The 52970-nt window shown below is 39.6% G+C and overlaps 1 protein-coding gene and 1 non-coding gene across 2 annotated transcripts; both read left to right on the top strand.

The window, feature by feature from the left end:
• The first annotated feature begins 28785 nt into the window (after positions 1-28785).
• Positions 28786-30353, top strand: LOC109209966 (protein EPIDERMAL PATTERNING FACTOR 2-like). Its single transcript, XM_019373330.1, has 3 exons — positions 28786-29035; positions 29716-29771; positions 29855-30353. Exons 1-3 carry the CDS (start codon positions 28936-28938, stop codon positions 30047-30049), a joined length of 351 nt encoding a protein of 116 aa, XP_019228875.1. The 5' UTR covers positions 28786-28935; the 3' UTR covers positions 30050-30353.
• Positions 30354-30590: 237 nt separating this feature from the next.
• Positions 30591-30662, top strand: TRNAW-CCA. Its single transcript has one exon. It is a non-coding gene; the product is annotated as a tRNA-Trp (tRNA).
• Positions 30663-52970: the final 22308 nt, after the last annotated feature.

Raw genomic sequence — 52970 nt, 5'->3', positions numbered from 1 at the left:
ATTGTTCTTATTATTTTATCATATTGGTTTATTTATTCAATCTTGCACTTAATTATTTGATTGCTTGATCACCAATTGAATACTATCTACGAATCTAGGATTGAACTCGGGAGAGGGAATTCTAGATTGCATATAAGATTGAGTAGAGCAAGATCTTAACTCTTAGGGGGAGCGGATTTGCGGTTAGGATAGGAATATACCTAATCGCCTTGCTTGGTTATTATACGGGAATTATAATTGCGTTCTTGTTAATCCTAATTCCATAAGAATATAGGCGTTAGGTTAGCTTGAATAGGCGAGTTGTACTTCGGGAGAAGGCTATGAGCAATATTAACCCTGTCAATCAATAACCAGATAAATTAATTAGACGATTTAAGTGGAAAACTCAACGGGATTGTTAGCTAACCCATAGCTCTAGAATATTCACTCATATTGAATTCGTCTATATAATTCGCCAACTTATTTTCTTTGATCTCTTAATTTGTTACTCTAGTTTAATTTTAGTTAAATATTCATACGTTAGGATTCGCTTGAATAGATTAATTGTTTGGTTTAATTTAGTTGATAGTTAATCACAAGTTCCTGTGGGTACAATATCTGGACTTACAATCCTATATTACTTGTCGACCACGTATACTTGCGTGTGCGTTTGGGAGCAACAAGCGGTACGTGCTGTTTTGGTTCGGGAAGAACAAGGTAAACAATCCCCTATCTATTATGTTAGTAAATCTCTGTTAGATGTGGAGACAAGGTATCCTCAATTAGAAAAGCTTGATCTTGCATTAATCATGGTATCTAGGAAATTGAGACCTTATTTTCAGTGTCATCCAATTGTTGTAGTTACTGCATATAAAAATATATTACATAAGCATGAGTTATCAGGTAGGTTGGCTAAATGGGCTATAGGATTAAGTGAATATGAAATCACATATCAACCTAGAACTGCTATAAAATCACAAGTGTTAGCTAATTTCGTGGCTGATTTTAGCCAAGGGATGCAATTAGAAGCAGAAAAATAAGTACAGATACTTAATGGAGCTAATCCAGGAATTTGGACTTTATTCGCCGATGGTTCATCTAATGTGAAAGGAGCAGGTTTAGGGATTGTTTTGGTACCACCTACGGGTGAAACTGTACGACAAGCAATTAAATGTCATTCAATAACTAACAATGAGGCAGAGTATGAAGCTGTGATTGCAGGTTTGGAATTAGCTCGAGAATTGGGCATAAATCAAATCATAATAAAGAGCGATTCTCTACTCGTGGCTAACCAGATGCTGGGGACTTATACAACCAGGGAAACCAGGATGCAGCAATATTTAGAAAAGGTGCGAGAACTGATAAAGCAATTTCAAACTTGGAAAGTTGCGCAGGTACCAAGAGATGAGAATCTCGAAGCAGATGCTTTAGCCAATCTCGCATCTGCAGCTGATGTGAGAAACGATGCAAGTGCCTCAGTTATTCATCTATTTCATTCAGCTCTTGATCCTTACAAGGTGGAGGTAAATTTTAATAATTTAACTTGGGATTGGAGGAACGAGATTGTAGATTTCTTGCAGTATGGAACCGTCCCTGATGACAAGAAAAAAGCCCATGCAATTCTCAAATAGGCTGCTCGCTACTGTTTAAATCAAGGCAACCTATATCGTAAAATGTTCGGTGGACCCTTAGCTAAATGACTCGGACCTTCTCAAACAGAGTACGTAATGAGGGAAATACATGAGGGGCATTGTGGAAATCATGCTGGAGGAAGATCATTGGTAAGAACTTTAATTAGGGCAGGTTACTATTGGCCAAAAATGGAAGAAGAAGCGGAAAGTTTCGTGGCCAAATGTGATAACTGTCAAAGGTACGGTAACAATATGCATAGACCCGCGAAATTATTACATCTGGTCATCGCATCATGGCCATTCATGAAATGGGGAATGGATATCGTGGGTCCATTACCACAAGCAAAAGGACAACTAAAATTTCTGCTCGTACTTACTGATTATTTTACTAAATAGGTAGAGGTAGGAGCCTTCAAACAGGTACGAGAAAAGGAGGTCAGAGATTTCATCTGGCGAAACATCATATGCCGATTTGGCGTACCAAAGGAGATCGTATGTGATAATGGTCCTCAATTTATTGGAGCTCAAATCACAGAATTTTTTCAAAGTTGGCAAATTAAAAGGATTACGTCCACACCCTATCATCTCGTAGGTAACGGGCGAGCAGAGTCAACAAACAAGATTATTATTAATAATTTAAAAAATATTTGGAAGAATCAAAAGGCAATTGGCCAGAAGTGTTACCCGGTGTTTTATGGGCATACCGTACAACAATAAAAACAAGTACGGGAGAAACACCATTTCATTGGTTTATGGAGCAGACGCTTTAATTCCAGTTGAAATAGGAGAGCCAAGTACAAGGTTCACACACACAACTGAAGAGTCTAATAATGAAGAAATGCGTGTGAGTCTCGATCTACTCGAAGGAATAAGGGAAGCTGCGTTGGTAAGAATGGCAGCACAAAAGCAAGTTATAGAACGATACTACAACAGGAAAGCTCGCCTCAGATTTTTTAAAATAGGGGAATTTGTGCTCAAAAAAGTTTTTCAATCTACAAAGGCAGCTAATACGGGAAAGTTAAGTCCAACATGGGAAGGACCCTACAGAATTTGTGGTATTGCTGGCAAAGGAGCATATGAACTGGAAACAATGGATGGTAAAGCGCTACCTTCACATTGGAATGTTGTTCACTTGAAAAGATATTATTTCTAAGAATACCCGCGATCAGGTATCAATCTTTTAAAGTTTATTTTTTGATTTATTGAAATTTTACTAACGGTTTTAGATGCTAGGCAAAAACCTAACTCGTACTAAATGATGAGTCACGACCTGTAAGGTACACGGAATAAACTAAAATTTCTGGCCTAGGGTTACAATTATTCTGATAGAAATATAAACGGGTTAGCCAGTCTTCATCTAAAATCGTACCTCCGAGTCCCGCGTGTTTTTCCTTTTCAGGGAAATGACCAAAAGAGAGAAACAGTCAAGTGCTCGAGGCTTCATACTTCAACACTCAAACACTTGGGGGACTACATAGTATAACAAGTTTGTATAAGGAAGGCAAAGAAGATTGAAGGAAAATCATGCCTGAAAAAAGTCAAGTGGTCAAGTGCAGAGTAAAAATCACGAAGTCATGAGCCAAGGCTAAAGAAAACCTTACTATAGTTAGGGTAAAGCTATGTACTAAAACAGGTTATAAGGAAAAACCTTGCATCTGTTATTTTAACATGAAATGGGTTGTAAAGACAAAACACTCGTGTTTATTATTATATTAAAAATCTGTTACAAGAAAAACAGTTACGAGAAAGTTATAGATGAAATTCAAATACATGTAAAGTGTTATTCAAAAACTTGTCAAGTTAATTCAAAGAAACATGTGTGTTCCTATTTCTTTTATCGTATGCTAACACCATTATGAAGTTGAGACGTCTTCTTCATTAAGTGTCAGAATATAAAAGGGCCCTCTTTTATAAAACTCATGTCTAAATCATGAGATTAACAAAAGCATTTTCAAATAAAAAAAATGCAGAATTATTCTATAAGTCCTTAAGAATGAAGGCAAGAATAAAAGCAAACAGAAGTTAAAACAATAAAAAACTTCTTGAGCACTTAAGACTAAGTAAAAACTTAGTCACAGAATTATAAAATTGTTTATACAATTTGCCCCATGAAAGACTTGGGGACTGTCGTTCTAAAATCAACCCTCAAATGATAACGAAGGGTTTGATTACAAATGTCAGAAATAAACTTTCAAAATCCAAGGGCCTTAAACATAGTTTTCCAAAAAGGTCCTGCAAAAAGGGAATTTAAAGCAATGTAAATTTTTTTTCACTAAGAAGAGAGAACTGAAGAAGGATCATCAACAGGCTCAACTTGGGCAGGATCATCAATGATTGCGGGTTGATCTTCATTCACAGCAACATGAGCACCAACAGACGAGGTCTCAGCTTGGCTTGTAACAAGAGGCACAATTGGGCTTGGAGAAGGTGAGTCACCCGTGGCAATTTCAGCATTCGCAGAGGCTTCAACAACGGGAGTTTCAACCAGGGGAGCTTCAACCTCGGGAGATGAAAAATCTTGTGTTTGTTGAGATCGTGCAATGGTTTCATTCACCTTGGCTAATTCTGATTCCAGGTTGAAGCTTTCTTGGCCCATTTCCAGTAAGGTATCACGACGAGAATTTACGAAAGCCCAACTTACCTCAACATCAGTTTTCTCCTCAAGGATTTCATAATGCCTCTCCCAAGCAGCGACCTCATTCTTGAGCTCTTCATTCTCAGTCAAGATGGAACTATAAGAAGATTGAAGGGTGGCATGAGAACTCTCCAAAGCATGCACCTTATCACCAGAGGCTCGAAGATCCTCCTGTGCCTAAGTTAAATTCTGAACCAGCTCCCCGGCATAAATCTCTTTTTGATTCAAAAGATCCTTCAACGCCCTGATCTCTTCACTGGCCTTGGATAACTGCTCAAAAAATGAAGACTCAAGGCGCTCCCTTTCCTTCTTTGCCTGACTCGATGAAGCCTTGATGATCCCCAACTCAGAAGTGAGTGCTCGAACCTGTTGTTCTAAGGTACTCCTGCTTTCTTGTAAATCTTCTATAGTAATCTGTGCACCATCAAATTTCTCCTTCCAATTGGCTGCCTCCAACTGAGAGTCACGTGCTACCTTCTCCAAAAGGGGGATTCTGTTCATCAGCTCTGTGCCAATGAGATTGGCCTACAAAAAAAAAAGAAGTAAGAATCCCAAAGTTGAAAGTTTTTACAGAATGGAGAAAGGTATGAAAGAAAAATACCTTTAAAGTGGCATGCACTATGTCATTCATGAGGGTTAGGTTGCTATGGATTTCAAGCTTTGATTTTTCGATGGGGCCAATTAAAGTCTCGAGCCAAACATCTGCTTGCCTAGACTTTCTTAAAAGGCTTCTATCAGCTGGGACTTCAATAGTCACACTCCTCATAGCAGCACTTCTACTTGATGAACCCACTTCTGTATGATGAACAATAGGTGGGGGAGTTGACAAAGAAGGAGCAGAGGAAGAAGTCAAAATAGTTGAAGAAGGCATGGAAACAGCTGGGGTAGGCAAGGAAGCAATATCAGGCACGGGGGTTGAGAAAGAAGATAAGGGCACTTCATCCAAAATAGGCCCTAAGTCTCCACTACCAAAACCACTAGAAAAAAGCTGGTCAATAGATTCTTGATTGTCATGGGGAGTATCATCATCATCATCGAGGATAATCACCGGAGCAACACCAGGTTCTGAAAGAGAAGGATGAGGCGAGGCTTCAGCTTCACCATCAGAAGTAACACGTCTTCTAGCATGTGGCCTCATCACCAGAGAACCTCCTTCATCCTCTTCAGAATCTTCTTCCTCAGTCACTTTTCTTTTTGAAGAACCCAAGAATATGTCTTGGGCTGAAGAGGTACGAGTACTCAAAGAGTCACGAGAAGCTATGATCGCCTCTGCGGTGACTCCACGAATAGCAAATCCTGATAAAAAGAAGGATAAAAGTTAGAACAAAGAACATATTTATATACAGACAAGGTAAAAAAAAAACTCTTACCATGAGTTTTACTTTCCAACCGTAACGGTTGGAAAGGTTTTTCCACGACCTACCTTCCATTGGAGCAACCTTCAACAATTTTCCTACCCAACTACGGAAGTTGGGCACGGTCTCCACAACACCCATGGTTGCTGAGAAAAGAAAAAGAAACGACATTAGAAAAGTTGATAAAGCCTGAAAGAAATAGGCACGGGGAAGATTTAACACTTACGTGCAAAGTTCCACTTCTCAGGGAAGGGAACGTTATTTTCACCCACCAAACCAGCAGTGGGGACAGCAACAAACCGAGCATACCAGCCACGGTCTTTATCGTCCTCGGGGCTCACTAAAACCCTCTTGCTCCTGGCTGCTAGGGTAAGCACGCCGTTGCGGAAAAGCCTAGGGGAATAAAGATGAATTAGGTGGGAAAAAGTAAATTCAACATCCGCCAGGTTAGTGAGGTGCCTCAAGCAGGCGACAGCCCTCCAAACGAGTAGACCAATTTGACCCAAGCTAACATTAAAAAAGCAACAAAAATCTAGGATAACCGGGTCAATGGCAAGTTTAAACCCTAGAGTGAAGGGGTACGTATAAACAAAAGAAAATCCAGTAATATAAGAGGTGATCCTCTGATTTGGATTAGGAATGATAATGGGGAAATTTTCACTCCAATGACAATCTCTACGAACTATGGGGATTAAAGGTTCAGTAATTTGAGAAGGATAAGTATCAACTCGATCTAAAGAGGAGACTTGAGTTCTGAGAGATTCCCTATCATGATAAAAAGATAGGTCCGTTGGAACTATCTCTTCTACTAAAGGTTCGCGTAAGGGCTCAGAGGATTCTTTATTTCTGGAAGAAAACCTTTGAGAATGGGAACCTCCAGTTCTAGAAGAAGGGCCAGAACTAGAAGAAGGTGTGAGTGAACTACCACCACGAACAGATCCTAAACTGCGGAGTCTACCACCACCTCCTCTTCTATGTCTAACGGGAGCATTGGGAAAGCTATCTAAAATAGGAGTTCTCCTAGGGTTAGGGTTTGGAGAAGCCATGACGAAGAAGACTGAAGTGAAGAAGAAGTGAATAAAAGATTTGAAGTATTAAAGTGTTCAATACGCTTTAAGTGGTAAAAGACAAGGATGGAAATTATATTTATACTAGTGAACAACAGTCAGAAGGAAAGAATACAGTGATGGAAAGTCCATAATAATGATAACTGACACTTCGTGAACAGGGAAGCCGAAAAGAAAGCCTAAGAAAGTGCTGCACAATTGTAGGACCAATAAGAAGATGACACGTGTCCGGCGCATTAAATGGAAGTAATAAGTGAGGCGTCAACTCTGTCAGAGCATTAATGGTGACAAAAATTCTCCTTTTATGAAATCCACTTCCCAAATATTGAAACTGATGAATAAATAGAAAGTGGGGGGATTATCTGTATTGGGGAAATTTTATTCATATTTATAAGGGTGACGTGTCAAGACACATGGATTGGTCAAATGGTCAAAGAATCATGATTAGTCACGAGACAGGGGTTACAACAAATACGAGCAAAAAGAGATGAAAAGGCATGGGACATCAGTTAAGAAGCACAACGCCCGTACCTATTTAAGCCATTTATATCCGAGAATTAAAAGGAATGAATCTGGCCGTATAAAGGAGTGCTGATGCGACATTTGATGGTCATTAAATACTAAATACGTTAGAGAATATATTTCTTATGTAATGATTGTGTAACGGAGCATCTAATACATTTAATGTCTCATAATAACCTCATTATAATTACAATAGAACGAATATCTTCAAAAGTAGCTATAAAAAGGGAGATATACGATCAGTTGTTGATACAAAACATTGGGGAATAACATATTTATTTATTTTCTCTTAATTATCATTTTACTCTCCTTGATTACTTCTTTTCTCTACATTTTCTTGATTATCAGTAACCCGAGTTCTTCTAAATTCTAGCTTTGATTGAAATTCCATTTTTTGGTTAAACAGTGGGGCTGAACGATAGAAATAGGAGATTTCTATGTTCGAACCCGTTTATCTCTTGGGCAGAACTTCAAGTTTATCAAGTATTGCTCCTTGATTACCCGGGGACAACACTTTTGACATTCTAATCTTAATCCATTTTCAAGACCATTGATATAATTTCCTGGTTAATGAAGCCATGATCCAAATCAAGCATTCAAATAAGTAGCCAAGTTACTTTCACTCCATGCTTTGATTTTAATAGTAGCTATTAGCCAATGCATCAAACATCAAGTTTACAATCTATGAGGAGTAATGACGTATTTAGTTTTGTCGTCAGAACGAGTCATTGATAATTGACCAAACATTAAGGTACATTGTTAAATGATATCAGGGGCAGAAAAGTCTTTACAGTCTAGGTGGTTAGAAGTTGTTGACAGAATTAGCTTAAGTTAGTTAATACCTACCTATACCTCCTTTTCACGTGTATATATGTATCAGCCAAGTGTACACAATACACATTTTTGAATAATATCAAAGTCACCATTTTCAGTCATCTCTTCGTCTCTCTCTCTATCTCTCTGTACTTCATCTTCTTCATTCATCTTCATCTAAGTCTTGAATTACATCATGGTATCAGAGCTATCTAGCTTATATCTCTGAGCTTGAAATCGATCATCCAAGTTCATTTTCGAATTACTAATCCTGTGTTCAAATCAAGTTCTAGGAAGAAAATCTTTATAAAAAATGGGTTCGATTACAGAGGAGCAAGTGACTCAAAACTCTGGAAATCAAGGCCTAGGAATTGACTAAAATCACCCACTGTTCTTATCACCAGCTGATGTGAGTGGGATTCAGATCATTTATTTCCAATTAACAGGTGTTGAAAACTATTCAATTTGACAAATATCTATGCGAGTTGATTTATTGGGTAGAAATAAACTAGGTTTGGTTGATGGTACATGCAAGAAAGAAAGGTTTTCAATTACTATGGGGAATCATTGGAAAGGATTAATGCAATAGTATTATCTTGGCTTATGAACTCGATAGCTAAAAACCTTCTTGGAGGAATTATGTTTGTGTCGAGTGCTCGTTTGGGATGACTTATCAGAAAGGTTTAATAAAGTTGATGGTTCAAGAACATTTGACTTGCATAAGGAAATTGCAACTCTGACCCAAGGGACTGCTTCTGTGTCAGTCTACTACTCTAAACTCAAAGATTTGTGGGAAGAATTTGAAGCTTTGGTTCTTGCACCTAGTTGTGATTGTGAAAAATCTAGAGATTTTGTGCTTTATTTGCAAAAACTGAAGCTATCTCAGAGCTTAATGGGGTTAAATGACTCATACTCTCAAGCAAGAAGTCAAAACTTGATGATGAGTCCATTACCAACTGTCAATCAAGCGTATGCTATAATAATTAGTGATGCCAGCCAAAAGTCTGTAGCAGCCAATTCTGGAATTTTGGGGAACAATCAGACCATCACTACAGGCAACTATGAAATCACCATGTATACGAGGACGGGTGGAAATTAATATCAAAAGTTAAAAAAAAATTACAACATTCAATGTGAATTCTGAAAATTGAAGGGACACAACATTGCTACAAGATAGTAGGGTATTGATCGTGTCCATCTCTACACCACTACAAAGTGGCAAGAGCGGTCGATGCAACTTTTACCCGAGAAGGTCGGGATCGAATCCACAGAGAGCTAGAACAATGTTTGGAGTTGGATTTCTATCTAATCTAGCAGTGCGTAGTGCTCTTGATTACACTTCCGATCATATTTGTTTGTTTGTTACTTCTAATTTTATGCTAATGATATGCGAAATTAAGCTAAGTATGAATGCTTGTAAGGTTTTCTAAATGGTTAACGAGGCACTAGGGAAGTGACTTTCCCCTAGGTGAATATTTGACGGGTTCTAAATCCTAAGGCAAAGCTGTTATATTTGGGATCGCGATATAGCCAATGCACGACACTACTCACTCTATACCTCTCGGTAGCTTGAGTGACTTTGCCCTAATTGACTTTCACAAGACCAATTGGGTGTTAAAATTATGCAAGCAATATCGGCTCAAGTCGGGTATTACTATCTCTAGATTTAACCCTTTAATCGGGGCTATCAATCTCTTGAATTCGCCCCAATTGCTTGTTGGACTGATTTTCCTAGACTCAAGCTCTCTTTCTCAAGAAGAGCCCAAGTCAAAAAGGCACTAACTAGTGTTTGCAACCACTAATTCAACATGGAAAACACAAATCATCCAAATATTAACCACCCATAAACATCTAAGCCTTAGAACAAAAGACCCATCAAATACCCACCCTAGGGTTGAGCCACAACCCTAGCTAATGGGTCTAGCTACTCATAATAATGGAAGAAAATAGATAATTAGATGAAGAATAACCCATATAATATGTTTACAAGCTAAGAATTAAAGATTCAATGTTAAACCAGCTATAAATTACTCAAAATAGGCTAAAACCACCGTTCACGTGCTCAGCTAAAAGTTAGATACCCTAACAATCTGAAAAAGAGTATTTATACAAGGCCGAATTTTCTGGACAAAAATACCCCTGACGGAGGTACCGCGGAAAATGCACCGCGATCGCGGTGAGGCGTTTTAGCTTCATTTCTCAGGCTCTGAATCTGGCCACCGCGGACCGCATACAATGCACCGCGGCCGCGGTGGCTTCACTGCGATCCGCACAAAATGGATTGCGGCCGCAATGGCTTCCAATCTTCCAAACTCCCAGCTCTCCGAATCTCCTCTCCGCGGACCACACAAAATGGATTGCAGCCATGATGAGGCTAGTGCGGCCGCGAAGAATCTACCGCGGACCGCAGTGCTTGAGCTTCCAAAATTGCATCTCTCTGATCTTTTCTACCACGGACCGCACTAAATGGACTGCGGCCGCGGTGGGTCTGTTGCGGCTGCAGTGGATTTTATGCTGCAGCAGTGCCTTGACTTGTTCTTGGTACTTGTGCAGGCTTCACTCCCTTTTTAGCTGGTTTTGACTACTTGTCACTTTTTTGACCAAACCCTGCAAACAAGTACAACATGTAAGCCTTTGGGACTATTTGTATACTTTTTTAATCAAAACTCAAGTAAAAAGGAGTGTAAAATGAACTAGAATCCCTAGTTATGAACTCCCCCAAACTTAAGCTTTTGCTTGTCCTCAAGCAAACAAAATAAGTCCCGCCTCCTTAAGAATACAACCAAGAAAATTCAGCTGACCTAAAGTGACCTCATCTAGCATCAATTGGGACTAACAATTGCCCTCATTTCAAATGAATCATTAACAACATTCAACCTTTTAAACACCATGGTTTTAGTGCGACACAAAAGCATCAAGAATTGACTCAACTCATCAAGGAAACTCTTTCTACTACTTTGGTCACTGTGGAACCCAAACTCACACTCTTCAACCCTCCATAAGCAAACCTCACTTTTAGGTTGTAGCACTCAGAACGAGGATTGTGGAAAACACACTCATCTCTCTCAAGGAAAGGTCACAAGTCCGGCTCTAAGTACCATAAGCTTGCCCCTTATGTGGGTCACCACTAATGTAAGCTTCATTCAACTCAAGATCATATAGGGCTTTTGTGGAGATATAGTGAAGGCTTTTGGTTCAGGGTAGGAAATATTTGGTCTAAGTAGGTTCCATCTTCCCTTAAGCAATTCATTTGCTTCATTTTGGCACATATTCTCTTGACTTTTTGAGTCATTTATTTCTTTCTTAGGGGTTAAAGAGACACACTGTTACTCTTTCTTGATCATTTCAAAACTTTTCTCCTTTCTACACTTTCCACGCATTTCATCACTTTACTTTTATTGAATCCCCTCATTTCTTTTATATTGTTCATTCTTTTTGACTTTTTGATTTTCTTTCTTTTTCTTTTTGCCTTTCCTTTTCTTCGTTTTTGCACCTTTTACCACTTTGTTGCATTCCTCGTCTCTCCCCCCAAACTTAAGCTTTTGCCTTGTGCTAAGAAAAGATAGGGTGCCAAGAGAGGGTCTTTTTAAAATGGGTAAAGGCTTCTATCATAGTTTTTGAAGGAAAAAGGGCTATGGCTCAAAGGGGTTGACTAGGGACATTATCATTGGTAGGCTATGGATGTTTTCAAGATATCATTCGGATCAAGGAGAGCCTATAATCACTTCTCAAGTCAAACTACACTTAGGATTTCGCCTAGACAAACATTCAGGGCAAGTTCTAGACTCAATGGCACGGGACTTGGACTTGCAATTCAAATTCTCACCACACAAACTATAGGATTGCTAAAGAGACAGAGTCGAGGGTCCACAATGACCTTAGCTAAGATTTGAACAACACACATGGTTCCGAAAAACCACTTGATGATTGTCGGCCAACACAAGAGTCTCAAGGTCACAACTATCACCATCCTATACACACCAATTTGTTTTTTTGACCATAAGATCAAAGGCAAATGTGTTAGGCCCAAGTGAAGCTTTGCCTGAGGCACTATTACTCACTAGCCACTATTTACACAAAAATAAAAAGAAAATAGACTCAAACCCTTAAGAAGGTTGTCATGCCATCCAACATCGGGAAGAGCCACCGGTTCACACAAATTCCACCTTTGGAAAGAACCGTGGCACTAAGAAAACCAAAGGCTTATTGCACGCAAAATTCAAAATAAGAAGCTACGAAAATGAAGTAAGAAGCTACGAAAGAAAATGCGGAAAGTAAAATGAATATGTACAATAGGGGATTTAGATGAATATACATAAGAGGGAATGAATATATACATAAAGTAACTTTATATACAGACCAAATTGGCAAAATACGAAAAGTGAAATAAACCGGTAAAATTACATACATACCAAAAGTGAAAAAAAGCATAATAAAAATGAAAATAGTATCATATTTACAACCCATTATCATCAAAATAGGGCTACCCCCTCAAATGAAAGCTAGCATTGTCCTCAATGCTAACTAACCAAAAATAGCTCAAGAAAAGATAGAGGGTAAAGAAAACTTCCTATTGGTCCTGGGTCTGCATGGGATCATGAGCCTGGGTCCCTGGGTCCTCTGATTGCTCGGGAACCTGTGACTAGATCCCTGTAACATGTGCCTGCACTGGGACCTGAGGCTTCTCTAAGACCTGGGGCTGGCTGGAAGAACCTCCCTGCGGGTCCTCCAACTCAATGACTGCATCATCTGCTCGGGGGATCACTCTCCTCCTCTTTGGTGCCCTCTCCAACTCTTGTACTGACTTAGTTTGAGCTGCTGGAATTGGGTCATCCAATAGAAGCTCCAATGGCAAGTGATCAGCAACCTTCATCTTCTCCACTGCTGCCCTCAACTCCTTCACAGACTCCCTGGAGGCTCGAGTCTTTCTCAGCTTCTTTGTCTCCTTTGTCAGCTCCTTCAATGCTTTCCCATGAGCACCTACAGCCTCCAATATCGACTGCTGGTTCTCCAAGATCTTCTTCTGGTTGGCCAGAAGCTCCTTGAGAGTCTCCTCTACTGACTCTAGAACCTGTGGTTGTGGGGGTACGGACTGGGCTGCCACCGAGGTAGAAAGCACAGACAGCTTAGAAGTAGCTTCCTGCATCCAGTTGTTGATACTGGCAAGGGTTTGGCTCAAAAGATGGGCAGTCAATGGGTAGGCTGTGGATGAGGGAATATCTGGAGCGGTGGAAGTAGAGGTTCCTGGGGCAATATCTGGTGTAGTTGAGGGAGGCTGAGTAGAAGGGACTACTACTACTGGCTCTTTAAACTGGCCAGTAGAAGTAGTGGCTTTTCCTTTTGGATATTTGTTTTTGGGGTTGTCATCACTCTTTAGGTTGTACCAGGAAAAAGGCAGGTTTGGTTTGACCTTTACATCAAACTTCCTTTTCTCCACCTCCAGGTCGTCAAAGTACATTGTCAGGAAATTTGGGAAGGGATATGATCTATCACCTTCATTGACCACCCATGTGATCACACGAGATATGACATTCCCGACATTGATCGGGTACCCTGCCATAATTGAAGCCACCAAGATTGCCCGAAAGATAGGCAGAGAGTTCTCATGAGTAGTGGGGTCCAGCCTGCTGCATACGAAAGTCTCCCACCCCTTTGCTTCAAAGTTTAAAGTTCTCCTTAAAATTGGGACTCCTGCTGTCAACCATGTTGGGGTGGTACCCGGGAGTGCCAGGTACTCTGCCAACCACGGACGGTCTGCCTCATCCAATGCCACCTTTTCTAAATATAATGATTCATCTTCCTCTAGAAACCCCAAGTAGTCATTGATTGTCTTCCCATCGAACTTCAGTGTCAAATTCCGCACCTTAGTCACTTTAGTGCCCTTTTTGATGTGGGCAGCATTAGTGTAGAACTCCTTGACTAAGTGCTCATTTGCGTCCTCAACGTTGCCTATAAAATATTCCCAGCCCGATCTCTCTCTGAATTGCCTCTTCACGTTAGGGTTGTGAGGCAGAAGGTCCTTCTCAATGAATTTTCGTTCAAGTATCAATTTCCTCTCGGGCCACCACTCTCGGAACTTGTGGTATGCTATCTCACTAACAAATCTATCCTGCCAAGCCTCCGGGTTTCTAGTTCTCTCCACCCCTCGGTTTGGGGCACCCCCCCTCCTTCTTAAGCAATGGGATCCTCCTCGGGTGTTGAAGCGGTAGGTGAGGTAGAAAAAGTACTATCACCGCTCTCAGCTGAGCCCTCAGACGACTCAGAAGAAATTTGGATTGAAGCTTGAGCAGTAGGAGAGCCTGGAGGGGTAGGTTCATTTCTCAATCTTATCCTCTCTGGAAAATTAGGAACATACTCCGGCACTGAATCAGACTCAGATGCCTCCCTGGAGGGTACATACTCACTTCCCTCTGAATGGGAAGCAGCTCTATCTGTAGCCTTTATTTGCTTTCTGGTTTCCCCAATTGCTTTCCGAACATGGGGGGGTGGGGGGGGTGGGGGGGTTAATTTGATCGTACCTCGTCCCCTACCACGGGAGGACTCTCCTTTTCCTTTTTGTTTATCACCACCGCCTTATGACTTGACCATTGCCTGCAAGGAGAATTCATTTAGAGTTTGTTAGTATCAAAGTACCAAGAGAAATAGTGTATAATATAATTGAAGATAACTTACTGCGGACCGCATAAACAGCAGTGTGGCCGCAAAGGAACCACCGCGATCCTCATAAAATGGCACCGCGGTCCGCAGTGAAGTGGGGTTCAGAATACCCACTCTGTGATTCAGGGCACCACAGACCGCAAGAAATGGTGGTCTGTGGCCGCGGTAAGGCACCGCGGACCGCAAAAAGACCATCGCGGCCGCGGAGAGGCACCGCGGACCACAGAAAATCCACCGCGGTCGCGGTAAGCATAACTCAGCAACACCAACCTAGGGTTTCAATATCTTTTTCATTTTTAGCCTAAATTCACATATTATCACTCCCATAGGTAGTTAATCATCGTTTTTAACTAATTAACGCGGACCACGGTGCTTAAACACATGAAGCACTGGGGCAGAAGTCACTGCGGACCGTAGAAAATGCTCCGCGGCTGCGGTAAGGCACCGCGGACCGCATAAAAAGCATTGCGGCCGCAGTGACAACTTCAGAGAACCCCCACTTTAGGACCTTCAACACTACAAACCGCAATGAAATTTTTTCCCCGCAAAGAGGCCATTGCGGCCGCAGAAAATGCAATGCGGCAGCGGTCCCAACTTCAGAGAGTGCAATATTTTTCCAATTTGGTCCTGCACTGCATCAAAACAACCCTACACACATCTCACAACCAGTTTGTCCAAAAGCAACTCCTACACTAAAAAGAAAATCAAAGAAAAACAAAAAGAAAGACACATGGGTTGCCTCCCAAGAAGCGCCTGATTTAACGTCGCGGCAACCATCAAATCACTTTAGACGGATCATTGCCACCACGTGGCCGTCATCAATCTTGCCAAGGTAGTGCTTGACTTTGTGCCCATTAACTCTGAAGATCTCTCCATTTTTGTTTTTCAAGTCAAGTGCACCAAACGGAGTCACAAGCACCACTTCAAAAGGTCCACTCCATTTCGACTTAAGCTTTCCCGTAAACAGACGTAACCGAGAATTGAATACGAGAACCAAATCACCCACTTTGGACTCCTTGCCACGAGCATATTTGTCATGAAGGTACTTCATCTTTTCCTTGTACAAGTACGAACTAGAGTAGGCATGAAATCGAAACTCATCAAGTTCATTAAGCTGCTCCACACGAAGATTCGCTGCCACATCCCATTCAATATTCAGCTTTCTCAAAGCCCACATGACCTTGTGCTCTAACTCAACCGATATATGGCAAGCTTTCCCAAACACAAACCGGTACGAGACATACCAATCGAATTCTTGTAAGCAGTCTTATAAGCCCATAGAGCATCATCCAATTTCTTTGACCAATCGGTCTTATTTGCATTGACCGTCTCTGACAATATACTCTCTATTTCCCTGTTTGAGACTTCAACTTGGCCACTCGCCTGAGGATGATAAGGAGTAGACACCTTGTGATTGACACCATACTTTGCAAGCAAAATATCAAAAGCTCTATTGCAAAAATGAGACCCCCATCACTTATGATTGCTCGTGGAGTGCCAAACCTAGTAAAAATACTCTTCTTGAGAAACGCAACAACACTTTGGGCCTCATTATTGGGTAAAGCCACAGCCTCAACCCACTTTGAAACATAGTCAACTGCCACTAGAATGTATGTGTTGCCACATGAACTAACAAACGGGCCCATGAAATCAATGCCCCACACATCAAAAATATCAACTTCGAGAATAGTATTGAGAGGCATCTCATCCTTCTTCAAAATACCAGCCACTCTTTGACATTCGTCGCATCTCTTCACCAGTTCACTAGCATCCTTGTACAAAGTTGGCCAGTAAAACCCACAACTAAGAACCTTTGAAGCTATCCTCGCCCCACCATGATGACCACCATAGGGAGAGGAATGACAAGCCTCTAAGATACTCAATTGCTCTTCCTCCGGGACACACCTTCGGATCACACTGTCAGTGCAGATCTTGAACAAGTACGACTCATCCCAACAGAAGTCCTAACTATCCCGTTTAAGATTCTTCCTTTGGTTAGAAGAGAGCTCACACGGGACAATACCTGTCACAGGGAAATTAGCAACGTCCATAAACCATGGCATACCATTCGACGAAACAGTAAGGAGTTGCTCATCGGGAAATGAATCATTGATTTCTAGGCCATTGCAAGGCCTCCCCTCCTCCTCCAAGCGGGATAAGTGGTCCGCCACTTGGTTTTCACACCTTTTTCGGTCCACAATCTCCAAATCAAACTCTTGAAGTAACAAGACCCATCACATCAGCCTAGCTTTAGAATCCTTCTTCGTCATCAAGTATCGGAGTGCGACATGATCGGTATGAACTATGACCTTGGCTCCCATGAGATACGGCCAAAATTTCTCCATTGCGAACACAATAGCCAACAACTCTTTTTCAGTCACCGTGTAATTCACTTAAGCATCATTCATTGTCTTGCTCGCATAATACACCTGGTGAAACATTTTATTCACCCTTTGACCCAAGACCGCCCCAACCGCAACATCACTCACGTCACACATGAGCTCGAAAGGCAAGCTCCAATTGGGTGCGGTAATAATAGGAGTGGTGGTCAACGTGTACTTGAGAAGTTCAAAAGCTGTCATGCATTCCTCATTGAACACGAACTTTGCATCCTTTCCCAAAAGTTTGCACAAAGGATTCACTACCTTCGAAAAGTCTTTGATAAATCTCCGGTAGAACCCCGCATGCCCAAGAAAACTTCTAACCCCCTTGACAGAAGTAGGGGGAGGGAGCCTTGAAATCACCTCAATTTTAGCTTTGTCCACCTCTATGCCATGCTTTGAAATTTTATGGCCAAGGACTATGCCCTCCTCAACCATGAAGTGGCATTTTTCCCAATTGAGCACAAGATTGGTTTCTTCACACCAGGCCAACACCCTATCAAGATTCTTCAAACACTCATCAAACGAGTCACCCTACAACACTGAAGTCATCCATGAACACCTCCAAAATGTCTTCCACCATGTCGGTAAGAATGGCCATCATACACTACTGGAATGTAGCTGGTGCATTACACAACCCGAATGGCATCCTAGAAAAGGCAAAGGTACCAATGGGCAAGTGAAGGTAGTCTTCTCCCGATCTTCCGGAGCAATCAAAATTTAGTTGTACCCAGAATATCCATCCAAGAAACAGTAGAAGGCACGCCCAGCAAGTCTATCTAGCATTTGGTCAATAAAAGGCAATGGAAAGTGATCTTTGCGGCTCACTTTGTTTAACTTGTGGTAATCCATGCACACCTTCCATATGGTGACAGTCCTAGTAGGAATCAACTCATTCCGCGCATTGGTAACCACGGTCATACCACCTTTTTTCGGTACACATTGCACCGGTGAAGTCCAAGAGCTATCAGAGATGGGGTACACAACCCCGGCATCCAACCACTTGATCACCTCCTTTTTCAAAACTTCTTGCATTGCCTCATTCAACCTCTTTTGATGTTCCAAGGAGGTCTTTGCATCATCTTCAAGAATAATTTTGTGCATACAAAAGGAGGGGCTTATCCCCCGAATATCAGCTAAGGTCCATCCAATTGCCTTCTTCCATTTTTGGAGCACCGCCAATGTGGCATCTACTTGCATGTTAGTAAGACAAGAGGAAAGAATAAGTGGCAAAGTTGAACTAGGGCCTAAGAATTCATACCTGAGGTGTGGAGGCAACGGCATCAACTCCAACACGGGAGGTTCCTCGATTGAGGGCTTTGTTGGTGGAGTCTTCCTATTCTTAAGATCCAAAGAAAGCTTCCGAGGCCCATAAGAGTAAGAGCCCATTCCATGTAAAGCATTAACACACTTCACCCGGCCTTCATCCTCATTTACATCAAGATTCGACAATATCACCTCTAGAGGGTCCTCCACATTGATCATTGCACTAGTATCATCAATTATCACTGTCGTGACAAGATCCACGAACGAGCACACTTCATTACAGTTGGGCTGCTTCATTGACTTACACACATGAAAGACCACCTTTTCATCACCCACCCGGAAGGTGAGTTCCCCCGCTTACACATCAACTAAGGCCTTCCTAGTAGCAAGGAAAAGTCTTCCCAAGATTATAGGCACCTCAAAATTGACCTCGCAGTCGAGAATCGCAAAATCAGCCGGCAAGATAAATTTGTCCACCCGGACAAGAACATCATCAATTATACCCAAGGGCCTCTTCATTGATCTATCCACTATTTGCAATCTCATGGAAGTCGGCCTCGGTTGTCCAATACCCAAAGTCTTGAAAACTGAGTAGGGCATCAAGTTGATACTTGCCCCCAAATCATATAGAGCTTTTGCAAAGTCTGCACTCCCAATGGTGCAAGGAATGGTGAAAGCACCGGGATCCTCTAGCTTCGGAGCCATTGAATGCACTATTGCACAAACTTGGTGGGTCATCTTGATAGTTTCACAATCCATGGATCTTTTCTTTGTCACCAAGTCTTTCAGCGTAACCTGGCATTTGCTCTAAAGTGTCCACCAAAGGCACATTAATGGATAAGCTCTTCATCATGTCAATAAATTTCATAAACTGGTTCTCATTTTTCTGCTTCGCGAGCCTTTGAGGATAAGGTAGAGGTGGCCTTGGCAAAAGAGCCTTGGCTTTAGGCACAACCGTTTCCGGTATGTCTATTACGTGTTCCCTAGACGGGTTCACGTCATTCTGAGTTTCCACCTCGGTATCTTTGATATCAATCCTCACTTCTTTATTCAAGTTCTCATCAATCACATTCTCAACCACCAAAGGGATCTCATCCTCTTGCAACTCAACTTCATCACTCAACATTTCTTTTTGTTTGGAGGCATTCACATCGCCGCCTCGTCCACTTCTTGTAGTTACCACCATTGCATGCCCAGTATTGTTCCCACCCTTCGGGTTGACTACCGTATCACTAGGTAGAGCCCCCTTAGGGCGAGTATTCAAGGATTGTGAGATTTGGCCTAGTTGAATCTCCAAGCTTCTGATTGAGGTATTGTGGGATGCCAACTGAGCATCGGAGTCAGCATTCTTTTTCATCATTTGTTCAAACATCATCTCGATTCTCCCCATGTCATTGTTGGATGAACTAGGACCTTGGGATGGAAATGGGGGTGGATTGTTCGATTGTTGATATATCGGAGGCCTTTGAAAGCCTTGCCCCCGATTTCCCTGATTGCTATTGTTCCAACCACCCTGATTGTTGTTTCCACCCCAGTTGTTGTTGTTGTTGCCCCAATTACCCTGATTGTTTTGATTATTGTTCTGGTTGCCCCCAATTTGAATTTTTGTTGTTGTTCTCCCAATTATTGTTCCCTTGTTGTTGTTGATTTCCTCAATTGCCTTGGGATCTCCATTGTTGTTGTTGGTTAGAAGAATTTCCCCTTTGGCCTTGATAGTTGTTCACGTATTGCACTTCTTCATCTGCTCATCATACCCATCATCTTGGAACCCACCACTATCTTAGTCATATTGATCCTAACTCCCTTGGTTTTGTTGCCCTCTTTGTCTTCTTTTGTTCCCTAGCATGTTGACACCCTCCATAGCATTCACTTGTCGTAGAGTTTGAACCTGATGTAATTGTGCCTTTGCTAGCTGGTTCATTGTTATTGTCAGCTCTGCTATTGCCTGCACATGATCATGGAGCTCTTTGTGCAAGTGAATGATTGTGGGGTCACCCCGTGGCACATTTGCTCTACTTTGCCAAGCGGAAAAAGTGTCTGCCATCTCATCCAATATCTCACAAGCTTGATCATACAGTGTGTTCATGAAATTGCCCCCAGCTAGTTGGTTCACTATGCACTGATTTGTTGTGTTAATGCCTCGGTAAAATGTCTGTTGTATCATTGCCTCAGTCATATCATTGTTTGGGAATTCCTTCAACACAGTCCTGTATCGCTCCCATATCTCATGCAGTGGTTCGTTGGGCTCCTGTTTGAAAGCTAAGATTTCATCCCTCAAGGTTGCCATGTGACCCGGCGAGAAAAACTTTGCAATGAATTTGTCTGCCAACTCATCCCATGTATGGATGGAGTGGTTGGGGAGTCTCTCCAGCCAATCGAATGCCTTCCCTCGAAGAGAGAAAGGGAATAGTCTAAACCGCAAGGCATCCTCGGATGAGTTCGTTTGCTTGCTCCCCCAACATGTATCAACTAATCCTTTAAGGTGCTTGTAAGCATTTTGATGGGGAGCACCCGTGAAATACCCTCGCTGCTCCAACAATGTCAACATCACGTTGGTAATTTAGAAATTGACCGCCTAGATTCGGGGTGGGACAATTGCGCTAGCATATCCTTGGTTGGGAAGCACTCGAGGTACAGCTCTGGGAGATGGTGGGGGAGGGTCTAGAATATTATTATCATTGGCCTGTCGGCCTCTCCTTTGTCCTTGAGGTACAAGAGGCACCTCATCTTCTCCGTTATCATCAACCTCCTCGCCCGGAGCCACGTTTCCAAGAGGATCATTGTTGTTGTTTGTCGCCATTTTGTACCTGAATTGGCGTCACACACAAATTAGTATCACAGAAGGAAAGAAAAAAAACAATACGCAAAACTATTTAGATAGATAGCCAAAATCGTTAGTTCCCCGGAAACGGCGCCAAAAAGTGATCGTGTCCAACCTTACACCACTACAAAGTGGCAAGAGAGGTCGATGCAGCTTTTACCCGAGAAGGTCGGGATCGAATCCACAGAGAGCTAGAACAATGTTTGGAGTTGGATTTCTATCTAATCTAGCAGTGCGTAGTGCTCTTGATTACACTTCCGATCATATTTGTTTGTTTGTTACTTCTAATTTTATGCTAATGATATGCGAAATTAAGCTAAGTATGAATGCTTGTAAGGTTTTCTAAATGGTTAACGAGGCACTAGGGAAGTGACTTTCCCCTAGGTGAATATTTGACGGGTTCTAAATCCTAAGGCAAAGCTGTTATATTTGGGATCGCGATATAGCCAGTGCACGACACTACTCACTCTATACCTCTCGGTAGCTTGAGTGACTTTGCCCTAATTGACTTTCACAAGACCAATTGGGTGTTAAAATTATGCAAGCAATATCGGCTCAAGTCGGGTATTACTATCTCTAGATTTAACCCTTTAATCGGGGCTATCAATCTCTTGAATTCGCCCCAATTGCTTGTTGGACTGATTTTCCTAGACTCAAGCTCTCTTTCTCAAGAAGAGCCCAAGTCAAAAAGGCACTAACTAGTGTTTGCAACCACTAATTCAACATGGAAAACACAAATCATCCAAATATTAACCACCCATAAACATCTAAGCCTTAGAACAAAAGACCCATCAAATACCCACCCTAGGGTTGAGCCACAACCCTAGCTAATGGGTCTAGCTACTCATAATAATGGAAGAAAATAGATAATTAGATGAAGAATAACCCATATAATATGTTTACAAGCTAAGAATTAAAGATTCAATGTTAAACCAGCTATAAATTACTCAAAATAGGCTAAAACCACCGTTCACGTGCTCAGCTAAAAGTTAGATACCCTAACAATCTGAAAAAGAGTATTTATACAAGGCCGAATTTTCTGGACAAAAATACCCCTGACGGAGGTACCGCGGAAAATGCACCGCGATCGCGGTGAGGCGTTTTAGCTTCATTTCTCAGGCTCTGAATCTGGCCACCGCGGACCGCATACAATGCACCGCGGCCGCGGTGGCTTCACTGCGATCCGCACAAAATGGATTGCGGCCGCAATGGCTTCCAATCTTCCAAACTCCCAGCTCTCCGAATCTCCTCTCCGCGGACCACACAAAATGGATTGCAGCCATGATGAGGCTAGTGCGGCCGCGAAGAATCTACCGCGGACCGCAGTGCTTGAGCTTCCAAAATTGCATCTCTCTGATCTTTTCTACCACGGACCGCACTAAATGGACTGCGGCCGCGGTGGGTCTGTTGCGGCTGCAGTGGATTTTATGCTGCAGCAGTGCCTTGACTTGTTCTTGGTACTTGTGCAGGCTTCACTCCCTTTTTAGCTGGTTTTGACTACTTGTCACTTTTTTGACCAAACCCTGCAAACAAGTACAACATGTAAGCCTTTGGGACTATTTGTATACTTTTTTAATCAAAACTCAAGTAAAAAGGAGTGTAAAATGAACTAGAATCCCTAGTTATCAGGTATCCCCCTGACTTCAAACATAAAAAGAAAAGTTGTGGAGGAAACTACAATGCAAATGCAGTCAATCTGCTAACTGAGATTCCTAACTCAACTTGCAATGGGAATGTCAATCGAATGAATATGCAAACTCCAAACTCTCAGAATGTTCCAGCATTCCAATATGGTCAAAATAATAATGTGAATTACAATGGTTTCACTGATCAGGATACAGATTCATAGTCAAACAATATACCAGCAGCTCAGCTAGGAAGCTATTCCTTCACTAAAAACCAGTTTGATCAAATCCTGCAGATACTCAACAAAAACACTACTGATTCAGATGCTCCTGCAACTTACATAGCAGGTACTAATAAGGCATTGTTAGTATTAAAAGATAGTCAAAATGGTACTGATAAGGCATTATTAGTGTCAAAAGACAGTCAAAGTTGGATTGTAGATACATGAGCTACTAACCATATGGTTTCAGACATTGGTATGTTCAACAAATCAACAATAGTTGAACTTGAAAATCCAAAAAGGTTATCATTACCAAATGGAGATACAACCCTGGTTTCACATATAGGAACTAGCTCTATATCTGACACAAATACTGTGTTGAATGTGTTTTATGTCCCATAGTTTAAATACAATATATTATCAGTCTCTAAGTTGACAAAAGAGTTACAATGCTCAGCTACTTTAATTTTTGTGTGTTTCAGGATCTCTTCACTGGGAGGGTGAAGGAGATTGGTAAAGAAGATGATAGTTTATATCTACTTTTAGCTCAACGGAATCACAACAATAAGAGATTTACACTTGCTGCAAAAGGAATTGGGACCTCTGCAGATAATCAATTAGTGGTGGCTCTTTGGCATAGAAGATTTGATCACATGTAATCTGCAGTCTTACAAAGAATACTACAGATTAGTGTACAAACTATAAAGGAAAGAATAAACAAATGTATTGTCTGTCCATGTGCTAAACAAACAAGATTACCATTTCCTTTAAGTTGTATTCAAAGTTCTAACTATTTTGATTTGATTCATGTGGATCTGTGGGGACCATAAAGAATACCTACATTTGATGGCAACTTGTAGTAGATGATTACTCCAGAATGACATGGATATTTTTGATAAAGCAAAAGTCCGATGTGTGCTTATCCCTGCAATATTTTCTCAGCTATTTTAAAAATTAGTTTGATAAAAGCATCAAGATTATTAGAACTGATAATGTGGCTGAAATTGTCAATAGTTTCTGTGATCAGTTATTCAAGAACCTAGGCATTATACACCAAAGAACATGTGCCTACACTCCTCAGCAAAATAGAGTGGCTGAAAGGATGCATAGGCATATCTTAGAAGTAACTAGAGCTATGAGGTTTCAAGCAAATATACCTATCAAATTCTGGAGCACTGCATTTTAGCAGCAGTCTATTTAATTAACAGAATGCCCAGTTCTGTCATTGCCACTATGTCTCCCCATGAAAGACTATATAAATGAAGCCATCTTTGAATCATCTTAGAATATTAGGGTGCATGTGTTTTGCTAAAATACTATAAGAACATGACAAGCTGATGCCAAAAGCTAAACTAGCTGTGCATATGGGGTACTCAGAAATTCACAAAGGCTACATTTTATATGATATAAGTAACCATAATCTCTATGTCAACAGAGATGTTATATTCAGAGAAGATACATTTCCTTTCAGCAGAACAAGCACAAACTCACAACCACTATTTCCTACTCTAGATACACAAAATTTACATGATAGTTTCTTTGAAACTACATTTGACACTGATCTACACAGTCAATAGTATTCCGACACATACTGAGTGTTTAAACAACCAACCTATTCAAGCAGAAGCAAGTTCAGAAGTCTCTATACCAGAAAATCATGAAATGCTAACACAAATATCTGAGCCACAATCACCAAACACTCAGCTACCTGAACAACAGTTATCAGATAATCTTCTACCAAATATACAACCTGTAGATGATATTTAGCAAAACCTACAACCTGAAACCAGAAGATCATCAAGAGACAAAAATTCTCCAATTTGGATGAAGGACTTTGTATCGTTGAACATTCACAATGATGTACCATATGCATTTACAGGTATATAGGCTATGATAATATCTCATCCAAATATAAGGCCTATTTTGCCTTCTTTTCATCTACTATGGAACCTTCTAATTACTCTGAGGCGGTGAAAGACCCAAGATGGGTAGAAGCTAAGCAAGAAGAAATCAGAGTATTGAAAAATAATCATACATGAGACTTAGTTACCTTACTAGAAGGGAGAAGGCCTATTGGCTGCAAGTGGATATAAAAAATAAAGTATAAAGCTTCTGGAGAAATTGAGAGATTTAAAGCCAGATTAGTTGCTAAAGGGTACAATCAACAAAAAAGAATAGATTATCAAAAGAATTTTCACCTGTTGTGAAAATGGTAACATTCAGAACTATCTTAGCCTTGGCAGCTGCTAGGAAATGGCATATACATCAAATGGATGTATATAATGCCTTTCTTCAAGGTGATTTGTATGATGAAATCTACATGGACTTGCCTCAAGGATATTCAAGTCAGGGGAGACAAGGACAGTTTGCAGAATTGTGAAATCCTTGTATGGTCTTAAGCAAGCTCCAAAACAATTTAATGCTAAATTTTCTGAAGCATTAATAAAGTTTCAGTTTAAACAAATCCAGTTTGATCATTCCCTGTTCATTAAGAAAACTACTGAAGGTACTGTCATTGTTTTAATTTATGTAGATGATATGTTAAACCAATAACTCACTACAGAAAACCTTCAAAATGAAGGATTTGGGAGATCTGAAGTATTTCTTAGGTATTGAATTTGCAAGATCAAAGGAATAAATCAATATGTATCGGAGGAAATATATCTTAGAACTCAGTTCAGAAGTTGGATTGTTTGCTTCTAAACCTGCAGCAACACCTATTGATACAAACATCAAGCTCACTTCAACACAATATGATAAGGTAATTGATACAATGAGTCAAGCTGAAGAAGATCCCTTGGTTGATCAAGCTACTTATCGGAGACTCATAGGGAAGTTGCTCTATCTAACTATAATCAGACCTGATATATCATTTGGAGTTCAAATTCTAAGTCAGTTTCTTCAGCAGCCTAAACAGTCACACATGACAGCAGCCTTAAGGATAGTAAGGTATATAAAAAATCAACCAGGTCAGGGAATACTCTTATCTAGCAAATATAGTGATGTTGTGACTGCATACCGTGATGCTAACTGGATTGCATGCCCTATTACTAGAAGATCTATCATAGGTTTCTTAACCAAGATTTGTGACTCATTAGTGTCATAGAAATCCATGAAGCAGACCACAGTTTCTAGAAGCTCAACAGAAGCTGAGTATAGAAGTCTTACAACAACTGTAGCAAAACTTATTTGGTTGATAGGAGTTTTGAAAGAAGTGGACACAGACATCAAACTACCAGTTGAAATTCACAGTAACAACAAAGCAGCCATACATATAGCTGCAAATCATGTTTATCATGAACGAACTAAACACATCGAGATTGACTGTCATTTTGTACGAGAAAGGATTCAACAAGGACTTGTTACAACCAAGTATATAGCTACAAAAGATCAACCTGATGACCTTCTCACTAAAGGATTCAATTGAGTGCAATGTGAATATTTAAACTCCAAGCTAGGTACTCTCAATATTTTTACTCCACATAGCTTGAGGGAGAGTGTTAAATGATATCAGGGGCAGAACAGTCTTTACAGTCTAGGTAGTTAGAAGTTGTTAACAGAATTAATTAAGTTTAAGTCAGTTAATACCTACCTACACCTCATTCTCACGTGTACATATGTATCAGCCCAGTGTACACAATACACATTATTAAATAATATCAAAGTTGCCATTTTAAGTCATCTCTTTGTCTCTCTACATATATAGACAATTCATATTTAATAGTATGTAGTGGAATCAAAGAAATAACTACAATTTTTATTCAAATACTTATCAATTAACGTGCAATAAGAATATATATATATATATATTCTTATTTATTTACACAACATAATTTCTAGCAAAGTGACATCAAGAGCGGTTCCGCTAGTGTCCAAAACCCTAGACCCAAAGTAAATAAAAAAGGAAACACGAAAAAGGGGTTCATTCTGGAGGCAGCACGTATAGTAGATAGAGTAAATAATTAAGACATGAAACATGGGAGGAGGGAAAAGATACATTAAAGGCATGGAAGGAAATTAAAGAAGCAGAACCTTACTGAAAACTTCATTTATTCCAAAGTTCAGACATTCACGTTTTAGCAGAGACCTTCTTCAATGGACTCCCCTTTCGCTTTGCAATTGCTATATGCTCTTCAACTTCAATATAATTCTTGTTTCTTCTACAAACTTACTTAGTATTGCATACTTAAAATATATATATATATAAATAAACGTTTTGAATTTTATTACGCGTGTAACTGTAACAAAAAATTAATTACTTACTACCTTATTTTCAGGTTGCTAATCTCAAAAATAGGTGACAATAATAGTTCAAAAAATATTTTACGCTGTCAATATATATTAAGTTCAACTCATACTCTCCTTGGGCCAACCCCAATGTACCACACATATGTACATGTTCTCTAATTAAACCAGTCAAATGAATGCTTATTGTCCCTATTTCAGAAGTAAATTTATTTTTCCTCTTCTTTGAAGTTTTTATCGGCGAGCACCCATAATTTTAAAATCCTGGATCCGCCACTGGCTATAGAACACGAGTTCGAGCCGTGAAAGCAACCACTAATACTTGCATTAAATTAGACTGTTCACATCAGGGGTGGATCTATGTGTAAGGGATGGGGTGGCACGCCAGCCGCAAGCTATGGCCGTAACTATGCAATAGTATGTATATATGTATGTATATACAGATGGAATGTAACAAATATTTTAAGTGGCACTCTATCCAACAAGTGGCAGAAGATGCCACTGGCCATGCTCTAACTTTTCACCTGGGTGGTGCAAGGTCGAATCTCGTGTAGTACTCTTTTCTTGGAAGTTTTATTTGGTGCATTTAAGATAGCTTTAATCATAGGAAGAATTTTACTCTTTCCTTTTGTTTCTTTTTTCTCTTTCCTTAATTATAGTAGTTTCTATTGGCTTTTTATTAGTTTATTTTGAAATTTCTTTTCTCTTTTTTTACCTTTAAACATTAAACATAAAAATATAAAAATCATTTTCTTTCAAAAATCTATTCTTTCCTTGTAACCCCCCAACCTCCCACCCACTATTTCTCTTTCTCAACTCTTCCATGATTTATTAATAGAAAAAGTAATTTTTTAACTTCAGGAGCATAATTCCGGTAAATCTATTTGCATAAACCAAAAAAATATAAAAATTCTTGAATAAGTTACTGTTCTATTCAAGGATGAAAGTTTATTTATTGTCAGATTACTCTAAAGTAGGATAATTGTACATAACATTGAGTGAGTTAATTTTCACAAAAAATACGTAAATTAAAAGACGTCCGTAAACTTGCTTCTGTTTTAACGTTTAGAGTACTTATTAGTATAAGTATTTGCCTTGAGTATCTAAATATTAATTTTACACCCTATTTAGACAATATAAATTGTAGCATGACTACGTTCAAAATTTTGTGGCACCCGGAGCCTCTAGATCCTGGATCCGCCTCTGAGTCCAGATCATACTCCTTAGAGTGCGACCCTTCCCCGAACCCTGCGTTAATATGTGATATCTTGTCCACTAGACTGTTTTTTTATATATAACTTAAATCAGTTCTTCTTTAGAATTATATCCTTTTCTTTGTTACCGTATTTTATCTTACTTGGGGCATTGGTCGTGGGGGGAGGATAAAAAATTTGGATTTGTGTATGTATAGTATATATGTGTGGGGATTAATTAGTTTGGAAGAACTCAACAAAACCTGTGAATCCTACAAAAAGTGGCCGTGTATCATGTGAAGTTCATCAGGTGTACATCCTACATTAAAATCACCCTCTTCACTCTTCATTTCAAATTTCAATATAATCTTCCCTAGCCTTATTATAAATATTTGACAAGTTGGTCCCAAATTTTCTGCTTCACACATCTTCCACTGTTTTTTAGTTATATTTCTTCAACACATTTCATACAAATTTTCAAGTATTCTAAGGTGGCTGAAGACAACAGGCAAATTAACAACGATATGGTGACTACCACTCATTCATTTGGATTTCTGATTCTTTCAATAGTTACTCTTGTTCTAATGCTAGTCGCCTCTACCCAAAGCCTACGGCCATATCATTGTAAGTGCCCACTCTTTAATTTGTCCTATAATATATATCTTAAGGAGTTTAATTATGTTATATACACTGATAAAGTAAAAATAAAAATAAAAAAATACACCATTATATGAATGATATTTAACCGGTAATAACAATTTATTATTTTATTTTTCTAGTTATCATATAAGGCTTGATATATATGTGAAGTTATTTGTGAACATTTTATTTTATGTACTTTATTTATACTATAATATATAAGTGGACAAGGGGTGCATGAACACAGTTGTCCTGAATTGTACAAAATGCATTGGCTATTATACTTTTATTTGGGCCATCTTATTAGCCAATTGACATATGTACCATACCTTTGCTTTACTAAACCACGTGTACATCACTATTTCTAATACACTATAACTCTTTGATTATCAAGCTCTTCACTCCCATTCTTTCTCCTTAGATGCTCTCTGCAATTTTCTTATATATTGCTGGAAGCTGAATTATAAGATAAAAATATTCCACGGCATCTCTTTATATTTTTCATAGGCAACCCTATAATCCTTTCACAAAAAAATACACATAAATGTTTTTCTTCCCTTTGTAGAAGTAGCAATTGATGCTGTTGTCTCTTAATTTGAGACATAACACACTATGACTCCTAAAGCTAGGCATATATATAATGTTGTCTGCTCATAAAATTTCAGTTACCTACCATGGGAAAGGAACAAACATGGATAAACAAAGCCATGTCCACATTAAGGTAATTTAATTATGAAACAATTTGACATTTTAGCCTTGTCCACTCTTTATAAAATGCTGAAAATTAAGAATGGAAAATTGCAGGAAGAAAGAAAAGGGGAGTTAGGAATGGAGTTGTATCCAACAGGATCAAGTTTACCAGATTGTTCCCATGCATGTGGACCTTGTTTTCCTTGTAAAAGAGTAATGGTGAGCTTCGAATGCTCCATTGCAGAGTCTTGCCCCATTGTTTACAGGTGTATGTGTAGAGGCAAATATTACCATGTCCCTTCCAATTGATCCATCTTCATATTGCCACTGAAAATTCCATTTCTTCATGATGTAGTTTAATCTTTATTATGGAGTAGTATTATGCCTGGTTTCCTTCTTGAGAATAGAGAGCTCGATAGATGTAGTAGATGTTCTTTTTTTTTTTTTCTAATTAGCAGAAAGAATTAAGATTTTGTGTGTGGTAATTGTGTAAATAGGAGGAATTTAGTGATGTTGTAAGAGTTTTGTAAGAATGTTCTCTTGCTTTTTCGCAAGACTTTTTGTACTTGTATTTGCATGATATATATGCTAGCTACTAGATATGTCTAGTCCAGTGCTTGAATGTCTCTTGAAAACACTAATTTTCCCAGAATTAAATATCCCATGTCAAATTCGACAACTTTAAATTTAAACTACTAGCATATGGAAAAATCTTAAGAAAGATAGGCGTTGGAATAAATAATACGACTGATTAGCTGATGAGAATTGTTAACCAAAATTAACCATTTCCTGAACGAAGATAAATATCTAAAAATCCAAGTAATTTTAGTTTGTTCATCTTATCATCTCCGGATCCGTGGCGCAATGGTAGCGCGTCTGACTCCAGATCAGAAGGTTGCGTGTTCGATTCACGTCGGGTTCAATTTCCCGATCCAGGGTCCTTCATTTTGCTTAATTTTCGCCTACTGTATACAAATATAATACAGTTAATCGCCTACTGTATACAAATATAATACAGTTAAATGCCCTTTTTTTTAAAAAAAAAAAAAAAAAAGGTTGGCAAATGCTAAAATGATAAAAGTTCGCTGCTGTTATAAGATTAACCAGGGGGATGTGCATCTATACCCGCTTTTCGGGTCACGTTTTTACTTGTGCCCGCTTTGCAAAAAAAAAAAATTGCAAGCGTACCCACTTTTTCGCGTAACTTCAGCATACAGGGCTGAAGTAACAAAGACAATCACGCAAAACTTCAGCATTCTAGTGGATGGGGCTGAAGTTTTTTTGTCCTGGATAAGATGCTGAAGTTATTTAGTTCATTTGTAAAAAACTTCAGCAATAAAATAGCTGAAGTTTTTTTGTCCTGGATTCATTAGTTTTGTCATAAAACTTTTTCACAAACTTCAGCAGAAGATGCTGAAGTTATTTAGTTCATTTGTAAAAACTTCAGCACTAAATAAGCTGAAGTTTTTTTTGTCCTGGATAAGCTTTTTCAAAAACTTCAGCAGAAGATGCTAAAGTTATTTAGTTCATTTGTAAAAACTTCAGCACTATTTAAGCTAGAGTTTTGAAAAGCTTTCTAACATACTAGATAAATAATCACCTTATTCTTTCATAGTGTATTACTACTATAAAATAATCAGATTGCCAACAATATCTAAATCATAAATTTTGGAAACAATAAACGTGAAAGGAACAGAATTACGTGAAAATATTCACAAATTATTGTCTACTAACTTACGTAATTATTTATAATTTATTTTTAAATAATCTGATAAACATACTTATGGCAATCATCCCATGGACTGAAGTTTTATAGCAGCACCAACAGCATCAGAAGAAAGAAGAAGAAGAATAAGAATAAGAAGAAGAAGAAGAAAACCAAGGAGGAGAAGGAGGAGGAGAAAGGAGGCTGAAGTTGTTTAAAAAGTGGGTACAAGTTAAAACTTTTAAAAAAATATGGGTATAGGTTAAATGGGGGCGACCAAATAGGGCGCCCCGTGCAACTTTTACGATTAACTATAGTGTTAGAAAATTTCAAATAAGGCTACATTAGACACACTTATCTTAGTTACTAGTCTTGGGTACGCGCTTTGCGCCTGTATCCTATCTCAATGAGTAAAAACTTCTTTAAAATTTATCTTTGAGTTGTCGAATAAAAGTATAAGTTCCTAAAAAAAATGTATATTGATCGTGTATAATTAACTCTATAATGAAAGAGTTATCCAATATAAATTCTTAATTATCAGTCAATAATTCAACTTAAAAATTATTTTAATGACTGAAATTAGAATTGTGTATTTGGTTTTGAAGTGTCAGTATTCAAGTGATATGAGTAATTCAATAGTATTAGCTAATACCAAAATTTTAATATTTAACTGTAGTTATATTCTTATTCAATAAGTTTTTTTTTTCAATAGTAAAAAATTGACTAGGAAAAAAATCATCCATGAATGACATGTTCCCAAAAAATAAGCAAATAAAAATACTTTGTAAATCTTAATCATTATATACAATAAATAAATTCTAAATTAAATGCAAAGCCACAATTATAGTCCAGAAACCTACTTATATTCAGCTAAATTTAACTTTAAAAATATTAAGATATCTCATAAATTATCTTTTTGGAATAAGGGGGAAAGGACTCCTATATCTTACAAAAAGTTGTAAGTGGGCGATGTTTCATGTAATCCGTTAAAATTTAATAACAAGAAGGAAAGTGTAAACAGGTTAAACTATGAGGAAAAAAAAGACTTCAAAACCTAAAAGTAATGGAAAGGAATACTAAATATTAGGGAAGTAATTAATTATCTATTTCTAAATATTGAAAAAATAATTAAATATTTATTCTCAAATATTAGGAAATATTAAATGACTATTTCGTCTAATATGAAATCAAATTTCAAAGGGTAAAAAAGACAAACAACATTTCGCTAAGGGCCTTCGTGCTTTTAATATAGTCCCAAGGTAAATCTAATTTTAAATCAGAGCATCACGCCTGTATATTTTTTGTACAATAAAAATCGAATTCAGCCTCTATTTTTTTTTTTTTTTTTTTTTTTTTTTTTTTTTTTTTTTTGCAATTTCATGCGCGTTAAACCTACTTAGTAAACATGATCATTGATCCCAATATTTTGCATTGTATGGTTGGTCTAGCTGACTTAGCTCTTTGCCCGTTTCTTCAAGATTGGACCAATTTGTTTTGAAGTCTAGAAACCAATATCTTTTCCCTCTACTCCTGGAACCAAGTCTACCATTATTGTTTTAGGACCGAAAAAATCAAGTGTTATGCAAAAGCTAGTAAAGCAAATCTTGAACGATGATAAATCAACCAATAAAAGAGAAATATATCAAAAGAGACACAAACATATAACGTAGTTCGGTCAGTTGACCTACATCAATCCACGGCGGAGATGAGCAATCCGCTATATAAAGAGAGTACAAAATATCGAGAGAGAACAACCTCATGAAGAGGCAAACACAAGTGACACACTAACACTTATCCCGTAAAGTTCTCCCCTAAACACGACTCTCAAACCCCATATGGCTACATTGTGGATGCTGCTGAATGAGAAGGAAGGATCCTCAATTTATAGAAGTCCAAACCTTTTCCTATAAGAAAAGGGACTAGCCAAATATGAGAGATTTATAATTTTATTCTGCAAGAAGGAAAATCCAATTATGGTAAATATGTTGCCATTTCTTTCAAGAGATAGGAAAATCAAATATGGTAAAAAAATCAGGACAAACACCTAACAATTCTCCCCCTTGGCCTGAATTTTCTGACAAAATAATTTTGATCCACCTTCTTCTCATAGCCTTCAACAAGCTGCATCTCCAAATCTCCACCACAAAGTTTGTCTCAACGTGCGTAGCACTCTGGTCAAATTTCTCCGACAAAAATCATGATTACCGTCAAATAGGTTGCACAACCCCAAATTTCCCTCCATAGGATGTCGTGACGGCACCTAGTCTCTAAGACTAGGTAAGCACAAACATGCGGAATAACTGAATTAATCATAAATACAAGTCTCAAACTCAACAACTGTATAAAAAAATGTTATAACTCAGCATATACAAATCCCTAGACCCGGCGAAATACAAGTCACAAGCTATAAGTAGAAATGCTGGATAATCCTATACTTCATGTCTATATATAAAAGATAATGAATAAAGAGATCCAGAGAGAGGGGGACTCCGAGGCATGTGGACGCCGGCAGGTATACCTTGAAGTCTCCATAGTAGAATCCCAGCTAATGCCTGGCTTAGGGGTGTACAAAGAGAACCGATAAACCGCAAAAAACCGATAATCCGAGTCAAACCGGAAAAAAACTGGATTGTAGTTTGGTTTGATTTGGTTTGGTATTGAAAAATGAAACTCGTTCATAATTGGTTTGGTTTGGTTTTAAGTAAAAAAAAGTCAAATCGAAACCACACGAACCCGATAGTACATTTACACAATTTTTAACAATATTTTATACATATAAATATTTATTATAATGTAATTTATAAATTTTTTTTATACATTTTCACAGTTATCTTTTAACGTATTATTTCAAGTTTGAAAAATTTTTTATAGCCCATAAATGTAGTAACTCAAAGTCTCAAACAAAGTTCAAATTATTATTAATATTACTAACAAAAGAAATTTAAATCAACACTAGGAATGCTAATAGTGTTGGATATCTATATTTTAGTTTTACATTGATTTATAATGAAAATGCATAACTTCGTTTATCTTTTTCTTTAGTGCTTAGTTATGTAATTAATAGTACTTATTAGATATAGTTGTTTTAGCATGACCTAGATAGTATTTTTAGATTATATTAATTTTTATTATGGCGTATTAATTAGCAATATTTGCTTTATGCAATTTTATTATCTTTGTTATTGAATATTTTAGTATAATACTATGACTTATCTCATATTATTGTGTTATTTTCTTGGAAAATATATTATATATTTGTATCTTACTAGCACTAAGAAATATTTGGAGCACAGGTTACATATTTTGTGCTATGAAGACTTTTACCGAGAAAAAACCCGAAAACCCGAAAAAACCCGAAAAATTCGAGAAAAACTGTGATTGAAAAACCCGAAATCTGTTGGTTTGGTTTGGCTTATTGATTTGAAATCCGACACTATTGGTTTGGTTTTGTAATTGAAAAATCTGAACCAATCTGACTTATGTATACCTCTGCCTGGACTGATAAAAAGTACTTGGATCTGCACAAAAAAGTGTGCAGAAGAGTAGTATGAGTACACCACAACGGTACCCAGTAAGTGCCAAGCCTAACCTTGGTAGAGAAGTGGCGAGGTCAGGTCAGGAGCTCATTGGAAATAAATAAAAGACTGAACAAATGTAGGCATAATATGGCCGTAATGAAATTGAAACAACGAATAGCCTATGAAGGTTAGCTACATAGAACTAAAGCAAATAGTGAAATATAGAGAAAGACAATTAATAATATGCTAAGGAAACAATGATCAAAGACAAGTGCAAAAGAATGGAGAAACGTCAATAAGAGTCACTACCGAGGTATCGCCTCGTAGTCTCAAATCACAAAAATAAATCACAATCTTTCCTTATATCACCGCGGGAGCCTTTACATTTAGTTTTGAAAATTATTTTTCCCGAAATAGCATCCCGCGTTTTAGCCCACCTTATCATACCGCATGGTTTATAGTAGTTCCCCTACTAGCCACGCGTATTAAGCCCACCTTATCTCACCGCATGCGTTTCAACCCAGACCTTATACCACCACATGCATATCGAAATCACAACGTATCACAAATCGCACCTCAAGTGCCCAATATCGCAACTTGCTAGAGAAACCAAACAATAACAAAATTTCATAATAAGGAGCCCACGACTCAATCACAATGTATATAAAGTTTGAACAATGACAACCGGAAGAATAATTTAATAGAATGATATTTTACAACTTAACACTTTGCCTCAATAAGAATCACGTACTTGCAACTCAATACCAATTTGAACAACAACATAGTCCAAGAATAACAATTTCAAGTAAAGAATTCAACAGTTAAATAATGAATACGGAATAAAGGAAACAAGAACTTCAATTAAACATGTAAAACAATTAGCAAGTAAGAGATAAGACAAGTAGACATATGAAATTAGACTAAAAATGATGATTATAACATGTTAAGGTAACTCAATTAAGGCATGAAAGGAATCTACATAGCTAAAAACCGATAACTTCCATATTTAGCCCGTGTACACACTCATCACCTTGCATACATGGCTCTTACACATCACAATTATCACAAACAACACCAATCCTAAGGGAAAATTCCCCCCACAAAGTTAGGCAAGCCACTTACCTCAAACCACGCTAAATCAATCCACTAGAAGGCTTTTCCCTTGATTATCAAACTTCGAACGACTCGAATCTAGCCAAAACATTTTCATACTATAAATAGAACTATAGGAAACTAATTCAAAAAATGAAATTACGATCTTTACGAAGAATTAAAAAGTCAACCCGGGCCCGCGCATCGAAACCCGGCCAAAATCACAAAATACGAACACTCATTCGATATCGAGCCCAACCATACTAGAATTACTCAAATCCGACCTAAATTCGCCTTGCAAAACTCAAAAATTTAGTCTAAAAAGTTTCTACCATTTTTCTCCAATTTCTAACTTCAAAACACTAATTAAATGATGAAATTAACAATAGATCTTGCAAATTAACCAAAACCGAGTTAGAATTCCTTACCCCAATGATCTCTCTGAAAAACCCTCGAACAATCGCCTCCCACTGAGCTCTCTAAGTCCAAAAATGGATTATGAATCAACACCCCGAATTTCATATTTCTGCCTAGTGACTTCCGCTTCTACAGCCCTTAGGTCGCTTCTATGATACCATACCTGCGGAAAAACCATCGCAGGTGCGGATTCCACTTAAGTCTAAGGATTTCGCTTCTACGGAGAATGGCTCGCACCTGCGAGCCTGCTTCTGCGGAAAAAGTGACTGCACCTGCTGTCCAACCCTAAGCTTCCTCCTCGAACTCCGCTTCTGCGCAAGATGGTCTGCGCTTGCGTAGGCGCACTTGCGAGCCCAGCCCTGGATCTCCTTTTCGCTTATGTGCACCATCATCCGCACCAGCGGCCAATCCTTCCGCGGGTGCGATGACACCAGAAGGCTGGTAAGTTCAGCAATTCACATAAGTCCAAATTTCGATCTAGATTCAATCCGAATCACACTCGGGGCCCTTGGGACCCCGTAAGAATATACTAACTAGTTCCAAAATACATAACAGACCCACTAGAGTCCAAAAATCACATCAAACAACATAAATTCTACGAATCACAAGCCAAATTCAAGCCTAAGCAATTATGAACTTCCGAATTTCGAAACCAATGCTGATCCATACCAAATAACTCCGATTGACTTTAAATTTTGCACACAAGTTATAAATGAAATTGCGGACCTATTCCAACTTCCGGAATCAAAATTTTTGACCCCAATATCAATAAAGTCCACTCCCGGTCAAACTATCCAAAATCTTCCAACTTTCGCCATTTCACGCTGAAACGACCTACGGGCCTCCAAATCAACATCCAGACACGCTCCTAAGACCAAATCACCATACAAAGCTTTTGGAACCATCAAAACACCAATCCGGAGTCATCTTCACACAAGTCAAACTACAGTCAATTCCTACGTCTTAAATCTCCAACTTAGGGACTATGTGTCCTCTTTCACTTCGGAACTCTCCCTAACTCGGAACCAAACACCCCGACAACTCACATAACCATAATATATATAGAGGAAGCATAATTTATGGGGTCGAGACTAAAATACTCAAAATGATCGGGCGGGTCGTTACATCCTCCCCCTCTTAAAACAAATGTTCGTCCTCGAGTGAGTAGCTTGGTCTCCGAAGTTGCCTCCTCGACTAGTTGAACCCTCCACTGAACCTTCACTGAAGCAATGTTCTTCGACCTCAACTTCCGGACCTGCCTATCCAAAATGGCCACCGACTCCTCAACATAAGACAAATCCTTGTCCAACTGGACTGAGCTAAAATCCAACACATGAGACGGATCACCGTGATACTTCCGGAGCCTAGAAACATGGAATACTGGATGAACTGCACCTAGACTTGGTGGTAGTGCAAGCATGTAGGCCACCTCTCCAACCCTCTCAAGTATCTCAAAAGGTCCGATATACCTATGGCTCAACTTGCCCTTCTCCCGGAACCTTATAACACCCTTCATGGGCGAAACCCGGAGCAAGACTCACTCCCCAACCATGAATGCAATGTTGCAAATCTTCCAATCCGCATAACTCTTCTATCTAGATTGGGCTGTACGAAGTCGATCCCGAATCAATTTAACCCTTTCCAAAGCATCCTGAACCAAGTTTGTACACCTGGCTCAAACCAGCACACAGGGGACCGACACCGTCTATCATACAAAGCCTCATACAAAGCTATCTGAATGCTCGACTGGTAGTTATTGTTGTAGGCAAACTCCGCAAGCGGCAAGAACTGATCCCAAGAACCCCCAAACTTCATCACACATACACAGAGCATATCCTCCAATATCTGAATAGTGCGCTCGGACTGTCCATCCGTCTGATGGTGAAATGTCGTACTCAACTCAACCCGCATGCCTAACTCATGTTGTACGGCTCTCCAGAACCACGATGTAAACTGTGTACCCCGGTCAGAGATGATGGATACCGGCACGCCATGAAGCTTGACAATCTCGCGAATATAAACTCGAGCCAGCTTCTTAGAAGTATAAGTAGTCACCACAGGAATGAAATGAGCCGACTTGGTCAACTTATCCACAATCACCCATACTGCATCGAACTTCCTCTGTGTCCGTGGGAGCCCAAAAGCAAAATTCATAGTAACCCGCTCCCACTTCCACTCTAGAGTCTCTAACCTCTAAAGCAATCTACCTGGCCGTTGATGCGTATACTTCACCTGCTGGCATTTTAGGCACCGAGCTACATACTTCACTATGTCCTTCTTCATTCTCCTCCACCAATAGTGTTGCCTCAAGTCCTGGTACATCTTGGCGGCACCCGGATGAATGGAGTACCATGAACTTTGAGCCCCATGGAGAATTAACTCACGCAAATCATCTATATTGGGCACACATAGCCTGCCCTGCATCCGTAATACACCGTCCTCCCCAATAGTGACCTCCTTGGCATCGCCGTGCTGAACTGTGTCCTTGCGGACAAGCAGATGGGGGTCTTCATACTGACGCTCTCTTATACGATCATAAAGAGAAGACCGAGCAACCACACAAGCCAAAACTAGACTTGGTTCCGAAACATCCAATCTAATAAACTAGTTGGACAAGGCCTGAACATCAAATGTTAATGACCTCTCCGCTACCGGTAGATATGCTAAACTGCCCAAGATCTCCGCCTTGCGATGATCGTGGCCGTCTCAACACTACACAATGGTAGGAAGAGTGGGTAGCCATAACTAATACCCGAATAGTGGATCGGGGTCGAATTTCCACAGGGAGCTTGGAATGGAGTTGTATTGCCGGTTTAGTTTAGAATTGCGTTTGTACTTCTAATTGCACTCCTAACATTTTTGGGGGTTTTTATATTTAAAACTACTTTTGTAATCTAAGGATTAAAGCTAAATTATGCTAAGGAAATATTGCTAAGTTGTGCTTGATATAGGAAAAAAGGCACTAGGGTTGTGACACTACCTAGGTGGCTAGCTAACGGGTAGAAACTACTAAGGGGAGATTGATAAATCTGGGTTTAGTGCTATAGCCGTCATACAATTGCACTCATTCTCACACCTCTCGGTAGAGAGAACAATTTTGCCCAATTGACTCTCTCGAGACCAATTAGGTAGGCCAATTAGACCGGGCAACTAGGGCTCAAGTAGGGTAATTACTCTTTCGAGGTTTAACCCGTTAATTGGGACTACCATTCTCATGGGTCCATCCCAATTCCTTGTTGGGTTAACTTTTAGGGTCATATGACTCTCTCTCTCAAGAAGAATTAGACCCACTAAGCTTGAATTCATGTTTGCAACCAAAAATTCTAGATTGAAACACAAAATCAACCCAAATAACAAATACCCAATCTCAATCTCACCCTAGAATGCAACACCCATTAACTACCCACACTAGGGTTGAGCCACAACCCTAGCTAATGGGTTTAGCTAGACATAATTAAAGAAGAAACAGTAGAAATAGATGATGAGATGAACATAATAATTGATTACTACTTAAAATCTATGATATTCAAGAGTAAAATTGCCAAAATAGGCTACAAAATACTCCTCACGAGCGCAGATCTCGTTCAGCAGCTAAAACATGACCTAAAAATGTCAAAAAGATCTATTTATATCGAGCTAGAAAATCTGGACAAAAATGCCCCTGCGGGGTAGGCGCGGACCGCGCAAAAAGGGAGCGCGACCGCGTTGGCTCTTGGACTCTTGGACTCTTGAACTCTGTTCTCTGAAGTTGGGACCGCGGACCGCGCAGAAATGGAGTGCGGCTGCATTTCAGGACGGGCGCAGACCGCGTAGAAATGGAGCGCGGCCGCGTGGCAGTACTTTGGCAAAAACACCATCTCTCTAAATCTCATCTATGCGGACCGCGTAAAAAGGAGCGTGGACCGCGCAGATTGCCCTTGAATGACCCAGTCTCTGAATCTCCTAGCGCGGCCGCGTGGCAAAACAGTGCGGTCCGCGCTAGGTCTTCTTGTTCCCCACTTCAATTGGTCTTTGACACTTGGCAGGTTTCACTCCGTTTTGAGCCGATCTTTGGCATTTGTCATCTTGTCGCTCAAACCTGCAATCAAGCGCAACTTGTAAGGATTTTGGGATTATTTTGTGGCAATTCATAACAAAAGCAATAGCAAGTAGGGGTATAATCATGTTAAAATCCTAACTTATCATGCGACTCAAGGCATCGACCACTATATTGGCCTTCTCAGGATGATACAAAATGGTGATATCGTAGTAATTAAGAAATTCTAACCATCTCCACTGACGCAAGTTAAGATCCTTCTGTTTGAACAGATGCTATAGACTCTAGTAGTCGGTCTAGACCTCACAAGGGACACCGTACAGATAGTGCCGCCAAATCTTCAAGGCATGAACAACAACTGCTAACTCAAGGTCGTGGACAGGATAGTTCTTCTTATGAAGCTTCAACTGTTTAGATGCGTAGGCAATCACCCTACCGTCCTGCATCAACACTGCGCCGAGGACAATACGCGACGCATCAGAGTACACAGCATAAGACCTGGAACCTGTAGGCAACACTAACACTGGGGATGTAGTCAAAGCAGTCTTGAGCTTTTGAAATCTCTCCTCACACTCCTTGGTCCACCTAAACAGAGCACCCTTCTGGGTCAATCTGGTCATAGGTGCAACAATAGATGAGAAACCCTCTACGATGTAATACCCTGCCAGACCAAGAGAACTCCGGATCTCCATAGCTGAAGACGGTCTGGGCCAACTCTGAACTGCCTCAATCTTCTTCGGATCTACCTTGATCCCTTCACTCGACACTACGTGGCCTAAGAATGCCACCGAATCAAGCCAGAATTCACACTTTGAAAATTTTGCACATAACTTTTTTTCTCAAGGTCTGGAGCACGGTCCTAAAGTGCTTCTCATGATCCTCCCGGCACTGGGAGTACACTAGAATGTCGTTAATAAACGCAATGACGAATGAGTCAAGAAAGGGTTGAAATACACTGTTCATCAAGTGTATGAATGCTGCTGGGGCGTTGGTCAGCCCAAATGACATCACAAGGAACTCGTAATGACCATACCGAGTCCTGAAGGCAGTCTTCGGGATATCTGGCTCCCGAATCTTCAACTGATGATAGCTTGAACGCAAGTCAATCTTTGAGAACACTTTGGCACCCTGTTGCCTGATCAAATAGGTCATCCGTGTGTGGCAAGGGATACCTGTTCTTCACTATAACCTTTTTCAACTGGCAATAATCAATACACATGCGCATAGAACCATCCTTCTTATTTACAAACAAGAATGGAGCACCCCAAGGCGACACACTAGGCCGAATGAAGCCCTTATCAAGCAACTCTTGCAACTGCTCCTTTAATTCTTTCAACTTTGCTGTGGCTACGTTAGGGTGGGATAGAAATGAGCTGAGTGTTCAATAACAAATCAATACCAAAATTGACATCCTTGTCGGGCGTCATGCCCGGAAGATCCGCGGAAATACTCTGGATAATCCCTCACTACAGAAACTGACTCCATGGTAGGAGTATCAACATTGACATCCCTCACGAAGGCTGAGCATTACACCCCTTCTCAACCATACACTGAGCCTTTGGAAATGAGATAACCCTGCTAGGAACATAATCTAAAGCACCCCTCCACTCTATCCGTGGTAACCCTGGCATAGCCAGCGTCACGGTCTTTGCATGACAATCAAGAATAGCATGATAGGGAAACAACCAGTCTATGCCCAAAATAATATCAAAATCTACCATACTGGGCAATAATAGATTGGCTCTAGTCTCAAAACCACCAAGAAAAACTAAACACGACGGATACACACGGTTAACAATAATAGAATCTCCCACAGGTGTGGACACATAGACAAGAGAACTCAAAGAATCATGGGATACACCCAAATATGGAGCAAAGTAAGATGACACATATGAATAAGTGGAACCTAGATCAAATAAGACTGATGCATCTCTTTGACAGACCGGAAAAATACCTGTGATGACTAAGTCGGATGCAACTGCCTCCACCCTAGCAGGAAGAGCATAATTTCTGGCCTGGCCTTCCCCTCTAGGGCAACCTCTACTTGCCCAACCTCCATCTCTAGCTGGCTGTGTAGGTGGAGTGGAAACTAGTGTGGTAACAATGGCCTGAGGACTCGGTGGAATACATGGAGCCTGAGTAGTCTGTGGAGGTGCACCCCTTCTGAGTTACCTATATATATGAAGAGTGTCACCACACTCAAAACAAGCTCTCAAAGGACGTGGCTGCTATGATTGGCTCGGCCTGATTGGTTAGATTAACCGCTAAAAGCACCCGGTGCAGGAGGTGCACTAGATAATGGCGGTGTATAATAGGGAACCTCAGGCCTAGGAGTAGTCGGAATACCGCTGGAAACTGGAAGTGCTGAATGAACAGGGCAGCTCACGTATCCCCTACCATGATGAGCTCCAACTGGGGCACGAGCACCACTATATGTGCCAGAATCTCAAAGCCTCTTGGCCTCTCTCTCCTTTCTCTCCCGGGCCTACATACCATCCAATCTCCTAGCGATATCCATCTCCAACTCTCGGGCCATTCTAAATCTGATACCAGGGTTGCGCCCCTCGATAAATCGACGGACTCGCTCTCTAACAGTAGCAACCAAGGCCGGTGCATGCCTGGACAAATCACTGAATTGGAATACATACTCTGATATGGTCATAGAACCCTAGTGCAACTAACTCCGCGCCATGCATCCCTGAGACTCTAGGGAACAAACTCCCTCAAGAACATATCTGAGAACTGAGCCCAAGTGAGCGAAAATGCCTTGGCCGGACTACCCAACTCATACACTTGCCACCACTGATAAGCTGCTCCCTTAAGCTGGAACGTAGTTAAAGCAACCCCACTAAACTCCACATTACCCATAGTACGGAGGATACAGTGCCACTTCTCAATAAAACCCTGGGCATCCTCTGATGCCAAACCGCGGAAAGTAGGAGGGTGGTACTTCCTGTACCTCTCGAGCCTGAGCTGCTCCCCCGCAGAAGCTGCTGCCCTAACCTCGGGCTGAACTGGGGCGACCGGCTGTACTGGTATGACCTCTGGGACCTGGTCAACCTAGACCCGCTTCTCTGGGGTATGGGCGACAGGAGTCTGTGCTCCTCCCCTGGCCTGAGATGTGGCAGGAGCTAGTAGAATAAACCTTGCTTGAGATAAAGTGCCGAACATGCTCAGAAACTGGGTGAGAGTCTCCTAAAATGCTGGGGAAGTAACAGGTGTCTCAGGTGCTGTCTCTCCAGTTGGAGCTACTGGTGGCTCCTCTGTAGTAGCTCACGCATGTGCTTTGGCTGCACGACGTGGACGTCCTCGGCCTCTACCCCGGCCCTGGCCTCTAGGGGCTCTCGTAGGGGGCGCGTGTGTCTGGTCATACGATCCGTCAGTGCGTGTCCTCACCATCTGTGAGAGAATAGAAAGACAGAAATTTAGAATTCCGAAGTCAACAATTTCGCACGATAAGGAATCAAAGAAGTGAAGCTTTTCCTAACATTTCCATAGCCTCTCTGAAGATAAGTACAGACGTCTCCATACCGATCCGCTATGACTCGTAATACCTATAAACCTAGAGCTCTGATACCAACTTGTCACGACCCCTAAGTTCCCTCTATAGGATGTCGTGACAACACCTAGTATCTAAGACTAGGTAAGCCTAATAAACATGCGAAATAACTGAATTAATGATAAATATAAGTCTCAAACTCAACGGATGTATAAAACAAACGTTACCACTCAGCATATACAAATTCCGAGACCTGACGAAATATAAGTCACAAACTCTAAGTAGAAATACTGGATAATCCTATACATCATGTCTATATTTAAAATATAATGAATAAAGAGATCTAGAGAGAGGGGGACTCCGAGGCATGCGGACGTCGGCAGGTATACCTTGAAGTCTCTGAAGTAGAATCCAGCTAATACCTGGGCTGGTAAGAAGTACATAGATCTGCACAAAAAGATGTGCAGAAGAGTAGCATAATACACCACAACCGTACCCAGTAAGTGCCAAGCCTAACCTCGATAAGTAGTGACGAGGTCAGATCAGGGTCCTACTGGAAATAAATAAAAGACTGAATAAATGTAGGCAGTGTAATAATGACCGTAATGAAATTGAAATAACGAATAGTATATCAAGGTTAGCTACACAGAATTTAAGCAAATAGTGCAACACGGAGAAAGATAATTAATAATATGCTAAGGAAACAACAATCAAAGACAAGTGCAAAAGAATGGGGAAAGGTCAACAAGAGTTACTACCGAGGTACCGCCTCGTAGTCTTAAATCACAAAAATAAATTAAAATCTTTCCTTATATCACTGCGGGTGCCTTTATATTTGGTTTTGAAAATCATTTTTTCTGAAATAGCATCCCGCGTTTCAGTCCACCTTATCACACTGCATGGCTTATAGTAGTTCCCCTACGAGCCATGCGTATCAAGCCCACCTTATTTCACTGCATGCATTTTAACCCCTAGACCTTACACCACCACATGCGTATCGAAATCACAACGTATCACAAATTGCACCTCAAGTGTCCAATATTACAACTTGCCAAAGAAACCAAACAATAATAGAATTTCATAATAAGAAGCCTAGGGCTCAACCACAATGTACACAAAGTCTTAACAATAACAACCAGAAGAATAAATCAATAGAATGATATTTTATAACTTAACACTTTGCCTCAATAGGAATCACGGCCTTGCAACTCAGTACCAATTAGAACAACAAGATATTCCAAGAATAGAAATTTCAAGTAAAGATTCAATAGTTAAATAATGAATACGAAATAAAGGAAACAATAACTTCAACTAAACATGTAGAGCTATCAGCAAGTAAGAGATAAGACAAGTAGACATGTGAAATCAGACTAAAAATAATGATTATAACATGCTAAAGTAACTCAATTAAGGCATGAAAGAAATCTACATAGCTAAAAATTGGTAATTTCCATATTTAGCCCGTGTATACACTCGTCACCTTGCGTACATGGCTCTTACACATCACAATTATCACAAACAACACCAATCCTAAGGAAAAATTTCCACACACAAAGTAAGGCAAGCCACTTACCTCAAACCACGCTAAATCAATCAACTAGAAGGCCTTCCCTCAATTATCCAACTACGAACGACTCGAATCTAACCAAAATAATTTCATACTATAAATATAAATATAGGAAACTAATTCAAACAATGAAATTATGATCTTTACAAAGAATTAAAAAGTCAACCAAAAAGGTTAACCCGTGCCCGCGCCTCGGAACCCGACCAAAGTTACAAAATCCTAACACCTATTCGATATCGAGTCCAACCATATAAGAATTGCTCAAATCCGACCTCAATTCGCCTTTCAAAACTCAAAAATTTAGTCTAAAAAGTTTCTACCATTTTTCTCCAATTTCTAACTCCAAAACACTAATTAAATGATGAAATTAACAATAGATTCTTGCAAATTAACTAAAACCGAGTTAGGATTCCTTACCCCAATGATCTCTCTTAAAAACCCTCAATAAATTGCCTCCCACCGAGCTCTCAAAGTCCAAAAATGGATTATGAATCAAAACCCTCGAATTTTATAACTGCCCAGTGACTTCTGCTTCTGCGGCCTTTGGATCGCTTCTATGACACCGCACATGCGGGAAAACCATCGCAGGTGCGGATTCCACTTAAGTCCAAAGATTCCGCTAATGTGGAGAATGGCTCGCATTTGCGGGCCCGCTTCTGCGGAAAAAGTAACTGCACCTGCGGTCCACACCAAAGCCTCCTCCTCAAACTCCGCTTCTGCACAAGATGGTCAACGCCTGCGTAGGCGCACCTGCACCCAGGTGTCCGCACCTGCGAGCCTAGCCCTGGGATCTCCTTTTCGCTTCTGCGCACCATCATCCGCACCCCTGATTCCACGCCTGCAGCCAATCTTTCCGCAGGTGCAATGACACTGGAAGGCTGGTAACTTCAGCAATTCACACAAGCAAATTTCGATCCGGATTCGATTTGAATCACACCCGGGCCCCCCAAGACCCCGTCTGAATATACCAACTAGTTTCAAAACACATATCGGACCTACTCGAGGCCAAAAATCACATCAAACAACATAAATTCTATGAATCACAACTCAACTTCAAGCTTAAGCAATTATGTACTTCCGAATTCCGAAACCAATATCAATTCATGCCAAAACAACTCCCATTGACTTCAAATTTTGCAAACAAGTCATAAATGACATTACAGACCTATTCCAACTTCCGAAATCGGGATCCGATCCAAACATCAATAAAGTCCACTCCCGATCAAACTTTCCAAAATCTTCCAACTTTCGCCATTTCACGCCGAAATGACCTACGGACCTCCGAATAAACATTCGGACACGCTCCTAAGATCAAAATTACCATACGGAGCTATTGGAACCATCAAAACTCCATTCTAGAGTTATCTTCACAGAAGTCAAACTACGGTCAACTGATACGACTTAAACCTCCAACTTAGGAACTATGTGTCCCCTTTCACTCCGGAACTCTCCCGAACCCGGAACCTAATAACACGACAAGTCACATAACCACAATATAACATAGAGGAAGCATAATTTAGGGGATCGGGGCTAAAATACTCAAAATGACCAGCCAAGTCGTTATAGATACCACTTGTTAGGATCGAAATAATCAGGTGTCACGCGGAAGCTAGTAAATCAAACCTTGAACGACGATAAATCAGACAATAAAAGAGAAATATACCAAAAGAGACACAAACATATTACGTATTTCGGTCAATTGACCTACATCCACGGCGGAGATGAACAATCCACTATATAAAAAAGAGTACCAAATATCGAGAGAGAACAACCTCACGAAGAGGCAAACACAAGTGACACACTAACACTTGTCCCGTAAAATTCTCCTCTAAACACGACTCTCAAATCTCATATGGCTATATTGTGGATGCTGCTGAATGAGAAGGAAGGATCCTCAATTTATAGAAGTCCAAACATTTTCCTACAAGAAAAGAGACTAGTCAAATATGAGAGATTTATAATTTTCTACCACAAGATGAAAAATCCAATTATAGTAAATATATTACCATTTCCTTCAAGAAATAGAAAAATCAAATATGATACGAAAATTAGGACGAACACTTAACATATTGAAGAAAGAAACAGACGGACTAATTTAGCAATTGTTCTTCCATCAGATGCATTACAGGAAAGATATAATGTGTAACTTCGTATTGACTATTATATTGGTCTTTATGAAAATGAAAAACTGATTCGAGAAATTTATGACACAAGTGTTCAATGCCATTTGGATTTGTTTAGTATTGAATTGAAACAAAGTGAATTAAAAAAAAAAGTTTTTGTGATTCTTTCACTGAAATAAGGACACAAAAAATAAGGAAGAGGAAATGAGAGAAAATGGTACAGCATATCTCGTCCTACGATAGAGTAAATACTACTCCATAGGGTATAAGATGGTACCTAGTCTCTAAACTAGGTAAGCCTAACATTTTCTGTAATAATATGGATATTTACTAACTTTAAATTAAATTACTCTGAACAAATTACCATTCCCAAAACCTGTTGTACAAGTCATAAGCCTTTCTAAGAGTAGTTATACAAAATAAATACGCCACTATTCCGAAACAAAAGGAACAATATAAAATAAGTACAACTGAAGGTGACTCCGAGACCTGCGAACGCTGCAACAGGTTTACCTTGAGTCTCCGTCGCAATAACCCGCACAGCTACTATCGACCAAATACCTGGATCTGTACACAAAATGTACAGAAGTGTAATATGACCACACCACGGCGGTGCCCATTAAGTATCAAGACTAACCTCGGTGGGGTAGTGATGAGGAACAGTCAAGACACCTACTGGTCAAATGAAATGAATAGGATGGGATAATAAAATATCGAGATAAAAATAACGAGGTAATACCAACAGCGGAGAGAAATCAAAATACAAACAATAGGAACAATAAAGGGAGAACACGGGTAATAACTAATGATAACCAAGTAAATCAACACTGACATAATAGGAACAGAGACAAGTAAGAATGTTCTCAAATGAAGAAGGCAATGCCAACACAGCCAATCACATGATGACTAGTACACAATCCCGACCATCTCAAACCTCGATTTCTCATATCATAATCTCAACTTCCGAACCTTCAGCACACATGGTACCTTGTGCCCGCATAATTTTCCATCTCACTTTTAACAACAAAATCCACATGCTATACATTACATAATGTACGTATAAATGCACTCAAAATGTTCAAGAAATCTCATTTACATAATATAAAGTAAATTATAATTTCTAAACTAATTAGGAAAAACCAGCGAGAAAAGTTGAAGTTGTTTAATATAATTAAATGCTAGCAGTATGAAGTAATACAGGATAATAAGAATAACAATGGCTATAGCAGAGACAAAATAATCACAGAAGGAATACAGCTCAATACAGAGATAACAATCGGGGATCTCTTAGTATCCCGAGGATCTCTTAGTATCCTGAATATGTGTGCTGGGGATCTCTTGGTATCCCAAGGATCTCTTGGTATCCTCAATATATGTGCTGGGGATCTCTTGGTATCCCGAGGATCTCTTAGTATCCTCAATATATGTGCTGGGGATCTCTTGGTATCCCGAGGATCTCTTGGTATCCTCAATATATGTGTTGGGGATCACTTGGTATACCGAGGATCTCTTAGTATCCTCAATATATGTGCCGGGGATCTCTTGGTATCCCGAGGATCTCTTAGTATCCTCAATATATGTGCCGGGGATATCTTGGTATCCCGAAGATCTCTTGGTATCCTAAATATATGTGCTGGGGATCTCTTGGTATCTCGAGGATCTCTAAGTATCCTAAATATATGTGGTGGGGATCTCTTGGTACCCTGCACTATAGTCCATATCAATATAAATGTACATGTGCACTGTGTGAGCACGTGAGTTTTTCCCTACATGAGTTACTCCCATAAACTCAAAACAAATAGTTTCTTTCAGTGTTTGCAATTTTGTGGATTTTCGTGGCATTTTCTGTTAATTGTTTGCATTTTGGTTTGTGCATTTTAATTCATAAAAAATACAAAAATATCTTGCATTTTTGCATTTAGGATTTAACTTTGCATTTAGGATTAATTGGAAAATCAATTGTTTTATAAAAAGGAAAATCATAAAAATAGTTAACTTGCACTTTTGGTTTTAATTTTTGATTTTTGAGTAGTTTTATTTCAGTTAGTGTTCCTTTATTAATTATGGCAATTACTATTTGGGTTTAATTAGTGTTTTGAGAGGTTAATTAGGTTTTAGGATTTAATCTAGATGTTAATTAAAAAAAAAGAGAAAAGAAGGAAAAGGATTTTTGGGAAAAATTGGAAAGAAAAGGAATTGATATAGAAAAGAAAAGAGTTGGGCCAGTCTTTCATTCTTCCACCCCAGGCCCAACGTTTATTCCCCTGATACCCGCCCCAATTCCATGCCCAAACCCGACCCATTCCCAATTAATTGATTAAACACAAGAAAAATGAACGACGAGCCCTAAATCCCAAAGACCACGCGATTGTTCCTCTTCTCCAAATCAAATCCAGCCTCATTTCAGCCTAAATCCATGGCGAGTGATTCCACACCCTTAACCACGCGTTCCTCTTTCTCTCCGCATCACCATTTGTAACGGTTTCTGACAGATTCCCTCTCCCTCACATGCTCTCTTCGATTTTTCTTTCGGATTTCACCTTTTGGATGATATACGGAAAAATGGGGGGCGTTAGATTGGATTCACGTTAATCTAAGCCTTCCATTTGTCCCTCTCTCATCAGAAACGGGGGAAAAATTCGTTTTGGGGGAGAATTTTTGGTGTGTGGGAATTTCATGGTGAGGAAGGCAGAAGTTTCGAGAATTGGGGAAGTCTATATAAGGTGAGTTTCTTTTCTTGTAGAGGGGAGAGAATTTTGGAGAGATTTTTCGGAAATGAATTGGAGAGATTGTTTTCGGTTTTATTCGTTCTTTCGTTTCTGATATTGGAACAACAAAAATCACTGAGGGGGCTGTTATTTGATTTTTCTTCTCGATTACTGTTTAGAGTTCTTTTCGAAACCTCTAGAGTTCATTTTTTCATTACGGTTTTGGATTTTTGGGTAAGATCGAAGTCGTTTGACAAATTCGAGTCTGTTGTTGCTCGAGGGTTGATTTTAGTTGCTATTTGCTTCCTCTTGGTCGATTTCAAGGTTGTACTAATTCAGTTTCTTAATTCCAGGTTCTTTTCTCTTCTCATTTTATTTCCCGTTGTAAATCGATCTCTGTGAGCTATAAAATGGGTTGAAGTTTGAAAGAATAACTGAGATTTGTGTAGTCATTTCTCTTGTTTGTATTAGCCTCTTCTATGATTGTGTATGTGTGCTAAGGAATGTTCGTCTGGTCCTCTAATCTCAGAATCCATTGGAATAAGTGACTGTGTGTGTTCATCTGCCTCGTAATGTTTGCTGCTCATTCAGTGTTGTTTGGTCATGTGATTGTGCTTTCTAGCTCTTCTAGACTCTTATGCATATCGTAAGCCGACGTGCACTTCGAATCGTTTGCAGGTGGTCGAGTAGCATTCCTGTTCTAAAATTTACTTTAGGTGTTCCAACTATTTTTTTTTTACGGATTTCTTATTGTGTCTGCCTTGGTTGTTCTGTTTTGACCCTAACATTTTGAGCATGAAGACTGAACTATTCGCATCGATCTTTGTTTTTCTCTCATTGTAAGGGTGTTTTCTGTCTGAGTTGAAGCGATTAGGTTCAAGTAATTGATATAGGGTGGAGACCCTTAGAATTCAAGTGTAAACTGAATATCTAGTTCATGGGGATCCTTTGAGATCATAAGGCTGAATTTGTCCTACTCTCTGGCTCTGTTTTGCATTCGAAATTATGAGAACTTTAAGTCAGGAACTTGGTATCCATTGATTGTTTGCCTTACTCCCTGTTTGTTGTGTGCGAGCTGTGAGTGTGTCACTGACTTGAGGATTCACTCCAGTCATTTGTATGCTCATTCTGCTATACTCAACATGAGCCATAAGGTTCAGGGCCGGGTTAATGGTTCAGGAAACCATCAAGCTGTAATGGGAATGTCTAATTGGCCCAGAATGTCCTTCACTGTTAACCATGATGCTTCTGCTTGAAAATTCAGCTCATAGCTAGTCGATGTTTGCGTTAACGCTGACTTCAATTCAATTTGTTCAAACATCCTAATAGTAATCAGTTTATTGGAGGTTTTCATTATATTGATTATAGACTGATACCTACGCTGGATTCTTTGTGATTTAGTTGTTGAGTTCCATTTCTTCTGTTAAGTTGAGTTAGTTTTTGTACCAAGGAGACCTGATTCTCACTAGATTCAAAATTCTATGTCCAGTTGGTGATGTTCAAGTTGACCAGTTTCTCTGTTGAATGCTTCGTGCTTCACTCCTTCTGATAGTTTAGTGTTATTGATGTGAGTAGAACTAGATACAAAACTGCTGAAATCGTGCTCATCCGTCTTTGTTGTAAATGTTGGAGCCAAAAGGATGTTTTGTAAAGAGTTGAAAGAAAGAAAACACGCATAATCAACTACTTATTTTCACCTAGTTTGGCATTCCCTGGTACATCATTGTCCCTTCTATATCTTTAGTAAGGCATCATATTTATTTCAATAAGTGGATGTATTTGCTACTTACTGTGAATCCTTGGGTCAGTATACCAATATACTTTGTATAAAGAGCATTCCTTGTCGTGGTATTGTTATGGTGAGAACCTGCAGCTTGACTATTTCGGAACATGCATTTGGGTAAGACTTTATTCCTTCCCATACTTGTACTTAAATTCCATGCGCAGAATGTATTCAAAAGCTTATTTGGCCTCATTAAGAGTGATGGGTAAATTGTCCTTTGCTTGAAAGTTGATGGACAATTAGTGAATTATCTTTGCTCTTCTTTTCTTGGTTGTCTATTTTATATGTTTGTGTGGATGATTGAATTGAACTGTTTCTAATAACTAAATCAAGCGCACCAATCTTAATAATGACTAACAAGTGCGATTGTGGTTGTGTATACGTTCGCGTAACATGATCATGATTTTAAAATTAATTTGGAGTATGCGTTCGCGCAACTTCGATCAAATCTTTCTTAATAATAAAATGGGTTGCAAGCTTTTAAGTATTTTTAGCTTACATAATTCGTTAAATCACATATGGCCCTCACATTAATTTCATGACTTAGATGTAAAAATGACTAGTATTTCGTAGAATATCCTTTAGGGCTGTTTAAAATACCAAGTGTGGTTGCGTATACGTCCGCGTAACACAACTACACTTCTAAAAACAAAATCGGAGTATGCGTTCACGCAACTTCGGACCAAACGTTTCTTAATAATAATTAAGCGTTATTAATTGTGGACACGTTCGCCTGACATAATTTTTGACGCACCAAACGGGCGGGTATACGTACGCGTAAC

This window comes from Nicotiana attenuata, unplaced genomic scaffold, assembly GCF_001879085.1.
Source record: "Nicotiana attenuata strain UT unplaced genomic scaffold, NIATTr2, whole genome shotgun sequence".
Lineage (NCBI taxonomy): Eukaryota > Viridiplantae > Streptophyta > Magnoliopsida > Solanales > Solanaceae > Nicotiana > Nicotiana attenuata.
Note: the sequence above shows the minus strand (reverse complement) of the source record. Positions and strands in the feature narration are given on the sequence as shown.

Coding starts and splice junctions, on each gene's coding strand:
- LOC109209966 (XM_019373330.1), top strand. CDS start 28,936: ATGGTGACTACCACTCATTCATTTGGATTTCTGATTCTTTCAATAGTT. Junction 29,036..29,715: donor AAGCCTACGGCCATATCATT/GTAAGTGCCCAC, acceptor ATAAAATTTCAG/TTACCTACCATGGGAAAGGA. Junction 29,772..29,854: donor AAAGCCATGTCCACATTAAG/GTAATTTAATTA, acceptor GGAAAATTGCAG/GAAGAAAGAAAAGGGGAGTT.